Below are 72,089 nucleotides of genomic sequence, written 5' to 3'. Positions count from 1 at the left end.
TCAGGTACGAAGGAAAGCTAGTTCAAAGACATGGAGATGGAAGATAGAATGGTAATGGGGACAGCAAGTACTTAAAGGGAAGTAATATATAATAACCCTGGAAAGGTAGATTGGGGTTGGATTATAAAAGGTTTCAAATGCCAAATGAAAAAGTTTATATTTTTTCCTATAGACAATAAGAAGTAACTGGAGCTTTTTAAGGAAAGTATTGATTTGGCAAAATTCTTGGAAGGCCTATTACTAGTTACTAATGGATACAGTACTGATCACAAAGACCCAACTTGGCTTCATCAAGAATAAGTCATTTCAACTCTCAGGTACCACTTCACGCCTCTCAGATTTGCTAAGATTTCCAGAAAAGATAATGATGAATGTTGGAGGAGTGTGGGAAAACTGGGACATTAATACATTGTTGGTGGAATTGGAACTGATCTGATCATTCTGAAGAGCAATTTGGACTATGCCCAAAAGGCTATCAAATTGTGCGTATCCTTTGGATCCAGCAGTGTGTCTACTGGGTCTGTATTCCAAAGAGATCATAAAAAAGGGGGAAAGACCCACATATGCAAAAATGTTTGTAACAGCCTTTTTGTTGTGGCAAGAAATTGAAAAATGAGTGGATGTCCATTAGTTGGGGAATGGCTAAATAAGTTATAGTATATGAATATAATGGAATATTATTGTTCTATACAAAACAATGAGCAGGCTGATTTCAGAAAAGCCTGAACTGATGCTAAGTGAAATGAGTAGAACCAACATTGTACACAGCAACAAGATTATGTGATGATCAACTGTGATGGATTGGCTCTCCTCAAAAATGAGATGATTCAAGGCAATTCCAATAGACTTGTGATGGAAAGTGCCATCTGCATCCAGAAAGAGGATTATGGGGAATGAATGTGGATCACAATATAGTATTTTTTAAAAAAAGAACAAATAATTCTAGATTGATCTTGTTTCATTTTTTTTTTGCTGGACTAGCTTCATAGAGTAAAAATATATTTTAGAGTTAGTTAACTTAGATTTCAACAAAGCACTCAAGAAAATCTTACATTCTATTCTTGTAGACAATTCAAAATAATGAAGACTTCACTAGTATAGTTAAGTGGGTTAGGCTGGAACTGAAGAATAGTCGTTACTATTTCATTGACAGTTTAAAAGGGGATCTCTAGTAGTGTTCCAGGAACTGTGCTTGGCTCTATGATGCTTAGCAAATTTATAGATGAAACTAAGCTAATACATTAGATGACAATCAGAAACACAAAACTTTCTACTAGATTAGAACACTGGGCCAAATCCAATAAAATGAAATTTAATAGGAATAAATGTAAAGCTCTATTTATGTCATCCAAAAAAAAATAAATTTCCCAAAGAGAAATGTGAGGTACCATCTCCCCACCCCATGATTAGAGGTGCTTACACTAATATCTCCTATTTTTAAAAAATGAAGTGGCAAAGAAGAAAGAACCCCACCATAGTAACATACTATGGAAATAGGGAAGACCAGGATTCCTCTTCAAAGAAGGATACTTTAGTTAATAAAAAAAATAAAAAAACAAAAGATTCTACCCCAAAGAATAATGTGAAATTACTCCCTACACAGAGAAAATTTATAGAAGATCTCAAAAAAGAATTTAAAAATTAAATGAGAGACATTGAGGAAAAACTTTTAAAAAGCATCCAAGAAAAGCAAGATTATGAAAAAAAAAAAAGAGTTAACCAACTAGAAACAGAGATAGAGTCTCAATGATGGAAATAATTCTTTAAAAATTAAAATTGGGTAAGGGGAAGCTAATGGAGCTATGAGAGACCAAGAAATAACAAAATAGATTATAAAGAATAAGAAAATAGTTATAAGAAAAAAGTTAAAGAAAAGATCTGGAGAACAGATAAAGAAGAAAAAAATATAAGAGTAATTGAACTGTCAGAAAATTGTGACCAAAAAGAGAACCTTGACAATATAATATGTAGCAAAATTTAATGAAAGAGTCAGCAGGAAATAATCCAAGAAAATTGTCCTGCAATGATAGAACATGAGAGGGATAATAGAAATAGAGAAAAATCCATCAATCACCCTCAAAGAGACTCTTTCTGAAAAACACATAGGAACACTATTGCCAAATTTTGATCAAATCAAAGAGAAAATTTTTCAAGACATAAGAAAAAAACAATTTGAATACTCTGAGGCTACAATTACAGTTATCTAAGACTTAGCAGTAGCTACAATAAAAAACAAACAATAATTTAAGAAAGACCTTGGAATCATATCTACCAACAATTAAAAAAACTAGGTCTGTGGCCAAAAATGTCATATTCAGCAAAATTATCTATAATTTTAAATAAGAAAAACTAGACATTCAATGAACTTGCAGATTTTCACAATTTTCTATCAACCAAATCCAAACTTAACGAAAATATAATATATAGGAGCCAATATGAAAGAGCAGTTTTAAGGAACTCAACATGGACAAATTGTTTAAGCATGGACAAAATTATTTTTTTACACATGGGAAATGTAGACTTTGTGTTTAAGATTTACATAACAATAGGGTAGGCTCAAAAGAAAGATTGGCAGAGTAAAGGTAAAAACAGTAATCATATTGTACAAATGAGGTACAAGGAAGAATAGACACAGAGGCATTGGGGGGGGGGGGAGGAGGTCTAGTAGTTCTGAAAACCTACTCACATCCAGAATGAGTTCAATAGGCAACACTACATATAAATCATGAAGGTTTTAGCACCCTCCAAAATCTATAAAGAAATAGGGGAGACAGATATGTAAATGGGAAAGCAAAGGGAGAGGGTAGAAGACAAGGGAGGGATTACTGAGTGGGTGGAGATTAAGTAATAATAAGCCAAGAATCTAGTGAAAGAGTCAGCAGGAATAGGAAAGACGTGTGTATGGGGGAGGGAGGTGAGTATGTATTATGTATGCACATATTTACATAAATATATCTTTTCTTAACTATAGTTTGCTTTGGAGTGGGGGCATGAAAGGGAAGGAAAAGAATAATGTAAATAAGATGCACAGCAGAGAAGAAAAGAACAATTTACAAAGAAGTAAAGAAAAGATGGACACTCATGAATGTAATTCTTTCTACATATATATATATATACGTACTTTCTTAAATTTATTGTTATATATTTTGAATCCTCCCTGATTTTTGCTAGGCACATAATAATGCTCTCTTTTATTTTGTTTCATTTTTTAATTGTTTTTCTATTTTTCTTTTTGCTTATTCTGTTTCTTCAAATAAAATAAATTTGGGGGGAAAGGCAAAAAAATAGAATAAAAATCAATTTCACATGTACAAGATATGTTAGGGAACGGTTTATCTGAAATATATCTAGGCACTTTAGTGGTCTGCAAGCTGAGTCAATACTGAAATATAATTTTTAAAAGATAATATGGTATTATACAGTATTTTAAAAGACATGATATCTACAATGAGTGAGGTGATTGTCCCATTGTACTATGTTCTGGTCAGAACATCTGGAATACTATGTCTGATCATTGTATTTCAGGAAGGATGCTGATTAACTAGAAAGTGTCTAGGCTGGAGAAGGTGAAAAGAATGGGGAAAGGTGACTAGATTCTAGGCAATATGCAAGTCAGTTAAAAAACATAGAAAATTTAGCTTGGAGATGACAGGAAAAGATAATGATGAATGTTGGAGAGGTGTTAGGTTCTTACTAAGTGCTAATGAGATAATAAGATGATAGGTTTTTACTAAGTGCTAAGTTGGTACTTAACAATTCTCTAGTCCACACCTTTTGGTTCCAGCCTTTAAGGGGAGTTTTACCCCTTTAAACTTCTGGGGAGGAGCTTACATGTTTAAAAGGAGCAAGTTCATTGGTTGAAGTATTTTTTCCCACAAGCCCCTGAGTTATTCCATGCCCATTCTCTGAGAGGATAAAAGAAACAACATTGAGCAAGGGAGAAGAGACTACTCTAGGTCAGAGTTGGGATGGCTCTCTACAAGAAGAAGAGTCTGGCCAGGAGATTGAGTTGAGATAGCAGATCTCCTCCCAGAGAGCGATCGGCAGTTTCTGGAGGCAACAGAACATTACAGAGAGGATGTGGGGAAAATGGGACACTAATACATTGTTGGTGGAGTTGTGAACTGATCCAACCATTCTGGAGAGTAATTTGGAACTATGCCCAAAGGGCTACTAAATTGTGCATCCCCTTTGATCCAGCAGTATATCTATTGGGTCTGTAACCCAAAAGAGATCATAAAAGAGGGAAAAGGACCCACATGTGCAAAAATGTTTGTGGCACCCCTTTATGTAATGGCAAGAAACTAGAAAATGAGTGGATGCCCATCAATTGGAGAACGGCTGAATAAGTTACAGTTTATGGATGTTATGGAATATTATTGTTCTGTAAGAAACGATCAGCAGGAGGATTTCAGAGAGGCCTGGACAGACTTACATGAACTGATGCTGAGTGAAATGAGCAGAACCAGAGATCATTATATATGGCAACAAGATTATAGGATGATCAATTCTAATGGACGTGGCTCTTTTTAACAAAGAGATGATTCAGGTCAGTTCCAATGGTCTTGTAATGAAGAGAACCATCAGCACCCAGAAAGAGGGCTGTGGGAACTGAGCATGGATCACAACATAGTTTTTTCACTCTTTTTGTTGTCATTTCCTTGCATTTTGTTTTCTCTCTCATTTTTTTCCCTTTTTGATCTGGTTTTTGTTATGCAGCACCCTCATTGTGGAAATATGCATAGAAGAATTGCACATGTTTAGCATATATTGGATTGCTTGTCATTTGGGGAGAGGGTAGAGGGAAGGGAGGGAAAAAATTTGGAGCACAAAGTTTTGCAAAAGTGAATGTTGAAAATTATCTATGCAGATGTTTTGAAAATAAAAAGCTTTAATAATAAATAAATAAATTATTTGGCTAGAAATTTTTTTCTTTTTTAAGCTAGTGTTATAAACTTAAGAACAAACACTATACTTATAATGACCAAGCTTGGTAGATCACTATAAATGAAAAAAATGTGCCTTTCTCCCTCTCTTCCTCCCTTCTTTGCAGAGATAGAGTATTATAGATATAGAATATTCATTGCATGTGCTGTCAGATTCTGTTTCTATGTTGGCAAGTTTTGCTGAACTACTTTTTTCTCTTTTTTATTCTCTGTTTTGAGGAATGTCTTGCAGAGTATGGGAGGACAACGATATATTTAGAAACAAAAGTGATATATATATATATGTATAAAGAAATAAGTAAAATTTTCAGGCCAGGAAGCTAACAGATCTAGATTAAATGGGAGAGTTGATCACCTGAATTTGAAATGCACATTTTGATTAAAAAGAAAATTTCAAAGATACACTTTAACAAAATGCTTAAAAAACAATAAATAATACATTTCCCAGTTCCCCTTTCAAATCTATCTGAGTATTTATAAATCCCCGCTGCCTGTAAATTTTTAGATAGTTATGGTCAATGTGCCTGCTGGACTGCATGTTCTGCTGATCTCACTTTTTATTACTCCATATAAGTCTTTCCATATTGGAAATCTTTCTAAAATACATTACATATAGCCTTGCCGTCACAAACAAAGTCTACTGAACACAATTTAACTGCCTCTAAAGTCATCAAAAAGAAAAACAAATATTGCCCTGTGATACAGACAGGAAGCCCCTGGGGTGAAAGAGGATAGGAGGGCTTCGGTGTGCCCCCAACCTGCCTGGTTTTGTGAGATTTTGCTCTGACTTTGCTGGCTTCTCTCTTCCTCTATGGTAATGGCCATTGGGCCTTCTTGCTGGCATATACAAATATATATACATATATATATGTATACATACATATATATATGTACACACACAAATATATTGCTGGAATATACAAATATATGTGTGTGTATGTATATATGTATATATAATGGGCGCTAATATCTTTTCCCCCTTATTTTTAGGTACCCTTCTTTGTTCTGCATAGTTAGGTTTATTGGATAAGCAATCTCTGGGTAAATGTGGGAATGTTGTAAATCCCATATTCACTGCCCTGAGTAAATGTTATTTCTTACACAAGAACTAATATCTGAGCCCTAATCTTTTAATTTTCCCATTAGAATTCCTTGACAGTAGGAGTTGTATCATGCTTTGCCTGGCAAATAGTAGGTGCTTAATAAATGCTTATTGAGGGATTTCAGGCAGTTAAGAGATGAATGGGAAATGCATAAACTTTTCAGATTTAGATAATCTGCATGTTGAAAGAGACCTCAGTGGTCCCATAGTCCAGCCAAAAATTCTCTTTCCAACATCTCCAGCAGTAATCATCCAGACTTTTCTTGACTCCTTGCTATTGTTATTGGTTGCCCATTGAGGTTCCTACCTAGGCCAGCCCATTTTACATTTGGTTGGAACCAATTATGACAAAATTTTTCCTTCTATTAAGTCAAAAGAATAACTTCCATCAGTTTGTTCTTAGTGGTACCCAAGAAAAACAAGATTTAGGGTAAAATCTACTATGGATAAAATAAAAAGTAGCAGGGCTTGGCAGGACCAGTAGTCAATTTAAAAGTAATCCCAGAAGTCTCGTTGAAAGGAATCTCAGAAGCCAAATGTCCTAGTGGCTATTCTACTCAACTACTTCATCCCTCACCATAGAGAGGAATCCCTTTACAGGATCCCTAATATTTGATCGTATAGCCTTTCCTTGACCAACTCCTATGATGAGAAAAATGCCCCATACCGAATAGAAGATAGCTAAGATGAGCTTTCTACCTTAGCTAATGTTTCTTTGTGGAATGGAAGGGAGAGGGGAAGAATGTTTAAATGACCCCAGCAGGCAATAAGTTCAAACTTCTTGGTTCTTTAGGTCTCAGTTGCCTCATTTGTAAATTGGACAAGTTTGATTGGATCACCTTTGAGATTGCCTTCCTGTGATCCTACAGTTCCTGGTCTGACACCATTGGCCACTCTCCTCCCTAACCTAGAATCCCCAAAATGTGTGCAAATTGCTTTATTTGGTAGTTCAGCTCTGTTGATACCTTAGGAATATGATGTAATATGTATGGTATGTAATTGCATGTATGTGGTAGGGATAGTAACAACTCCCCTTTTTCTGGGGCCATCAGGTTTAGGGGGCAGTTTTTCATCTAACAACCCTTTGAGGTAGGTCATACAGGAAAAGTCAAGAAGTTCTGTCTTTACTACATGTAAAATTGCATTATAAATGAAAGTCCTGTTTGAAATATCTCATTGACAGAGCACTTGGACAACAGGGGGAAAGGGAAAGGAGTGAATATGTAGATTTGAAGGTCTTTGTAGACAGGTGAGAGTTCAACTGATAGAGATGGGTTATCTAAAGCAGGAATCTAATATAAATGGAGAAAAAATATAAAATCAACATCTAAAAGACTCTCAAAATCAAAGGGAGTCCTGTACTCGTTGTTGTTGTTTGTTCTTCATTCTCAAAGAGAGCCTTGAAACTGGGGAGGAGATGTCATGACATGCAAATGAATTGGAAGGCTGTGCAAAATCACCAGTCTCACTCTCACCTTCAAATCATTTGGGTTCAGAGGCAAGATATAGATCAGGGGATGGTCAGGATGCTGTGGGAGACCTTGGCCTTTGTAATCTAAGTTCTTTCCCAAGTCTCAGTTTGGCCATGGTAATGTATAATCAGTGCTTATTCACAGATGGAAAACATATATAAAGCATACTATCATCTATGTGCTTCTACCCAATGGTTTGCAACAAAGCTTAGGCTACAATCCTGGATTTCATTTGATACATTATACGTGTTCTCGTCACCACTCTCATGCAAAACAATCTCTTTTGGTTCACTTCTCTCTATAGTCAACCAGAGGCAAGAATAAAAGAGGAGCAATCTTTTGCCTTTTTGCTAAAAAACCCAATGAACCAATTTCCTCATGTGCTCTGACTCTCAGTTCTTAGTTGGCCACCAAGGGAGCAGTCCGTCAAGAGATGCCAGTTTAGCTTCCCTGGTGATGTATGTTTATTGAAGCAGATATGTCAGTGCTCAGTCTGTTTTCAAGAGGATAAATGTTTTTGGGCTGTCAATTGAATCACCCTTCAACATCTCCATAAATGAAATGTATCTGTCAAGCCTGTCAACCATTTTATTGGAAAAGCACTGCTGAGTCATTTGTGGGAAAGAATTTAACCAAATTTGGAAAAAAATAAGATTTTTCCCCTAATAATCAGTCTTTTGTTTGCTGAATCCCTGTTCTTTTTCATTTCATTTAGATCTATTACTACTTGACAAACAAAGGAAGGAAACAGGGTTTTATTAAGTGCCTACTATGTGCTAGGTACTCTACTAAGGGCTTATCAAATATTATTTCATTTGGACCTCACAACAACCCTGTGAGGTAGAATTATTATTATCATCCCCATTTTACAGATAAGGAAACTGAGGTAAACAGAGTGCCCCAAGATACACAGCGAGTAAATATCTGAGTCTGGATTTGAACTCTGATTTTCCTGGCTCCAAGCCCATTATTCTATCCACTGAACTGCCTAAATGCTTCAATAAAAGTTCAAGATGCCAGTATCACTCATCCTGTATTTTCTTTTTTTTAAATCTATCAACCTCACTGTACACTTCAATGTTGTATGAAGATGTATTCTGATGGAAGTGGATATCTTCAACATAAAGAAGATCCAACTCACTTCCAGCTGATCAATGATGGACAGAAACAACTATACCCAGAGAAGGAACACTGGGAAGTGAATGTAAATTGTTAGCACTACTGTCTATCTACCCAGGTTACTTATACCTTCAGAATCTAATACTTAATATGCAACAAGAAAATATTGTATCTAGGTTTTATTGTAACACATGTAAAATGTATGAGATTGCCTATCATAGGGGGGAGGGAGTGGAGAGAGGGGGGGGATAATTTGGAAAAATGAATACAAGGGATAATATTATTTTTTTAAAATTACTCATGCATATATACTGTGAAAAAAAAAATTCTAAATTAAAAAAAAAATCTATCAACCTTCCACAAAATAGTATGTTGGAAAGGGCCCTGAATTGGAGAGAAAGCGCCTACATTTGAATCCCAGCTCTTATTCTCAGAGTCTCTGCATACTTGGGCAAGATAGTCCACCTGCCAATTCCTTGATTTCCTTACCAATAAAATGAGAGCTTTGTACTAAACTATCTCTGAGGTCACTTGCTGGTTTAAATTCATGAATTGAATTTTTGTGTGTAATTTAAGTTGTGGTTTCCCATAAACCTGTGGCTTATGTGTAGCAAGGGAGGGATATAGAGTCACAGAGATATGGGCTCAACTCCTATCAATAACTTTCTAGCTTCTATGGTCTTAGACTTGCACAAAACATATAGCAGAATATCACTTATATTTGCATAATGCAGGGAGACTCAAAGAAAATAAAGCACGAAAAACACCTTAGAAACTTCAGTTTCATGTAAATGTCAGTTATTGCCATTACTCATTTGAGCTAGTTTAGCTGTATTAAATGCTATTCAAAATCCCCTCCCCCAACTGAGGTAGGAATCTGTAGCAAAGGAGAGGTTGACTTCCTGATAGGACAATTTCTAACAGCCCAGAGCCAGGTGGAGTCCCCCTGGATCAGCCACACTAGAGAACAAGCACATTAGTTAACACTGGATGACTACTGAATAAAATTTATTGAAGTCTAATACTTCTAAGCACTAAAAATCTTCAACTGTCATCACTATTTTATGGATTAGTGAAACACTAAGAAAAGCTACTGCTTTGTAGACAAGGGCTGTATAGACCTTAAAGCATATTAGAAATGTGAGTTATTCTGTGCATATCCAACAGATCTCTAATGGGTCTGTATCCCAAAGAGATCATAAAAGAGGGAAAGGGACCCATGTGCAAAAATGTTTGTAGCAGCCTTTTTGTAATAGCAAGGAACTGGGTACTGATTGAATGCCCATCAGTTGGGAATGGCTCAATAAGTTATGGCTTATAAATGTAATGGAATATTATTGTCCTATAAGAAACGATAAGTAGGGTGATTTCAGAAAAACCTGAAAAGGCTGATGCTAAGTGAAGTGAGAAGAACCAAGAGAACATTGTATACACTACGGTAACAACATTATGTGATGATCAACTATTATGGTCTTGGCTCTTTTCAACAATGAGATGATTCAAGGCAATTCCAATAAACTTGTGAAGGAAAATGCCATCCATATCCAAAGAGAGAACTATGGAGACTGAATGTGGATTCAGGCATAATATTTTCACCTTTTTTATTATTGTTTGTTAACTTGGTTTTTTTTTCTTTCTTGTGTTTTTTCCTTTTGATCTGATTTTACTTGTGTGGCATGATGAATATGAAAATAAGTTTCAAAGAATTGCACATGAAAATGTTTGTAGTAGCTCTTTTTGCAGAGTCAAATAACAGGAAGCTAAATGGATCCCTATCAGTTGGGGAATGGTTGAATAAGTTATGGCATTTGTATGTTATGTATTATTATTGTTCTATAAGAAATGACCAGCAGGATGGTTTCAGAAAGACATGGAGACACTTATGTGAACTGATGCTAAGTGAAGTGAGTGGAACCAAAAGAACATGATAGCTAGCAACAAGAAGATTATATGATCATTATCTCTGATGAATATGACTCTTTTTAACAAGATGATTCAGGCCAATTCTAAAAGACGTGATGGAGAGAGCCATCTGCATCTAGAGAGAGAACTATGGAGACTGAATATAGATCACAACAACATAGAATTTTCACATTTTTGTTGCTGTTTGCTTGTATTTTGTTTTCTTTCTCATTTTTCCCCTTTTTGATTTGATTTTCTTATACAGAATGATAAATGTGGAAATATGTATAGAAGAATTGTATATGTTTAATATATTTTGGATTACTTGTTTCTAGGGGAGAGGAGTAGGGGAAATGGAGGGAGAAAATTTGGAACACAAGGTTTTGCAAGGATGAATGTTGAAAACTATCTTTGCATGTATTTTGAAAATAAAAAGCTATTATTTAAAAAAAAGAAGAAGAACAATTGCACTTTAACCTATGTCAGATTGCTTGCTGTCTTGGGAAGAGGCAAGGAGGGAAGGAGAAGAAGAAAGAGAAAACTTTGGAACAAAAAGTTTTGCAAAGATGAATTTTGAAAACTGATTTTGCATGTATTTAGAAAAACAAAATACTACTAAAAATAAAATTGATGCAACAAAAAAGAAATGAGTGAGTTATAATTACTATTATATTAATTCTTTTATAAAATTATTTAGCTCCAGTTTGAACCAATCCCAGGCACCACCCCCAACACTTCTACCATTATTTCCAAATGTACCAATCTTGTCATCTATTCCTCTCCCTATTCGTCTACTATAAACTCAAGCATTAATTTACAACATAAGAGTGAATGTCTTTATGTAATATATAAGATATGTTTGTTATATTAACACATTACGTTATGTAACATATAATCTGACATTCACAAAAGTCCTACTCTGATGTTTTACTATATAGTATGAAGATAACTTTGGGACATCAAATGTTCTGCCAATAGGACACATGTTCTTGGCAGATTCTGCTCAAGGGTTTAAGTATGTTTCTAGCAACAGATGTCATTTTTGCTGTCTGGAGAGCGACCTAGCTAATTATGGAGAGGTTCAGTACTAGAAAAATGACCATTATAAGATAAATTCTTCAATTGTGTGATCTTGGAAATAGAAAAAAATTAAAATGGATCCTTAGTCCTACACAGCCCCCTGTCATTTCCTCAGTAACAATGCCAACTGTAGAAAGGAGAGTAGAGAGAGCCAAGAATCATTTGATTTTTATAGTAATATTAAATATTCTTGTAACCCTTGGGTCTTGGTGAGGTCTTTCTCTATGAGCTGATCTACTAATAGGGGAATTGAATTACATCAATATTGATATAAATGAAACCAAAACACATAAAGTTACCAGGAAATGGAAGGCTGATTCACAGGGATTTTTTGGGAGAAGAAAATAAAGGATTTTGTGGATTTGACTTCAGCACATGCCCATAGGCAACAAAAAATATTGCTCTATAAGATACTTGGATATCTCATGATCATCATGATCATGATTTTTAAAAAAGGCAAAAATACTATGATAGATATTATTAGAGCTTATATATCAATATCTGTTATAATTTGAAAAAGTAGAAGAATAATATGAAAGACTTCATAAGTTATTCAAAACTTTAACATTCAGTATAAAGGTGAACATAAGAAAGGAAAGCAAGAAAAGAAAATATAATATGTTAGGAAATATGTCTTGAGTTAAAGTGTTAAAGAAGCTTCCAAATGAATCAGAAGTTTCAAATATGTGTTTCATGAACTCTTTCTTGAAGAAGGGAACAGGAGAATTTCTAGAAGATGATTAGTGAGAGTTTACAAAAGATCTTCTCTATACTATCCCCCTCAAAAACAGCAATAGAAACAACCAAAAGAAGCAAAACTCCCCAAAATCCACACTGGGAAATGTATCTTTTTATAAACACACTCAAAATGAGTAAACAAAAGTTCTACTGCAATGAAAAATATATTAAAAGAAACAAAGGCAAAAATACCAATTAAAAATGGACTAAATACACACTGCAAATTAACAACAGAAATAAAATATATAATTTTCTCAATGAAATAAAAATGATCAAAGTATCTCAAGACAGAATGATGAAAAACTTCAAAATTCTAGAAATATATGAGGAAAAATATAAGTAAAATAATGAATTCAATTTAAAAAAATCATTTTACTGGAGTATAAAGTAGTGGAAACAATAGAATAAGCAAATGAATAGACAAAAAAAATCTATCTAAATGGAAACAAATTTAAAAGGTATACAGATGAAATTCTGAAAAATTTGAAATTTTGAAAATCTCTAAATCTCGGGGGAGGAGGATCACGTTACAAATTAACTGAATTCATAAAACACCAAGGGAAAAAATCCTTCCTTGTGCATCACTATAAAATTTTGTTATCACAAGGACAAACATATTATTTTAAAACTAGCCAAGGGCAAGTCATTAGGCATCAAAAATACATTCATTTGAATTAGGTGAGTTTTTTTTCTTATAACCAAGAACAATGAAATATACTAAAAGATAAAATATGATCAATTAAAAGTGAATAAATAAAATATTTCCCCAAAAATCATCTTTCCAACAAAGTTAAGCATCCTTTTTGTGTTTTGTTTTGGTTTGGTTTGGGTATTTTTTAGGCAATCAGGGTTAATTGGCTTGCCCAGATCACACAGCTAGTGAATAGTCTAGAACTGGATTTGAACTCAGGTCCTCCTGACTCCCTGCTGATCCACCATGCCACCTAGCTGCCCTTTAAGCATTCTTTTTGAAGGGCAAAAATAGCCATTTAGAAATTTTCATGAATGTGAGAAATATAAGATATGAACTTTTCAAAAAACCTTTTGCTATATAAAACCAACAGAATTACAGAGCTAGAGCTACATAACCAAAATACATGTTAAATTAATATTCACTTTATAATATGATTAACTACCACTATCTTAAGGTAACAACACAGGGGATTTTAAAAGCAGTAATATTATTTGTTAGCAATTAAATTACACAAATATGTTTGAAAGAGGAAAGGGTAAGAGAAAGGAAGTCTAGGGATAAGTTAATTTAAGACATCAAGAAAATAAAAATAATAATTGATGCATATATACTTAAGTGTTTCCAAAACACTTTACATAATTTAGTTCATCTTATCCTTATAACAAAATTTTGAGATAAATACTATAGGTATTATTATCTCCATTTTACAGATGAGGAAACTGAGCCTCAGATAGTTTAACAAGCTTGCCTATCATTATATAAGTAGCAAATATCTGAGGAGGGATTTGAATCCATATTTTTCCTCACTTAATTCTTGCACATTTTCCACATACCACTTTATCTCAGGGGAAAAAATGAGCAATGGAGAGGAGACAGAACAATCTCAAAACAACAATGTCATCCCAAATAAGTAGTAGTAGAGTAAGGAAATCTACTTTCCACAAAACTCATTGTAAATAGTACACATTGTAAAAACTATTTAATAGTGTATGAGTTTGTGTGGGTATATTTGTTCCTGTTAAGGTTAGAAAATGATTCATGTTAGTGAATATTTATTGTTTCTTTCTGGAAAAAAATGAAAACTACAATGCAAAATTTAACAATTATATCATGAAATATAAATAGATTGAGTTCCCTTTAAAAATATAATAAATTGAATGGGTTAAAAAACATCTTACCTATTATAAAACCACATAATGCAGAAATAAATCTATAGATTTAAGTTGATAGGCTAGAAGAAAATTATGTGTTTCAATTTAACTGAGAAAAAAATGTAGAATTTTAATGTAATAACAGATAAACCTCAATACAGATTAAAAATCATTAACAGAGATACACAAGAGAATTCTAAACTCCAATATTAAATATCTTTATATATAACTGTACAGTAAATAAAATGTTATGAAGGAAAAGTTTGCTGGGTAAACACAATACAATAAACCAAAATAAACAAATCAATAATTTGTGACATTTAATACTATACTCATAGAATCATGATTCAAACAAATAAAAATAAGCTATAAATCTGAATGAAATACTAAAGAAACTGAATTTGTCAGATATGTGGAAATGATAGAATAGGAAAAATATATGCTTTTAAAAGAATGCTTAAAACACAAAAATTCTATGGCATAATAGAATTATAAATATATTTAGAAAAGAAAATTAAACTATATTTACAAATTATAGTGCAATAAAAACAGAATAAATAAGAATAACATCATCAAAAGATATAGCTATGCAGAAACTAAAATTACTTGTTGAAAAAATCTTGGGTTATAGAATTATAGAAATAACAAATTATATTAAAGATAATTACAATGTATAATATATCAAAATGTATGAGAGGCAGCCAAAGCAGTATTCAGAGACAAGTTTGTATTCCTGCAAGCTTATATTAAGATGAAAGTAAAAAAGAAAATTATTGAGTTGGATCTGCAATTAAAAAAACTAGAAGATGAATAAAGCCACATACCAAAAGCAAGTTCCAAATAGCAAATCATCAGAATAAAAAGAGAAACTAGTAAAATAAAGGGGGAGAAGTCCCTACATACACCAAAATATTTATAGCACCACTTCTTGTGGTAGCAAAGAACTGGAGACAAAGTAAATGTCCTTCAAATGAGGAAGGGCTAAATAAATTGTTGTACATGTGTATAATGGAATATTGCTATGTTGTAAGAACTGATGACTATGATGAATATGGGAATCCATGAAAGGATTTTTATGAACTAATATGGAATGAAGTCAGCAGAGCCAAGAAAATAATACACATGATGACTACAACTATGTAAATGGAAAGAATGAGCATAACAAAACAATTGACAATGAACATTATAGAATAACAAAAAACAAATATTTACTCCAAAAAAGAAATTTGAAAAAACACCTAACTCTTTTTCTTTGAAGAGGAAAATTCACAGATGTTGAATATTGGACACATTGCAGACTTTTACAATGTAATGATTACTTTTGCTAATTTTTCTTCTCTTTTTTTTTTCCTTTAAAAATATTCCTTATTCTATAAGATGGCTCTCAAGGGATAGGTGGGCAGGAAATGGGATACTAGGAGCAATTTGAATAATTAAAAATAAAAAATAAACCAAGAAAAATTATTTTAAAAAAGAAAAGATAGTGGATTACAGTATGTTGACTACTAATTTTGGAATTAGGAAAATCTGAGTTCAAGTCCAGCATCTAACCCTTAGTAGTTGTTTTATCCTGGTTAAGTTACTTAACCTTTATGTATAAACCCCCGTGGACATTCTAAGTCATAGATGAGTCATGATTTGACTCAGTAATAGTCTTCTATACTGTAAAAAATTTTAAATTATTTTAAATTAAGGAGTAGAATTAAATGCTTAGCATTCTATTTAATTCTAGTTCTTGATCCATCAAGATCTTAATTTTCTACTTACTGGAAAAACATCCCCATGATCCCTATTAAAGACAGAGGTAAAGCATGATTGCCAACTCTTAATGTTAATGGGCAACATAGGTTTAGAAAAGTTACCTAGAGCAATAAGTCAAGGTGATATGCACATATCATAAAAAAATACAGAAAATATAGTGTAACTTCCTTCACCACTGACATGACAGAAAACACTTCATGTGAAAATTAAACAGAGCTGGATTTTGATAGAAGCCAGAGATTCTCAGAGCTTAGACATCAGTGACCTAGTAAGGATAGGTGAATTCTCTAGAAATGGATTTTTAAAAATTTAATAGGATTTGGATAATTCAGAATTATAAACAGAGACATATAATAGATATGTTTGGCAAATCCGCATCACAAAACATTGGGTAAGAGAGTTATCATTCAAGAAAAACTATTGAGGAAATTTGATAGCAATATGGTAAAAATTGAACATCTTGTAACTATATCATTTGCCACAGTTAATTTCAAATATTTAGCTATTTAAGAAAGGAAAGTGGAATTATTATCATTATTGTGGAAGGAAGACACATTTCCAGCTATTCAACAAATATATGAAAGTAGGACAGAAAATACTGATGGATTTGATAACATAAAAGTAAAGTGGGGGTTTTTGTATACACAAACAAAAAACAGTTCATACAGAATAAAAAGAAAAGGGACAAATTGTGGAAAAATCTGTTAAAAATTAAACATTAAAATATATAAGGATTTGGTAGAATTTTATAGGTAATATCCATTACCCAATGTGTGAATAGCGAAATTCAATTCAATTTAACAAACATTTTCAAAGGGTCTACGATACATAAGGGATTGTGCTAGTGTTTAGGAATATGAAGATACAAATGAAATCATCTGGGCTTTCAAGAAGTTTACTTTTTTCTTAGGACAAGGCAAGGCAATAGCATTTATTAAGCATTTACTATAAGTCAGGCATTGTGCTAAGTGTTGAGGATACAAATATAAGTAAAAAGAAAGGTAATTCCTGCTCCCCTACTTCCTTACATTCTAATGGAGGAAGACAATATATAAAAGAGACCTGAAAGGGGATTGAGAAAAGACAAAAGGTACCTTGTGGAAGCATCGAAACCATACAGAGACAGAATCACAACCAGGAAGAAAATGTGACAGGGTCAGCCTAAGCCCAGTCTCCAAATGGATAATTCCAGAAGGAAGTACCAATGGGAGAAGAGAACCAGCACGGAAGAGGGATGTTCCAGGGTGAGGAGGCCCTGAGATACAGGGAAGTTCAACACATATAAAACTAAATAGAAGGAAAATTGAGGAGATTAAAAAGCACTAATAAATGGGTTTAGGGGTGAATGTAAGGGGAAAATATGAAAGAGGTAAAAGTAGAGCTGAAAGAAGAAAAAAGGCAAGTAATATAAGAAATAAGTATAGAAGAAAGACAATGTTTTTTGCAAATGCATAGACTTGAGAAAGTACATGGAGGGAGATAGAGGTAGAGGAATGGGGCAGTAAGGGTCTGAGAGGATGATCCAGAAGATTCCTGTTGATTGTTTGACCCTTCCTTCATAGCATACTAGAGAATTCTGAATTTTTTAATGAGGTGTTAACATTATTTTTAATGAAATATATAAATAAATAAAAAAAAAAATAAAAATAAAAACATTTATGCGGACCCATAATATGTTGAAATCACAGTGGAAAAAGTCATGATGTGGAAAGGATAACAGCAAAACTGGAAGAGACACCTACTAGTCCAGTTTAGTTGGAACACAGCTCATGAAGAATTAAGGGGAACTGCAATGGGAAATAGAAATTTTCTGGATGAAATAAGTCCTTTTGGGGTTTTTGTCTTTTTTACTAAAGCATAAAAGATATCTTCCAAGAAACCGCAGAAAAAGGGGAAAAAAAGGCAGGTAGAGAGAAATAAAGGTAACCAATGACAACCTACAGCAATAGGATCAATAGAATGTTAAAAGACTTAGTAAAAATCAGTCAGGTAATAAGCATTTATTAAGCACCTACTATCGGCCAGACATTGTGCCAAGGCCTCCAAAACACTGGGTAGATTCTTTTTGAAGAGTTTATCGGAGAATTCTGTCAACAACAACAACAATAACAAAAATGGGTTGTGACTTGTGTCGCTGAAAGAAGTAACTGAAGTAATAAGACAATGTACCCATTGAAGACTCTAATGCTCAAAGTTTTTTCATTAAGCCAATATTAGATTTTGGAAGATTTAACCATCTAAGTAAACAATCAGTTTAACCATAGAAAGATGCTGTAAAAATGAATGCTCAAAATTGTCTTCATGTATAAGTGGAAAAAATAAAATACTATTAAAAGCAAAACTCCACTTGGCTATCAAAAACTATTTACCTTATTTTTGCTTCATTGAAAACATTAGATCCCTGGGGTTAGCATCAAAAATGTGCTTTCCACTTGGACCAGCTGATTCTGTTCAATTATACAGCCCCTTTGCACTCTGGGAAGCCACAATTACTAGAATGGATGGGAGCCAAATGGGAGTATGGATGCATCTCTGTAATTTTATCTGTTACTGAAAAAATAACTCAGAATATACCTTATTGACAGGACGTGGATACATGAAGGATAGTATTTTTTTTACTAGCTCCCTATTAGTCTTACTGGGTCCTGATGTTCTTTGCTAAATCATGCTGACCCCTAGTGGTACAAATTTTAACTCAAAAATGTGGAATTAATTAAGGTTGGACTATTGTTGGGGGGCAGGTAGATCATACAGTGGATAGTTCTGAAGTTGGGAAGATCTCAGTTCAGACAGTTATTAGCTATATGATCCTAGTTGAATTACTTAATTCCTATTTGCTTCAGTTCTTCCTCTATAAAATGGGTCCATACTGGAGAAGGAAATGATAAATAGCTCCTGGTCTTTCAATCAAAGAGTCAGATATACTTGAACAACAGCAGACTATTCTTAATAAATCAGTTTTAGGTTTTTATCTCCTAGACTAATACATTTTCCACAGCTGAATGAATGAATGAAAAATTATTTGTTAAGCACTTACTATGTGCAATACATGTGCTTAACTCAGATGCTTAACAGACTGTACTCTCAAGGACTTCATTTTCTTTTTTTCTTAAAGCTTTTTAGTTTTAAAACATATGCATAAGCTTGTTGGTGTAGTAGATAGAGCACTAGCCCTGACTGAAGTCAGGAGGACCTGAGTTCAAATCTGGATTCAGACACTTAACACATCCTGGCTATGTGACCCTGGGCAAGTCACTTAACCCCAATTGCTTCAGCAATATATACATATATATGTGTGAGTGTGTGTGTGTGTATGTGTGTGTGTGTGTGTGTGTGTGTGTGTGTGTGTATATATATATATATATATATATATATATATATATGCATAGATAATTTTCAACATTCACTGTTGCAAAATCTTGTGTTCCAAAATTTTTCCCTCCCCCTACCTCCTCCTCTAAGTGGCAAGTAATCCGATCTATGTTTAACACATGCAGTTTTTCTATACATATTTCCACAATTACCATGCTAAACAAGAAAAATCAGATCAAAAAGGGAAAAATGAGAAAGAAAACAAAATACAAGCACACAACAACCACAAAGTCAAAATGCCATGTTGTGGTTCATGCTTGATCCCCACAGTCTCTCTCTGGGTGCAGATGGCTCTCTCTCTCTCTCACAAGACCATTGGACCTAGTCTGAATCACTTTGCTGTTGAAAAAACACCATGAAGGACCTCATTTTCTAATGGGAGATAGGACACATATAGAAGGCTTCAGCTTCAAATCAGAAGAAAATACCCCATGGTTCCTAAGGTAAAGCCGATAGTAATGCATCTTCTTCAATAGTATTTCCAATGACAAAACCATTTCCATTTCTGATGCTGACCTATTTGACAATGCCAAGGATTTGGGTGGTGGGAACTTTCTAATTCCCTATTCTGAGCTATGGCGCTGAGCAGGGCAGCTGTACCTACAGAGTCAGGTGCCAGATCATATCTCCACAGGACTGTATTCCTTGGATGATGGTTACAGAGGCTAGGCTAGAAGCAAGGCTAATGGTCTGGGAGTCTCTATCCCTAGGGCTCTTGGGTTTAGGATCCTGGATCTTCTCTTTGGGGAAAAGTGATGACGTAGGGGGTAGAGGTACCTTCTGTCTCTCCCTCAAGAGGACTTTCAGCTTCTGAAACTGGGGGAAAGGTTGGTCTCTTCTCTACCAGGCTTGTTCCCCTGGATGATGCCTGTGAGGATTGAGTTGCAGGCAGTGGCACTATTATTCCTGGGGCTCTTGAGCTTATAAGCCTCTTCACCAGAAGGGAGTGTTGATGAAGGGTCATCCTCCACAAAGGTTACTCCTCTCAAGGATGGCTATGGGACAAGGGGCAGCCCGTAATAGGGTTTGTGTTGGGGATGGGGAGAGAAAGCATTGCTGTTCCAAGAAAGGCTGAGGCTGTCTCCAACAGGGTCTGAGGAGATTTGAGGTGATGGAAATGGCTTAACTCAATGGACACCTGCCACTTCTCTGTTTCTCCTTCGGGATACCTGGATGCTTCCAAGTACCATGCTGCATCTTCACTATTATGACATTTAGGAGCTGGAAGGAAGTTCGGGGATCCTAGGATCCCTGACTAACAATGAAAAGCCAGATGTTGAGCCTTTAGGTGCAGGGGTATAAGCTCCACTCCCTTTTCCACTAAGGGCCCCTCTGCTTCGGACCCAGGCATAGAGTCCAACCAGATTCATTCCTAAAGACCTTCTATAATAAGAGGGAGAAGAGGTTCTCTTTTCCAGAAGACTCCGACTTTCTGAAATCCCTACCATGGTGAGGGAAAACTAATTAAAGCTTAGTTTAAGGTTCAAGTCTACAGTTTTTTTAAAAAGGACATTTAAAAATTTATTTGGTATACAATGTAAATAATGTACAGGACAAGTATGTATCTCCTATACACAAAAGGAATGCTAAGCATACACACGCGCACACACACACACACACACACACACACACACACACACACACACACAATTAAAACAAGATCCAGAAACTTTCCTCAAAGCTCTAGTTATAATCTTTTGGGAGGTTGACACTTAAGCATCATCAGAATATGAAACAGCTTGTGGGATTTCTAATCATACTTTTATTTCACCTCAGTTCTGCCTATCCAACCAATACACAGTATAACTGCTGACAAAATAGCCAGGTTTGTGCCAAGCCTTTTGCTTTCTTTTTTTTCCTGAGGCAATCGGGGTTAAATGACTTGTCCAGTGTCACATAGCTGCTAGTCCCTGAGATCAAATTTGAACTTTTGATTCCAGAACTAGTGATCTATCCTACTGCTCCACCTAGCTGACTCCTTCCTTACTATAGTTAATCATAATGTTCCTGCCCCAACCCTATAACCTTTTCTCCATACTACCAAGATCCTTTTCTTTGTGATGTGTCAATAAAGAAGGTCCCATTCTTCTCTTAGAATTACTGGCTTTGCCAAGGTCTCCAGTATGATCTGCTTTGTTATACATACACAAATGTACACAGACATGTCTACATATACACATGTGTATATTTATATACATATAAAGTTATCACATGTATCATGTACATAACACATATATCTATATATCTGTGTGACTATGTCTCGGGGAGAGAAAGTGCTTTGGAAAATTAAAGTTCTGAATAAATATTTTCTGTTATCATCTGGTATCATTTGATCATGATGACCTTGCTTGGGAACCCAATTCAGCTTCCCTGGCAGTGGCTCATAACTAATGAAACTTTATCCAGAATACCTTATCTTTGAATGACAATATAATATATCCTACCAAGATATTTAATTGAAAGAACTTTTTAGATTATGTTTTGAATAAGAACAAGGGAGAGAAAGGCTTAGTGCTCAAGGTAAATGATGTAAGAGAATCAGATAACAGAGAGAAAGAATCACTCAGTGCCTGTTTTTCTTCTAAGAGAATCATCCTGCCAAAAAAAAAAAAAGATAGTACAAAAATTATCATAAGGAGTTGAAATCCAAGATAAGTGAATCCATTGTAAGAAAACACCTAGCTAGTCTAGAATGAGTTTGAGCTATTTGATCTGGACAAATGATATCCCAGAGTATAAAAAAGCTTTAAAGATGTGATTGCTCATATGCTAATGATCTTTGAGAAAGCATTGAGAGGTGCTACAGGATTAAGTGAGTAAATGTTGCCTTGTTTACAAAAAGGGAAAGAAAGTGATATCTCCTCATTACAGACCAGTGGGCTTCCCTTCCTCTCCTGAGATGGAGGTCAAATGAAGGCTGGTTGACCAGTTGACAGGATGTCACAGGGCAGGTTCAAATACTGGCTGACCTCTAAGATTCCTTCCAACTTTTAGCATCTGTGTTTTTATTATATCACAGCTTGGCAAATGTATTTTACATTTTAATTTGGATTGCCTCCAAGTACTGGCACTGAGTTAGTCAGTCAGAAGGTTAGAAAATAAAAACTGTTCTCTGAATCTCTTAAAATAACTGAAGGATCCAACTTGATAGCCAATATCTTCCTTCTGTCTCCCCTAGTAAATGAAAGATAAAAATTAGTCTCAAGAACTGAAAAAAATAAACATACATTTCTAGAATCTATGAAATATAAATAGTTAAAGGGGTAGGGATAACAATCATATTTTATGTGTCTTGGGGAAACATGTAAGCAATGAACATGAAATAAGGCAAGTTTGATGGGATGGACATTCATTAAATTTGGAAGTAAGTACATCACCAGTGGTTACATTTCAAGGAAAAGAAATAACATCATGGTGCAAGTCAGAAAATGTTTCTTGGAAGAAGAGATTTCTGAGCTGAGTCTTGAAGAAAATTAGGATTTGGATTGATGGTTAGAAGGGAGATTACATTTCAAGAAAGATAAAATAACATTAGTCATCACAGAAGTGGGAACAAATTTATTGTGGGAAAGAAATAATGAGATCAGATTGGCTAGAACAAATGAAAACTGTTAGGGAGTAAGAGACGATGCTGGAATAGTAAAAGATTAGAAGAGATCTGCACTTAACAAAGAGCTGAATCGAGTTTGGATTTGTTCCAATAAGCAACGGGAAGCCACTGCTTTTGAGTGGAGGAGGGACATAATTAAATCCTCCACTAGTTATGAAATCCTCAAATATATCTACAAAAGAGGTTTTTATTGCTTTTTTACCTTCATAAATAATCATAAATAATAACTGACTTCTAAGCCTTCCTGATTTTTCTCATTTGGAAATTCTAATCTTTGTCCTTATCCTGGGGCCACTAGGTGGCTCCCTGGTGCAAAGGGTATTGGATATGAAGTCAGGAAGAGTTGTGTTCCTCAGTTCAAATGTAGCCTCAGACCCTTACCAGCTGTGTGACCCTGGGCAAGTCACTTAACCCTGTTGGACTCAGTTTTCTCATCTGTACAAATGGTCTGGAGAAGCCCATTGGAAGCCCATGGAATGGGCTTACCAAAAAAAACCTCAAATGGGGTCATGAGAAGTCAGAATTGAAGGAAAATTAAACAACTTATCCTACATTATCTCTAACTTGTCAGTTCTTCATCGTTTTACCAATCCATCTGTCCTTCACTCTGCTGCCAAAGTAATTTTCCTAATGCAAAGCTCTGTCTGCCTTATTGTCCAACTGAAAACCTTTAAATGAATACTCCCAGGCCAACTGAATAAAATAGTAACAACTTACTGGAAAGTGAATAAACGTGTATCATTTGGGGAATGGCTGAATAAGTTTTGGTACATGAAGGTAATGGAATATTACTGTCCTAGAAGAAATGATGAGCAGGTTGATTTCAGAAAAACCTGGAAAGATTTACATGAAATGATGCTAGGTGAAATGAGCAGAACCAAGAAAACATTGTACACAGCAGCAATAAGATTATGGGATGATTAATTGTGATGGACATGGCTCTTTTCAATAATTAGATGATTTCAGGGCAATCCCAAGAGACTTGGAATGGAAAGAGTTGTCTGTATCCAAGGAGAGAACTATGAAGACTGAATATAGATCAAAGCACAGCATTTTTACCTTTTGTTGTTGTTAGCTTGTTTTTTTCTCTTTTTTTTTTCTTTTTGATCTGATTTTTCTTGCTTAGCATCATGAATATGGAAATATATTTACAAGAATTGCACTTTTAACCTATATTGGATTGCTTATTGTCTAGGGAAGGGGAGAAGAGAGTAGGAAGGAGAAAAATTTGGATCACAAGGTTTTGCAAAGGTGAATGTTGAAAATTATCTTTGCATAAATTTAGGGAAAATAAAAAGCTACCTTAAAAAATAAAATCTTAACATTTAAAAAAATGCTAATCCCTTTTAGAGAGGGAGATGGTGCAGTTCATAGAATGCCAGATCTGGAATCAGGAAGACATCTTCCAAAATTCAAATCTGATCTTAGAGACTTCCTAGCTGTGTCCTCTTGGCAAGTCACTCAACCTGATCAATTTCCTTATCTGTAAAATGATCTGGAGGAAAAAAATGGCTGATTACTCCAGTATCTCTGTCAAGAATACCCCATGTGGGGTCACAGAATCAGAAACAACTGAACAGTAATATCTATGTATTCATTACATGTTTGTATACATGTAATTAAGCTTTAATGCTTAAAATCCACTAAGACATCTGAAACAAGGTATATATACATATGTACAGATATAGACATACATATCACTTAATATACTGAGAGGAGGGCAAAAATCCACCCAAATCCTTGCCCCGTAGGTTTTGAACACTTCTATTTGTTCCCAATTTAGCGGGACTGGGCAAAGGGGCCTTACAGTCCTGCTCTGGGCAGGAGCCAAAAGGAGAAAGAGCTTTCTCTCTTGAGCTTGGGATACAGCAGGTCTGCCAGCCCTGTGCTGAGAGGTGACTCCTGAATGGCGAGAAGTGAGATAACAGTGGAAAGCAGGAGGCAAAGAAGGGAGATAGTAAAGAGATATATAGGAGGATAGATGGAGCAAGATGTGGAGGAAGAATAAAGAAGGGAGGAACAGGGAAAGAGAGCAGGTGGAAGAAGATGAAAAGAAAGGAGAGGAAAGAGAGAATAGGAGATAGGGAGGAAGACGTAAGGATGAGGAGAGATGGAGGAAGAAAAAATGAGAAGAAATGGAAAAGAGGAGAGATGGAAGAGGAGGAAAGAAAGGAGGAGACGTGGAGGAAGAAGAGATGGAGGAGAGAGGAAGAAGACAGGAGGAGGAAAGATGGAGGAGGGAGGTAAGGAGGAGCCCAGGGCCACTGACAAGACACCCAGGAGAGGAGCACGGCCGAGCGGAGTGGGGCAGTGGGGCAGTGCGCCAGTCCCCGAGCCTCCAGTCCACGCCCCCGAAGACGGCCTTGGGGTGGAGATCTGGAGGGGGTTGGAAACGTAGGAGGTGGGGAGTTTGCAGGAAGGGGTGGGGAACACACGGGGTGGGAGCCCGAGGGGGTGGGGCGCTGAGGGGGTGGGGAACATGATGGGTGGGGAGTTAGAGGGGATGGGATGCTGGGGGGGCAGGGGAGGGAGCCCAAGGGGGGTGGGGCGCTGAGGGGTAGGGAACATGATGGGTGGGGAGTTAGAGGGGATGGGATGCTGGGGGGGAGCCCGAGGGGGTGGGGCACTGAGGGGGTGGGGAACATGATGGGTGGGGAGTTAGAGGGGATGGGATGCTGGGGGGGGGGAGCCCGAGGGGGGTGGGGGCGTTTCCGGGGGCGGTGGGGAGCCTAAGGAGGTGGGGCGTGTAAGGGGTGGTGCCGGGGGCCCGGGGGCTCGCCATGGGGACCGCCTCGTCCCTGGTTAGCCCCGCTGGCGGGGAGGTGATCGAGGACACGTACGGGGGCGGCGGAGGCGAAGCGTGCGAGATCCCGGTGGAAGTGAAGCCCAAGGCCCGCCTGCTGCGCGGCTCGTTCCGCCGGGCCGGGGCCGCGGGGGCCGGGGCCGGCGCGGCGGCCGGGGCCGGGAGCGGGGCGCGCGGCGCGGGCGGGCTGCTCGGGGCCAGCTTCAAGTCCACGGGCTCGTCGGTGCCCGAGCTGGAGTACGCGGCGGCCGAGTGCGAGCGGCTGAAGAAGGAGTATGAGATCTTCCGGGTCAGCAAGAACCAGGAGCTGCTGGCCATGGGCCGCCGGGAGGCCAAGCTGGACACGGAGAACAAGCGGCTGCGGGCCGAGCTTCAGGTGACCGGGCGCGCCGGGCCCGAGACCGACGGCCAGAGAGGACCGCGGGGGTCGAGGGGGCAAACTGAGGAGTGCAGGGGCCGCTGAGGCCAGAGGGGGAAACAGGCCCAGAGAGAACCGTAACTCTAGAACTTGAAAGGACTTAGGAGGCCACCCAGCCCACTCCCCTCATTTTACTGAGGAGGAAACAGTCTCGGAAAGGAACATAGGATCCTATATCTAAAGCTAGAATCGATCTAGTCATTTTCCAGACAAGGAAACTGAGGCTCAGGCAGGTGAAGTTGTCCCGGGTCACACAGGTGCTAATGGCAAAAGCAAGATTTTTAGCCCGGGTCCTGTGAATGAGGCCCTCGGTGCTTTTTTCCACTGCACTCCATTCCCTCTAAGTTGGTCGTTTTCACTCCCGCCTCAGCTAATCCTCCAAGTCCCTTTTGATGATAGCTGCCATCACTCATTCAGGCCCTTTCTGCGGAGCTAAAAGGACTTTCACTCTCCTGCCGTCCCCGGATGCGGCCATCCCCTCTGTAACTTATTCTAGTAGGGTTCCCAGTATCCTGTGTGGAAAACCCCCAAAAGTATATTGCCTTATTGCAATTGTTTACTTGTGTTTGTGATCCCCTTTAGGGTTTTTTGGGGCAAAGAGGCTGGAGTATTTCCTTCTCCAGCTCATTTTACAGATGAGGAAATTGAGACAAACAGGGTTAAGTAAGTGATCTGCCCAGAGTCACACTACTAGCAACTGTTAGAAACTAGATTTGAACTGGGAAAGATGAGACTTTCTGACTCCAGGCCCAGCACTGTAATCACTGCGCCTTCTAATTGCCATTTTAAATGACTTAATTTTATTTTTGTGCATTTTCATGGTAAGCTGCATAGTTTATTTAATTTCCTATAGAATGAGGTAGAGAGGGCTTTTTTGATATCTAAGGAGTACAAACTGGAAAGGTTAGAAGATCCCTCTATTAGATCTTTCCTGAAAATTCATCCCTCTGTGGCTGGCTAGCTTGGTGGTAAATGAAATTGGTCCTAAGACCATTAGTTCTACCAGAACTAATAAGATAAGAATGACCAGTAGTTATATTCTGCTGGGATGGCCTTTGGGGTTGCCTCCTCTATGTCTACTCTTCTATCCTTCAGTTCATCTCAGGCCCAGATGAACCATCAGAGTAAGACATTGGGGAAAGCTGTAATGGCCTTATGTGTTCCATTAAGTCATAAACAACAAGAGACCTGAAATAATGGTCCATTAGTTCTCAACATTTCCAGATGGTAAAGAACCTGAAGAGAGTACAGCATCCCAATTTCAGCATCCATCTGAGGTCGGATCTTTGCTGGAACTTGAGTCCTTCTGACTCCAGAGCCAATACCAAACACTGAGCCAACTAGTTGCATCTCCTCCCCCCAGTCTCTCTTCTACATGAATACTTGAATGTAGCTATCTGGTCGCTCCTAAATCCTTTCATGTCTAGCCTACACATGCCCAATTCTTTTTTCATTTCTCAGCTTCTTGGAATATCTAATTTTCTTCACTATAGTAAATTCAGAGCTAAAAAATTTCTTGGAAATAATAAGTCAATTCTTATTTTACAGATGAGGAAACTGAGTCATAGATAATATGAGGTGACATCTCCAAGGTCATACAGAGCCAGGATCAAAATTCCAAATAGTCTGAATCCAAATCTAATATTTTTCTGCCTGAGCATTCCACCTGGCTTTTTACTCATAAGAAAGTTCAAAAGACTCACCTTAGTTTAAAGAGAATACCAGTCTCTCTATCTGTTGTAGATGTACCCACTCATATTTATGTGTCGCTGTGTTTGGTCTCACAAAGATTTTTTATCAAGATCCTCTATCAGTCAACAAGCATTTAATGCCTTCTCCACATCCCCCAGGTTCTATGAATTGTGCTAAGTGCTGGAGATACAAAGACAAAATGGAAACAGTTCCTACTCCAAGGGAGCTTTCCTGCTTGCAGGAGAAACATGTTACATACAAATTACAAAATACAGGGTGTCCCAAAAGTTAGAGTGCAGTTTTAAACTTTAATAGTTTAAAATTGCTTTAAATTTTTTAGAATATCCTCTGTATGTATATATATGATATATATAATATACTTACACAATATATAATATACACATATATTATAAAGGTCTCATCTAGGCTACCCCCACCTTCATTTTATAGATGAAAAAAGATTGTTTTTGCCCTTCATTCTCAAAGAGGTCCGTTACATCAGGGAAGCGGTGCCATAATGTGCATGTGAATTGGAGTTCAGTGAGGGAGGCTGTGCGAGGTCAGCTACCTCACTTTCCCCTCCATAGCTATGTGGATCCAGTGGCAAGATATAGATCAGGATGACTGAAGATGGCTCTGGATGCAATGGGAACCCTTGGCTTTTTAAAGCTAAGTTCTCAGTTTGTCGGGGGTCACATCAATTCAGTGATTAAGTCTACATGGCAATTGATGCAAAGAATCTCCTCTTTCACCTAGTCCAAAAAAATCTAAATGAATGAATGAATCTGGGAGGGAAAAGTTCTCAGTGTTTCTGGCTAAAGCATTCAATCTGACCCAATTAGAACCAAATGGAGCTTGTCCTAAGACTTATTGGTGGCCAATTAGAAGCAGATTGGTTTTAGTTTAAGGCTTTGTTCTTAAGAAAGAAATTTAACCAATAAACTCTAACATACAGAGGAGACATGAACATCTGAGGCCCAGTGAGTAAAATGATGGATCTAAAGTTATACAGGTAATAATGGAATAGTATAGGAAAAGGACATAACTCTGGAGGCAAAAGTCCTATGTTTAAATCCCATCTCTGATATTTAATATCTATATGTCCTTGACTATGTTTCCTCAACTGTAAAATAATGAGGTTGGAATATTTCACCTCTGAGGTCCCTTTCAGTTCTAGATCTGTGATCCAAGCAGCACCATAAAACTTTGGCTATCTAAAACCCATAGGCAGTGAGTTCTGGATAACCCAGCTTTCTGGATTTCTGAAATTTTACCCCTGTGAGTACTAAAACTCTTTGAAAAATTTGAGTCTTTTGCATCTACGTAAAACCAATTCCACAGGATCTTGCTTTCATAAACAGAACATCTGGAACACAAGTGCTTTTAGACTGTTGTGTATCCTAAGACAAAATACTTTCAATATGAGTCTGGAAACTTCCCAGTAAGTAAATCGAATATACCTTGGAGATTGTGATATCTGTTTTTACTATTTCAGAGACCTTTTTTCTCTTTCTTCTTTTACTGTCCACTTGATTCCTGGCTGGATGCGGAATGGGTAAGATTCCCTAAAATTCTTCAACTATGTCTGAGCAGAATACTAAAAAAAATTCATGCTCCTTCACTCAGCCTTCAAAATCTTCCATGATCTGGCACCACCCTGTCAAGAGCCATCTTCAGTGGTCTTGAGTTTTGTCTTGCCCCTGGATCCTGATGACTCTAGAGGAGAAGCTGATGAATTTGCACAGCCCTGTCTCACTTAAATCCAGTTCACTTGAAAGTCAAGATATCACCTTTCTGATGTCATTGATCCTCTTCAAGAATGAAAAATGATTTAAGATGGGAACACAGGCATTCGCAGACTGCCTTTAGTAGTATCTTCAAGGCAGTCTCAACATCTCAATATACATCCTTGTTCCCACCTTTATTTCCCTCCTCCCTTGAGAAATGCCCAAAATTATATTTTCCCTTTAGAAGATGTAGTTATGAGAAAGACCTTTGCTAAATTCTTTTCTGGACTGAGCCCACTATGAAGTACTCCTTCCCTCCTCATAGCATCTTTCCTTTAATGATGTCTTTCCCCTTATTACCATTAACTCTGGTTAGTCTACTAAACTCCTCTGTGAATTTAGCCTGCCAGTCAATGATGTACTAACACCTCATGACATATTCCTTTAATGGACTCTTCCAACTTCTTTCCTCGATAACCTTATTACTCTCCCAAATTTATTTCATATTTATCACTCCTAGTGACTATTTTACCTCTTCATTTTGTCTGAAATCTCTTCTCCTAATTAAATGTACCTTTGAGCTAAGGGGAAAAAAGATGAACTTCACTGCTCTATTTGAAATAAATGTTATTTCACAAGGCCCTCATTCATGTGTGTTATATTCCTTCATAATTTTACAGCAACTTGCCATCCCCAACACACATCCTCCATCATCCTTAATGCTTTTGCTCATGTTGTACTCAGTCCTCGGGAGGAATAGCTCAGTAAATATTACAGACTATTCCACAGACTAAAAAGTAGCCTTCAGATAGTTCTGTATGCTGTGTGTGTGTGTGTGTGTGTGTGTGTGTGTGTGTGTGTGTGTGTGTGTTACACATACAGGTTTTCACCAGGATTTATCAATTATTTTTTAGCAGTAAGTTACAAGGACATGCTAATTACCACTGGTTTGCTGTACTTTCTAGTGGTCACTTATTGGATTTTCAAATTCTGGCTTACAACCCCTGTCCAGAATAAAGAAATAAGCCAAAAGGGTGGTTAAAGATGCAAAACAGTAAGCTAGGAACTGGATAAAACATACCTCTAATTGACTGGTCAGAGAGCAGTTGAATTTATATGGACTAGTTCCCTCTGCTGCTAGAACCCTCATTGTTGCCTAATACAGCATCTTGAGAAAATCTCATGATAACATTTTTCATACTCAGCCAATGAAATGGGTATTTTTATTCTCATTTACAGTTGGAGCAAATGAGGCATGGAAAACAAAAGAATTGACCCAGTGCTCTAAAACAAAAAGTAACAGTTTGCTTCAAGGTCACAATTTCTCCTTGGGGCAATTCAGATAAGACATATTGAGTTTGGAGAATTTCCTTGTTATAGGTATAGTTAAAACAGCTGTGTATTCTTGTTTTGTTATATAAATAAAGCAATACAGAATTGCTCAGTGATACTGCCTGTCAGAGATTTATAAGACCATTGTTTGGTTTTTTTGTTTTGTTTGGTTTTTAGGCACTTCAGAAAACTTATCAGAAGATACTTCGAGAAAAGGAAAGTGCTTTAGAAGCTAAATATCAAGCTATGGAGAGAGCAGCAACATTTGAACAAGATAGAGATAAAGTTAAAAGACAATTCAAGGTAAATAAGTTCCTTTGATCCTTTATATAGCTACAGGTGATAAATTCATAGGACTTATTAGCATCTTTTCTGGTCTGAAATGGAGGGAGCTTTAGAGATAACCTAGTTCACTTCTACTTTTGCAGATGAGGACACTCCATTTATCCCATTTTTATGGAAACCAAAATCCTTAGTTTTTTTCTGAATTAAAAGAATGTCAGAATTGAAAAAGATCTTTGAGATCATTTAGTCTAATCTTTTACACCACCTAGAAATTTACTCAAGTAACATGGAGAAATCCAAGGAGATAACTGATGAATTTTAAACATTTTTAAAGGACCTGACATGTGCCAAGCTAAGTTCTGGGGACACAAAGAAAGGCAAAAGATAGTTCTGCCCTTAAAGTACTTCCCCTGGGGAAGACAACATAACAACAACTATGTACATAGGAGTTATATAGAGAACAAATTGGAAATAAGTAACAGAAGCATTAAAAGGATCAGGAAAATCTTCTTATAGAAGATGAGATTTTAGTTGAGACTTGAAGGAAGCTCGGGGAGTAAGAAAGTAGAAATTAGCAAGAAGAATATTCCAGGCATGGGAAATACTAAGTTCAAAGGAGTAATGTGTGAGTAATACCAGGGATCCAGAATCATTGAATCACAGAAGATGGGAGAGAAGGAAGATAGAAGAAAACAGGAAAGGGTTAAGAGGGCCAAGTTATCAGGGACATTGAATGATGAGCAGGATTTTCTGTTTGATCCTACAGATGATAGCGAACCTTTTTTTTTTTTTTTTTTTTTTTTTTTTTTGCTGAGGCAATTGGGGTTAAGTAACTTGCCCAGGGTCACATAGCTAGGAAATATTAATTGTCTGAGACCAGATTTGAACTCAGGTCCTTCTGACTTCAGGGCTGGTGCTCTATCACTGTACCACCTAGCTGCCCCCATAGCAAGCCTTTTAAATAAAGTCATTCAGGAAAATCTCAAGTACCTCAAATCTCAAATTCAAAAAATCTCAAAAAGAAAATATTTTGAGGATCAATTTAATATTGGTTTCACATAATCAAATGTTTTTATGAAATAGTCTTAGATTGTCAGTCAACATTGTAGTTATGAAAAATCTATTTGAATTATTTTTTTCTTTTAAAAGATTTTTCGGGAAACTAAGGAAAATGAAATCCAGGACTTGTTAAGAGCCAAGCGAGAACTGGAGGCCAAACTTCAGAGACTCCAGGCTCAAGGCATTCAGGTCTTTGATCCCGAGGAGTCTGATTCCGATGACAATTGCACAGATGTCACTGGTAAGGTGTTTGAACACTATATCTAATATTAATGAAGAGATGGTATTTAAAAATCATAATCTAGTTAGCAATTCTTGATATTATGAAATAGGACAAGATTAATGCAATGGAAAAGTCCCTTTTAAATGCAACGTCAATTATCCAGAACAGAAATGTCAGACTCTTTCTGTTTGATCCTACACATGATAGCAAGCCTTTTAAATAAGGTCATTCAGGAAAATTTTGTACACTTGGGGTTATTCAATTTTCAAAAGAGAAGATTTTGAGGATCAACTTAATATTGGTTTCACATATCACATATTTTTATGAAATAGTCTTAGATTGTCAGTCAACATTCTAGTTATGAAAAATGTATTTGAATTATTTTTTTCTTTGAAAAGATTTTTGGGAAAACTAAGGAAAATAAAACTTTCTGGAACTGCAACCAAATTACAATGTAATTAGGAAATGTTTACCAAAGCAAATACAAATACATCATAGATAATGTTAATTTGTATCAGTATGTAGCCACAGGAATCCCTTTCTATTTGAGTTTGACATTCCTGATCTAGAATACAATAAAAACTTTCAATAAGTTCTTAGTTTTATTTTAAAAAGGGAGTGTTGCTTAGCAAAAAAAAATACATCATAATATCCAGGACCTAAAGCTCATGTAGTTTACTCCCAAAAGAGCCCCATCAGGCCCTTATTCAGAGTCTTCTAACTCTTACTTTAAATACAGTTCTTACAAGTCTCTTGAATCCTAAAAACAGGGGCATGAGTGCCAAGAGCAGTTATACTGACAGTAGCAAGAGGAAATATATATGTATATATATATAAACAAACTAGATGCAAGATTGCAAAATGCACCATAGTGAGTATACATTTAGTTTAAATTTACATTAAATTAGTACATTATATTACAGAACTATATGCAGAAGACATCTCTATGGCAGTTGATGTTGATAATAATGAGCCTGAGTTGTGAATAAAAACTAGCTATATATAGATTTCTCTGTTTAAAAAGGCACAAGTCAGGGCAGCTAGATGGCCCTGTGGAAAAAGCACTGCTCCTAGAGTCAGGAGGACTTAAGTTCAAGTCCAACCTTAGACACTTAACACTTACTAGCTAGTAGGATCTTGGGCAAATCATTTAACCCCAACTGCCTTGTAAAAATAATAAATAAAAAGAAGACAGAAGTATATTGAAAGATTTCTTTCCAAAATGAATAAAAGCTTTAGCATTTAAGGGGTTGTCTTCAGTTATTTAGAAAATCACGTCATACATCTCATTCTGATGATACCATCTGAATGAAGTGATACAATACATATTCAAGACTTAAGTTTTAAACCATGTTTTAAATAACAAAGATACATTGGCATTTTTGAAATTAAGATAGTATCAGAATCACTTCTGGAGTACCTTCTATAAAAAAAGCTCCTGGTTTATATAAAGGATTTGAGCACATTCAGAAACTTTGGGTATAGATTTTATAGGTATAAATGCAGAAGAGGAAAATGTAGTAATTTTCAGAATTATGAAATAGAGGAAAAAAAATCAGGTTGACCTCTTCACCCCTAGTTTACTTGTATATTGAGACATCCAGTAACTACAGTCTGCTTATTTATTTAATATGTACAAATGGTTATACAATTAGGTGCTTTTCTCCCTATTAAGATAAGTTATTAATACTAATTGGCTCTTGTTTAGATGGGTCTAGTTTCCAAGCTTTGGTATCTAATAATGCTTTCTCTTATAGCTCTATACAAGAAATAGGAATATCTTAAATGAACATGATAAGTAATTAGGAAGCTAGTAAAGAAAAGAGAATAGTAAGATTTTTTTTTTTTAAAGCAGGCTTATTAAGTAACATTCTGTAACTTATTCTTTTAAGCTACTGGAACTCAATGTGACTACTGGCGTGGCGGTGCCTTGGGGAGGGAGCCCTCCATAGGCAGTATGATGCAGCTTCAACAGTCTCACAGGGGACCTGAGTTTGCTCATAGTTCCATAGATGTAGAAGGACCATTTGCAAATGTTAACCGAGGTAAGATACACTTTGTTTTGGACTAACTTGATTGGCCCACGAGTGACCATTCCTATAATGCCCATTAATGTAAGTTTGCTTTTTTTCCCCTAAAGTAATCATGGATTTCCATTTCCCTGATCACATAATCACCATGTATAACAGCATGTCTTTGCAGTATGGCTAACCAGTATTAGAGATGCAGGGTGTGGCCCGGAAACACAGTGCCCCTACCTGGCTTATCCAGGAATCACACAGATTCTAATCTCTTATAAATCTGTGGGGCAGTACAGTTCAATAGATATCTTCTCTAAGATGTATCAGAACTATGTTTCTACTCCTGAATTTGTTAACAGTGCAATAAAATATCAAGAATGTGGCCTATGAGGGGTTGGCCCCCACTTGTTTTTAGTCTCTGTCCCTGCAGAATGGGAACTAGAAGTATGAGGTGGGTGGCCACTCAAGGTGACCTGAATCTGGGTGACTCGCTGGACCTTTGAAATGAGGTTTTTAAGTTGAGCACAATACGGTGGTAAGAAAACTCTTTATCAACCAGACATACTATATAAATATGTATATATGAGTTTTGGTGTTACTATTGCTCCAAAAGTCCAAATGACCTTTATCTAAATGTCAACAGAATTTTACCTACCAAAAAATGTCTTTGGAAACAAACATAACATCTTTACCAAAGACAAGGAATATACCCATTACCTTTTGACAAAAGAGAGAAGGGAAATTATGAGATAGTCTCTGTGTCTCTTGGTTTTGCTTAACTATTTGTTATAAGGAAATTGAGAAATTTAGTGGCAGGCACAAATAATTTGGATATTTTTAAAAGGCATTAATAAAAACTTAATGACCTTTTTTTCTTTTAATTTTTATTTTGATAGTTTTATTAGAAAGTGAATTGAAAATCAGTGCAAATAATTGGATCTTTCAAAATCAATTTCTTGTGCTCCAATTTTTTTTCTCCCTCCCTTACCCCCACACCCTCCCCTAGATAGCAAGTAATCCAATATATGTTAAATTTGTGCAATTCTTCCATGCATATTTTCACATTTATCATGGTGCACAAAATTTAATGATCTTTTAGCCAAATGTCAGATAATTACATGTCTTTTTTTTCCCAGCTCCTATCTTGGAAACAGTATAGTTTGTGGTTCAGTTGTTTTCATTCATTTCTGACTCTTCATGACCCCTTGTAGGATTTTCTTGGCAGAGATAGTGGAGTAGCTTACCATTTCCTTCTCCAGTTGATTTTACAGAAGAGGAAATTGAGGCAGTTAGGGTTGAGTGACTTACTCAGGTTCACACAACTGGTAACTGTCTGAGGCTAGTGTATATAGTTCAGTCATCACCAATTAGATAAGCCCACAGGGCAGAGGAGGAGCCTGGCTTGACCAAGGTGATATTGAAAAAAATGTCCTCCTTACCTTTCAACTAACAATTGGTTGAAGTTCCCTTAGAAGAGAAATCTCAGTAAGAGTTGGCATCTTTGGATGAGTCCACCAGCGGCTCTCATTATCAGGGGAGGGGGTGGGATAGTCCTAGGTGGCAAATTGAAGAAATTATTGATAACTTCTAGTACAATATATTCATCTAAAAGATCATTTCTACATTATTAAGTGTCCAAATATAATCTGTTGAATTTTTTTTAAAGTTTGAAGGAAGTTAGGGAAAGCTGGTTTTGAATTCTGCTGCAAAGGGTTGCCAATTGGGAGGCTTGATTTGAATAACTAAATTTCTCCTCTGCTACACTGAGGATCATCATATACACAGTTCCGCTCTTAGAGTGTTATTTTGATGCTCAAATAAGGTACTCTCTAAAAAAGTGCTTTGCAAACATGAAAGTACAGTAAAAAGTATCCATTAACTGTTACAATCCTCTTGTAGAATATCATTCGAAAGATTGCTAGTGTTTCTTCTATGAAACAATCACATTTCATTTGTTTACAGACGACTGGGATGCTGCTGTGGCTAGTTTACTACAAGTTACTCCATTGTTCTCACATTCTTTGTGGAGTAATACAGTCAGATGTTACCTCATCAACACGGATGAAACGCAGCCCGAAATGGACATTTTTTTGAGGGTGAGTGTCTAATAAAATGCAGACTCACTGAAATAATATTAGTACTTCCTTGTAGAAAGCTGACCCTACTTCTAATCCAGATTACTTATCTTCTGTAGTAGGAGATCTAATGTTATAGTGACTTGGGCCAACTTCTGGGGAGACAAGACTGGCCACAACTGCAGTTTAAGATCTTGACTTGCCATCAAAAGTTGCTATATGGATTGTCTTCTTCATTAGAATTTGAGGTCCTTAAGAACAGGGATCATCTTTGCTTTTCTGTTTGGGTCCTCAGTGCTTAGCACAGTGTTTCATACATAATAGGTTTTCAATAAATACTTTTTCATTCATCAGTTTCTTTCAGAGCCTTTGCAGATAGTCCCACTAGTCTCCTGTCTACCCCCATTTTTTCCCTAGCTCTTATTCTGTCCTTCTTTGGTAGGACTGAATCAGCTTCTGCCAGTTTGCAAGGTTGGAGAAAGACAGGATATCATTCTGAAAAGATTCTCTGAACCCTTGAAGCTCCCTAACCTAGAAGCTTCCTCAAGCAGAGGAAAATCCAATCCCTGTTTCATCGCTCCCAGTTATATGCATAGAGAGTTCCCTGTGCTAAACTTTTTCTACCTTTTGCCACTATAGTCTTAGACCAGAGGCATGTGGATAGATTTCAGATGGTCTTGGATGAGAAAAAATACATCTTGATTTCATTATTGTCCTTTGTATTTTCTTGTATGCATTTAAGAATATTTTTCTGGGAATGCTTCTATGGGCTTCAGAAAACTACCAGAGTTCCACAACACAGAACAAGGTTAAGAACCCTTATCTTAGACACTTGCCAACATTATTATTAGAGATCTGTTCTCCATGTTTTTTGTTTTCTTTTTTTATTTTACATTCTTTCAAGAATGGGTGCCTAGATTAGTGGAGACATCTTTGAAACTCCAAAGGCAGGATTTTATTTCCTATCCTGAAGCACATCCTGATTCCCCATTAATTGAATGTTACAGAAGTTGCGAATCCTGAATCTCCACCCCTCATTACATATTCTTGCCCCCAAGAAGCCTACATTCTGAAAGGAGGGAAGATTAAAAGTAATTTTCCATGTTGTTTCATAAGAAAATCCAAGACTCAAGGCAGATCAATATGTCGTTTTGTCCTTGATTCTGCCATGATATTGAATGTTATTAAGTGTGGTGAACTTGATATTTCTTAGTATTTTTTTGCATCTAGGATTGACATCATTTTTGATTTCTGTTCATCTAGCAAATTTTGTTATTTTCCCTTGTAATAGATATATATCTACAAAGACTCAAAATGACTCATGTAGATAATACTCATTCTGTGGAATGATAGGATTTAGAGCTGGAAGATCATCCAAATGCCTTATTTTACAGATTAGAACACTGAGGTTTAGAAAGGGGATGACATGGGCAGCTGGTGACCGAACTGGATTGGAATCCAGAGTTTGCCCTTGTGTCCCACTCCACATTGCCTTTACATAGTATGGAGCTACTTAAGGCTTAACTAAATTTTTACTACATCATGCTTTCCTTTTTCTCATTTTTGCTATTAGGACTATTCACCCAAACTCCAAAGGATGTGTGAGACAATAGGATATTTCTTCCATGCAATTTATTTTCCAATAGAGAATGGAAATCATTATTTCAATGTAAGAAAATGGGAAATTGAGAAGAGTTCATTAGTTATTTTGTTTATTCATTTAACTTTGCCAAGGTAAGCATAATGAATCTACAATTTATTATCAGTCTGCACTTTTATATAGTAAACAGATTGCTAAAAATGAATTTAAAATATGCATTCTAATTTAATTTTTTATGTTCTTAATTTATGCTACTTAAAAAGTGTTCTAATGGCTCTTTATTTAATTGAAACACATCACCAAAATGTGCTTACTCATTCATCTTACCGAATGTATCTTAAATTCATTATCTCTATTGGTTAAGGACCATTTAAAGTCCAATATTCATTTCTTTGGTAAGAATAAAAATATAAATCACTTTCTCTGATTTATTCCTAAATTGCTACATGTAAATGAAAGGACATTTCAAATATACCAGGGGAGCTCATTATTTAAAAGAAACCTCAGACTTCTAAAATGAAATTTTATTTTTGACCCTTCTTTTTCTTGCTTATTAAATTGATTTTTGTACACTAAGTTTTTTGTTTTAAAGAAGACGTGTAATTAGGAATGAGAATCACAGACTATCAGGATTGAAAGGGCTTTTGATGATTATCTTCTCCAGCTCATTCTCCGGAAAGAATCCCTAAGATCACATAACCCACTGTGGTTGTCCAGCCTCTATTTGAAGACTCCCTTTGAGGTGTTTTTGGAAGAAAAGACAATCAAGAAGAAATTGGAAAATATAGATGTTTCTTTGCAGATTTTTAAAAATCTAGATTGAATTTCTTTGTAGGCAAGGGTTTCTAATCTGCAGCCTGAGAACTGCAGAATATCTTGATAACCCTATTCCAATGCATTTGTTTTTCTTGATTATCCTGTGTTTTTAAACAACATTCCGAGAAGAGGCCCATAGGTTAGACAACCAAAGGAATTCATGATGTCAAAATAAAATGGTAAAGGACATTTCATATGAGCAGTCTTGGGCAGTTACATGTTTACCCTCATAAGGGATGTTCAGGAAGAATTTAGGTGACTACTTATTGCTTATGTTTTTTTTTTTGGGGGGGGGTTTGGTTCCTGTGTAGTCTGGAGTATAGAACCTTGAGGATCCCTTCTAACCCTGAAATTCTCAGAGTTCCCTTTTTAAATCATTTCATTAAATCCTGTTGCTTCAATATGTATAACTTGTATCTTGTCTATGTTGTTAGAGGGAGATAGTGCTATAGTAATAATTTATTTCTTTTATTTTGGTACTATCAGAGTTTTTCTGGTTCTCTTTCTTAACTATAAAAAGTCATTTTTTTTTAAAAATTAAAATCCATGGGGCAGCTAGGTGGTACAGCAGATAGAACACCAGCCCTGAAGTCAGGATGACCTGAGTTCAAATCTGACTTCAGACACTTAACACTTTCCTGGCTGGGTGACCCTGGGCAAGTCACTTAACCCCAATTGCCTCAGCAAAAATAAATAAATAAATAAAGTTTAAAATCCAGCTATAAATTCAATTTCTTGTATTCTATTCAATCTATTCAATTCTACTAGTTCTCTAGTCAAAGCAAATATGATTAGACAAGTGAAAAGGACCAGATAAGAAGAAATTTGAGAAATGACTCATCCATAGCAATAATCAGATTTTCACCTGAACAGATTTCGTTAAATACGTACTACAGACAGGGCACTGTGCGAAAAACTGAGCATACAAAGACAAAAATGTAGCTACAGTAGGGACACCAGTGAGGGAGGAGAAGGCCTGGGGGAAGCCTCAGAGCAGAGCATCTGAGTTGATCTTTGATGGACGATCAGTATCCTGGAAGGATGAGCCAATGAAGGACTGTGTCTCAGAAAGGAGGTGTTGCTGTGTGAGTTTTTGAGTGTTTAAGAAGTATTCAATAAGTGTTTCCTATGTGCTAGGCATGCTTCTAAATATGGAGGATACAAAGAAAAGCAAAGATAGTCCCTGTCCTTGAAGAGCCCATATTCTAATGAAATGAGCCTTGCCAAGGCACGAGTAGTTGCATTTGAGGAACAGCAAGTAGTGTAATTTGGCTAGAACATAAAGAAAAGAAAGTAATAGGAAATAAAAGCAGAAACTCACTGAGTTTCTAGATGGTGGAAGATCTTAAGGGGCTCATTAAAGAGCCTGTATTTTATAATAGAAGCCATGAAAGAATGTTGAGTTAGGGAGTACAGATCTACAGTTTAGGCAAATGATTTTGTCAGTTGTTTAAAGAGTGGATTGGAGAGGTGCTGAACAGATAGGAGGCCGTGAGCAAAAGGAGATAAGGGCCGAACAGCGTGACCAAGGGCAGTGAGCATGTGAACGTCAAGGAGGGGACAGATGTCAGAGATACCCGGCAAGAATCACATGGCTATTGGAATAAGGAGATTGGAGGAGGGGCAACAAGGAGGTGATGACTATGTATCTGGTGCAAAGGAAATGTTGGTGCCCTTTACACAGATTGGGGGGGAGTTTGGTTTAGGATATGCTGAGTTTGAGGTGCCAACAGAACATCTAGCTGGCAGAAAAGCTCAGGAGGTGTTTGAACATGAAGGGCTAAAGTTTAGGAGATAGATAAGCTTGGAATTATGGGTGTCATCTGCATAGAGCAAATAATCCAATCTAAAAGAATAAACGTGACTGTTCATGGAGAGAGAAATGAAGCCAGGACAGAACTTTGGAAATCTTCATGCAGCAGGAACCAGGATGAACCAGGAAAAGAGATTGGGAAGTTATCAGACAGATGGAAGAGAGGAGGTGGTCAGCATTTCAGGGGGGGGAAAAGTAATAGTGAGCAGTGTCACTAACACAATAAAAAGCTGGACTTAGAGATGTTCAGAGTTCCTTAGTGATCTCCTTACAGAAGTGAGATTGGAAGCCCAACTTCAATGGTTTGAAAAGTGAGAACGTGATGAAGAAATGGAGGCAATGATAGATGCAGTCTCTGTTGATGGATGAATCAGTAAACAAGCATTTATGAAGTATTTACTTTGTGCCAATCATAAGCTTAGTTCTTTAGACATTAAAAAAAAATTAAAAAACAAAAACACTCTTTGCCCTGAAATCACTTCATTCTAGTAAAGAGCAACACAGAGAAATCACATGTTACCACAGTAAATCAAAATATATGAGATAAATACAGAAGAGAGGGAAGGTAAGCTGAGTGGGGATAGTGGATGTGTTGCTTGAATAGTCTTAAAAGGAAGTTGGGAATTCTGAGAGTCAAAGATTGGGAAGGAGAGCATTCCAAATTTGTATAATATAATTGTGATCTATACTCCGGAATGTAGCAGTAAAGAAGCAAGAAAATGATAGCTTGAGGGAATATTTGAAAGTATCATGACAAATTGACCACTTGAAAATAAATGGCATGGTTAAATTTTATATTTATAGCATGAGTTTGCTCCATTATGTTAAAAATCTAAGTTACTGTTTGGCTCCAAATATTCCCTAAGTTTTATAGATATAAAGGAAAAAAAATGGAGTTCAGCTGTGATATTATAGTTTAAAGTGGCCACCAGCATGTAAGTTATCATGACTTTAAGAAAATCTTACTTCTTGATCAACAAAGAATAATTTTAAAAATGCTCTTTTTTGCATCAGGACTTTTATGAATAGTTTTTATAATCAAATCCATTAATGAAATTTAAATTGATTGATTAAACTGTTTGCTGCAACAGTGTAATGTAGCACAAGAAATGCTGATTTCCAATCTAGCTGTTTGTTGGAGGACTGTGAAGAGGCATTTTTGAAAAACTCTGAAGGAAAGCCTCGATTGATCTATCATCGCTTGGAGGATGGCCAAGTCAGCTCTGACTCTGTCCAGCGGCTGATCGAACAAGTTTCTTACTTGAACAAATCTAACAAGGCCAAGGTAAATTTTAAAGAAAACTTGACTGATGCATGAAACCCCATTGCTGTAATGTCGAGAGGCTTGGTTGCACAACCACAAAAATGATCTAGACCTTTTATCCTGTATACTTGTTATAAATTAGCCTCCTGGGTTGGGTTCTAGAGCAAGAGCAGCATTCTATGACTAAGGACTGGAAGTGGTAGCAGTGGCTAAGTGTGTTGGCCAAATTAGCAACTTATGTTCTACCCAGAGAGCCTTGTCATCCTGGGAAAGTCTAGGTCGACTTTTACCTCCACAGACCTAGAAGTAAGGGAGAAAGGAACATTTTTGTTCAGTTTTGCAGGCTGTTTTTACAAAAACATAGGAAAATTTAAAACAACTGATAATGATAATATTACTTTTCTCTGGCTCCATCCCATTGTTTCAGTAACAACTGGATAAAGATGATGATAATATACACCTTATACATTAATTTTCATTTGATCCTCAGAAGAACATTGGTGAGATAGGTATTGATATTAATTCCATTTTAAGATGAGAAAATTGAGGATGAGAAAGAGATTAAATAAGATTAAATAAATAAATACTTTCTAGGGTCATGCAACTAGTAAGTGAGCAAGGCAGTATTCACACTTGAACCTTACTGATTTCAAATCCAGCACTAACCACTGCATTGCCTAGCTCATTCTTGCATCATGAATCTCTGGATGGCAAGTCGAGTGTCTATTTTAATTTGGAGTACAAGCTTGGTTGAACATATACTGAGAGAGAGAGAGAGATTTTTTTAACTTTATTTAGTTATTTACAGTAAAATTGAAGACTTCTGTAGAAAATTGATGAGCTAGAGAAAAGTAAACATAGCCAGATGCCAGAATTTTTCTCTCATTAATTATAGGTTTTAGAATCTATGAATTACATATCAAATAAAGATGAGCCTTAAGAAAATAACAAATTATATTCTTTATACTACTTATACCGTAAAATTATCACAATTTTTCCATTGACCTTTTAGTATCCATATATTAGAATTAGTCATAACATGATTAATTAACTATATCCTTAGGAAGAAGATTATGCATTTATGGAAATTTGTTTAAAGTTAATATATGGTTTCACAAAGTGTTATTCTCTAGATAAGCTAGAATTATGGATTTCTTTTAGAACGCCTCATGTGTAGAAAACTGGTTTTAGAGCCAGGAAGTCCTGAGTTCAAATCCCACCTCTGACACTCCTGGCCATGTAGCCCTGGTCACATTACTAAATCCCTATTGCTCTAGGCAGTCTCCTATAATCTATTATAATTTACAGTTTCCTACAAAGTAAAGATTATTATGCTCTTTCATGAGGGCATTGTACTGATGGTGGTTGTCATTCATACTCAAAGAGGACCAAAATTGCATCACTTTGTTGGGATCAAAGTATAGAGTGTTTAACTATAGCCAATCAGACCAGTATGACCTCAGAATGCTTTTCCACAGGTTGTGCACAAATAGTCCATGTGAACAACTGGATCGGTGATGTCTCTAAATTTGGTCATCTTCTATTTCTTTTGAACTCCTTCCAGTTAAGACTATGATTGTAAGTCCCGTGTTCATTAAATAATTCAGCACTTAAAACATTCTGTCTCATTTTTTTCAGATTATTGACCACCAAGGAGAGCCTGCAGAAGGAGTATATAAAACTTATAATTATGTGGAAAAAATTATTAAACAGGTATATGGGTTTACAGGCATTATACTTACGACTTGATATTAAGTATTTTTAGGTGATAATTTTCCATAAATTTGGTTGTTCAAGACAAAATCAGGTAAGAGAACTATTGGTTTTCTGGACTTTTTAAAACTTTATAAGACAGAACAATTCATTTCTCTTATCAGAGATGGCTTTTATCCATGATATTTACTAAATTACTATGGGAAAGCATTTCTCTTTATTCCTTACCTAGCTCATAGAATTGTTTACTCTTGCTCCAACTATGAAGCATTTTGATATCTCCTTTTGAAAAGTGTTAGATAAATGGTAATTTAAAAATCATACCTTGAGGTAATTTTATTCACAGACAGTTCTAAAATGTAGATAAAGTAATTATTTCTGTGTTAGCTTATATGGTGTTAAAAATATGGCTTTGACAAACAAAATTAGAGAATTAGAATTGTTGATGCAGGAATTTTAAAAGGCAATATTTAGCAAACTTCCTTTTTTTTTTTTAAATAAATTCTTGGTCTTCCTATTTCATCCAGCTTAGAAATGCAGAGTCTATTCATAGATTCAATCCCACTCTGGTTGACATAAGAACTTTGATCTTCTCCATCTCTGACCTGGGCCACTTCACTTCTCCTTGGGCTGCATAGTGACCCTTCACTTTAGGAAGCCAACCACATTAATGGGAAATTTAGTTCAGATACTTGATCATTGGAGCCCACTGCAGCTCAGAAAATTCACACTCAAGGCGTTAATAGCCTTAGCTTCCCTGGTAGCCAGAGTTATAGACATATACTAGAATCTGTCTTCTAATGTGATTTAGAAAGCTTGTAAGGTATTAGAGTTAGAATTAAGTGGTGTCCAGAGATTTTTATCTGCTAAATCAAAGACTGAATTTTAGGTAGGTGCAACAAATAATATTCATTAATTTCATGGAGAATACACAATTGCCCAATTCAAGATTAGGATCACAAAGGAATAATGAGGGCCAACCCAACCTTCTAGTTTCTAGGTAAAATTAAGAAAACTTAGGAAGTGTGTGTGTGTGTGTGTGTGTGTGTGTGTGTGTGTGTGTGTGTGTGTTTGAGAGAAATCAAGCTCATGTGTATGTGTGATAAATTATCAAGCTCTAGCTTGATATCTGAACACATTCACTCACTAGCTAGAATGATAAACTTTATAGCTTTTTATCTTATCTTTCTTTAGATCATGAATTATATCAGCATTGAGTTTTAAAGAGACAAATGTGTCTTTATCCTTTCTGTTTTTATGTTGATGCTCTCTCTTGTTTAGGATATATTGGGCTTTGAGAACACAGAACAAGAAATGAAAGATTTGGACAATGAAGAGGATTCTACCATTCCAGAAGAAGATGATTATGGTGACGTTTTGTGGGACATCCATGATGAACAAGAGCAAATGGAGGCTTTTCAACAAGCTTCTAATTCAGCATATGATCTAGGATTTGAGAAAGCAAGTACTTATCTATATTACAGAGACAAAAACAGTGACTTCATTAGGAAAAAAAAAAAAAAAAAACCTCAAAAGAACTTAAGTCTGATCCTTTGGATTGATTATAGGTAGCAGGAAATGAACAGAGATTAAGCCAAGTCCCTAGAGTGACAAGCCTTTCGGCTTGTGAACATGAAATGCATTTTTATTTATTAATACCACACAACAAAGCAGAAAATCTTAAAAATCACTTGTTAGAAACATCCTTCATAATTTGTGAGCAAAATCTAGGAATCAGGACATTTCCTATCTCATTCTCTGCAATAACCCAATTCAGGATCAGGGTAACAAAGTAATTCAAAGGATAGTGAGGGTCAAACACTTCTAGTTTCTAGACAAAATTAAGAAAACTTGGGAAGTGTGTGTGTGAGATAAATTGTATAATAAATATATATCAATAATAGTTTACATATAACATTTACTATGTGTCAGACACCATGCTAAACACTTTTACAATTATTATTTCATTTCATCTTTACAACAATTCTGGGAGATAGATGAGCTAAAAAATTTGAGATACTGGATAAAATTTGGATCAAGATCTGAAAATATCCAGATTAAGGCCAGAGGACATTAAAAACCCATTTCTTACTACAACAACAAGGCAACAAAAATACCACAGCATTTGAATTACAAAAGACTCAGATAGAGAGATGTGAAGAGAGCCTGGTCTAGACTCATTCCACTGGGGAGTGATGGACACTAGGAGATTCCTCTTCTTTTTTTGTGGAAGCAGCACTTCTACTTTGCACAGGTAGAAAATTCACAAATTAGTGGTATTCAGGAATGATTTCCTTCCCCATCTCTCCTGGAAATCCTGCAGCAGTAATATTCAGTGCATTGCTTCAATGAGAGCAATCTGAGTTTCAGACCGCTAACTTAAAAACAACAGCAAATTTAAAACACAGTTCTGAAGTTGAAAGCTTTCCTATACTGGAATTTTCCTATTTAATATAAGATCAAACCAAGTTTTACATAAAGAATTTTTTATAATGTTGAAACATAATAATATGTTGAAAAGCCATGAAGACCACTTAGTCCATTTCACTGATCCATGAAACTGGAGGAACATCAAGACAGAGCAAGAACTGATCATTCTTTCATCTGCCACCAAAGAGGGTCCTTTCTAGAGGCTGGCAGCAGGAAACCAGAAAGGGGAAGCCCACTGAGGGAATAGCAGGAACTTCTTCACAAACTATCTTTGTTTGAGAAATGATGACCTCAGGATTCAAGCCTTAAAAGTTAAGGCAACTTCTGGTTTCATGATTTACATAATTTCCCAGAGTTTGCTTTAGAAACCCCAGATAGCTCAGCAATCAGTTTTTAAACATCATAATTTTCTAAGCATTTTGTAGAAATTTGTAGAATTGTAGAAAAAAATCATATTTATTTTTTCTGAATATAATGTTTTTAAAATATTTAATGCCTCTCTCCATCCCATATTTCATATTTCAATCCTATACTACAAATGATATGAAGATCTATAGACCATAAGTCTCTGCTTGAATCCATTACATTCTAACTTAAGGAAACAAAACATGCACCTTGAAAACTTAGTACCAGAAGGTAGATTCTTGGTGTTACAGCCATGATACAGCCAAATGCCCCATCCAGAGTCCAGTCTAGAATGGTAGAGAAAAACTAAGGAGGAACTTGAACCCAGCCGGGGCATGGAATAATTAGTAGGATTTACACAGGAGTATGAGAAATATTGACATTTTAAATGAATGCAACAGCTTAAGCAAAAAGATAGCAATGAAAAAGAACAAGGCAGGTTCAGAGCATGAGTGAATACCCTAGCCAGCCTCTAGTTTGAGTTCACATTTGAAAAATCACAAAGGTAAATGGGAACCCAGTTTTGGAGATCTTGAATGGCAAGCTGAATCATTGAAGGTTTTTGAACAAAGGAATGACATGACTTTTTTTCATCATAAATGAAATTCTGAACTGAGTCTGTTCTTAGTCTTGTCACTAACACTTAGTGGGAACTTTAGTGAGTCATTTAAAGCAGTTTTCTTTGCTGTAATTAAGAGTAGATCTTGTCACAAGTAATTAGGACTGTTACTGGGTTTTATGAGATAAAGAATGTAAGGACTTTGTATTTTTAGAACCATCATCATTATCAAAATTATTTAAGAGGCCAATCAAGTGCATCACTCTGTGTGAGATTCCAGGAATAGAACTTCAGGCGTTGATTTAAAATCCCATGCCAGCTAATCACTTTACTAGGGTTGCAGGAAATTTCTAGTCACACATTGTTGGCCCTGAGACCGCTGCAGCTTTTTTTTTTTTATCTTCCATCAATCAGATTTGGATTCTTTCCTTTGTATCTAAGTGTACTTTATCAGCCAGTGTGGATAGAAGTCCTAGCAGGTCTAAAATTGGGAGTTTAGCTTACTTCCTGAATTCATTTATTCAGGTTCTCTTTGTTCTAAACAGGTAAACTCATAGTCAGCTTTTTGCATCAACCCTTACCAATTGCATTTTTGTTTGTTTATGCATAGTATTATCAGCGCCTAAATGACCTTGTGGCAGCAGCAGCACCCATCCCACCCCTTCTTGTGTCCGGAGGACCAGGCTCTGGGAAATCACTTCTTTTATCTAAATGGTTTGAATTTTTGTTGCTATTTTGTGTTTTTCAATTTACTTTTCATTTTTGAGTTTCATTTATTTAATTAGAATTAGACGGAACAATCTAGTCTGTGCACAATTTTGTCACTGAATTGCACTTTGTAAATCTTGACATGCTATATAAAACTTAGCTATAATTATAACAATATATGTATATATACACATATATACAAATACTAGTAGACATAAAGCATAATCAGATATTAAAACAATATATAAATGTCAGCTGTCATTGGGAACAATTCAGTGACATATAAAGACGTGATCATTAAGTGCAAACAGTAATTATGTTCTGTTATGGGCACTGGAGAAAATGGGAATGATTAGTTCATGGGGAACCTTGGAGCTGGGGAAGTTATTTTAGGCTCTAGTTTTAATTTGCATTTCATTGAAAACTGAGACAAAATTAACAATGGCAAAATTAAGAAATGGATGATTAAAATATTGAGCCATTAAAATGATATTTGGTGCCTTCAGTCTTTTCCTTGGAGTTTTAACATTAACCAATAATTTTTCTGTGTGTTTAATTGATTGCAGCATAAAAGTTGAACAAGGTATCATAAGAAAGGAGTCTGTCAGTGATTATTTGCGCTGCACTACATAGAAAGCTAATTTTTTTTTCCCCTGAATCTTTTCATTTAATTTGTGTGTACACTCGGGAAATACTTAGGTTATCTCTTACCACAGAAATGGCCTTAGTTCATTAGAAGAATGTGTTATTTAAAATTCAACCATTCATTTTAATTGTACTTTAAATTCTAATTTAAACAACTCTGGCTGGAGACATTCAGATAGTTGCTTCAATTTATAGTTGAAATGAATCTGTAATGAAATGATTAGTGATCCAAAGAATCCCAACATTCCATAATCCCTTAGTAGGCAGATTTCAGCACAGTGAAAAAGATTATGAATCTGTAACTGCTCACAGATTGATAGTATTTGATAAAGCTCCTTATAGTGAATTAAAATGCTTAGAAGACTAATTTCAAAGATATGTGAAGGGTTTTTTTTTAGAGAATGATAAAGATAGTTTTCCAAATTGTTTCCTCAAAAAAGTACTTTGTCTTTTCTGTAGGATTCAGCTGCAACAAAAGCATTCTCCAAACACCCTAATTCTGTATCACTTTGTGGGGAGGCCCATGTCCACCAGCTCAGAGTCAGCCTCAATAATTAAAAGATTGACTTTAAAGGTAAACCGGACACTTTTTCCCCTGTGAGCAAATTCTTACTTCATATGTTATAACTGTAATGAGTTTCTAAGTGTCTGACAGTAATTTAAGTATTTTCAGAATTATACATTTATTTTGAATTGATTAAGTGAATAACTCTCCTGGCTGGAGAAGCTTGTCCTTTTCCACATCTCCATTTTTGTCTCTATAGATAGAAATAGCTTCTGCCTGCTATCCCAGCCTGAACAAACCATGCAGTCACTAATTTGTGTGTATGTATATGCGTCTCTCTTCTTGCAGCTGATGCAGCATTCCTGGTCAGTATCTGGGCTAACACTGGATCCCGGTAAACTCCTCGAGGAGTTTCCACGGTGGTTAGAAAAGCTCTCTGCTCGTCATCAAGGCAGTATTATCATCATTATTGATTCTATAGATCAAGTTCAGGTACTCTTCCTACATTCTGTTCATAATTTCCTTGGCAAAGTTGAAAAAATAAGAAGTCCTACTTTCATAGCCCTATCCTAAAGGGCCCGGGTTCTAATCCCAGATCTGCCATTCTTGCCTGTGTGAACTTGAACCAGTCATCCCTCTGGTCTCAGTTTCCTCATCAGCAAAATGAAGGGCTTCAGCTCCGAGATCCCTTCCTCTATAATTCCCTTTGACCCACAGTTTAAAAAGCTCTTGACTCACAAGAGCGCTGAAGGCAGGTAGTACAACTGTCACCACCATTTTACAAAGATGACTTACTTGTCACCCAGCTCGTAAGTTATGGAGCCTGGACTCCAACACATGACTTCTGACCCTCAGTCTAGGGCTCTGCTCACTACCCTGAACTGCCTTTTCTGGAAAAGAACCAAAAACATTGTCAGTGACAAGAGTAGTCATTTGCTACTTATTCCACTGAGTTTATAATTTTCTCCTGGGAGGAAGCCAGAATGGTTAAAGATGATTGTTTTGCTGATTACAAATCAAGAAAAAGTTGGTCATTTTAATGAAGTCATTGATGTTTTTGAATAGCTAGGCCCCTAATCTGCTTATATTTTAACATTTGTGGACTGGTTTTAAAATTTAGAATTAATTTGCCATATTTTACATTAAAAATATTTTGTATTTCCTAACCATTTGGAGCACTCTAGTGAATCTAGTAGTTTTACCATACAGTACTCTTAACTTGGAAAGTATTATATCATTAACAAGAAGTATTTAATAATATAATTTGGGGTTTGATTATTCAAAAATAAGTCCAAAAAATTAAATGATAATTTCCCTTTTTCTGCTTTAGTTAGTATTGGGAATGTGATTCTCTTTGTGAGTTTGAACTAATAGACTGGATGTTGTTGTTTTTTTTATTTTCAAGCAAGTTGAAAAGCACATGAAATGGCTGATAGATCCCCTGCCTGTGAATGTGAGAGTAATTGTGTCTGTGAATGTAGAAACATGCCCTCCGGCATGGAGGTATGATTATAAGGTCTTCTTTCAGATTGTCTAGCTATATAAATATGTAAATTCAGTATGTGATATGTGGCAATGTTATATATCCATTTTTTTTAGCTTGTCCTGCCATAAAAAGTTCACTAACCTGCCAGGAAAGATTATGAGTTTTCTCATTCCCAATTTCATCCCTTATATCAATCTTTTCTTCTATTCCATCTTTATTTCTCCTGCTCGTTATAGTGCCCTTTTTGGATCAGTGCTTTTGCTCTTTTCTAAATGCTCCCACAAAGGCTTAACATTTTCCTCTTTCTGTTTTCTACTCACAAGTAACACCAAGATGCAGTGAATATTACCAGCCAGCATCAGCATTAGCAGGACAATATTGCCTGTAGTCCATACTCTGCTGTCAACCTCATTTTTCTCTTGCCAGGGTTAATTTTTCACCCATCAGTGGTGAGTGTCAATCCCAATGTGTGGGTTATTGAATGGTGGGCATTTAGTTAATGTTTTCTGCTTTTGATGTTGAAGATTTAAAATTGGTAAACATTAAATCTGATATATTTGGGACTTGTTAAATACTAAGTGTATTATACATATTTTCAGTGATTAATGATAATCTTATTGGGAATCAATATTTTTATTGGAAATCCTGTTACACAGATCATCCAAAGCAAAGCAAATGATGGGTTTTCGGTCATGTAGAATGAGAGGACCTAGGAGGGATCAAATTGGCAAACTTGAGATCTTCCATAATATAGACTCACCGCGAACTCTCTTAAAGATATACATGCCATGTCCTACACTAGAGGAGATCTCAAGATTGATTGATAATAGAGTGTCTTGTATCTCTCTCTGTTTCCCTAAGAACAGTGTCTTACAGCAAGTGCCCAATAAATGTTTAATTAACATAGCTTTAAGCTACTATATAGAATAATATCATCTAAATATTTTAGCAATATTGGATTTATGCTGTTTTATTTTATAGCACTGTGTGTGATTATGAGAATTTTTTCAGAATGGCAATATAATTGTTAAGAGAAAACAAATCAAGTTAACATTAGTATATAGGATATCAAGCTTCACCAAGTATATTTCATATATTTCCAAAGTAGAATAGAATGTCTGATTCTCATAAAAGATTTTTAGTATTTTGCTAGTAGACTATGATAGTACATATTATGTTATTAGACCAGGATATCATTTCTTTTCTCTTGAATTAAATATAAGGTTGTGGCCAACACTTCATCTGGATCCCTTAAATTCAAAAGATGCAAAAGCTCTTATTACTGCAGAATGTAGCTGTGTAGATATCAAGTTGACCAAAGACCAGGTACGTGCTTTAATTTTACTAGATCTATTTCAATGTATATCAGTTTTCTTAAAGAAAGTTGTTTAAACTGAAGATATGGACTGCTCACTATCACTAGTAGAAATGAGTTTTAGCCATGCATGATATAATTAAATGCATTTTAACTAGTAGTGAAAGATTTGGTATCTTGTGCTTCCGTATAATTGGAAATATGAGGGCTTTAAATGTGTCTGAGTTCGTGGTATCCCCCACACACACACCCCGAAAATTCATATCTACCTCCTTTATTTTGTTACCAAATCCAAATGTATTCCAACATATAAAGATTGTCACCTTGATCAAGATTCCACAGCCAGCTCATTCTTCGGTAATGTGAAAAACTCAGCAATTTGGATAGCTTCATTACAGGTTGGACTTTGTGTTTTCTTTTGTTTTTGTTTTTGTTTTTGGTAAACCACCATTCTAGGAAAAGAAACTCGAGCGACACTGTCGATCTGCTACTACCTGCAACGCCTTATATGTCACCCTTTTGTGTAAAATGATCACGCGGTAAGTTGTGGTTGCTTAGAATGCTGTCCTGCACGTTGTGTGTTTGCTGAAAACCATTTCACCAACATGGGAATTTGGGAAGATGTGACCATCACTGTACATCGGAGAGGGATGGCAACTCTTTCCCAGGCCCTTGCTCTACTAAAGCAGTACCTGCAGAGTTCTAGAGAATTATTAACAGCCTGCATAGATGCTTGAACTCTGAGATAATTAATGGTAAGATTGTCAGATAATGGTCAAATTGTGAGATAATTAATGATAATGGTCAGATGTTGTTAAATATATTTACCTAATTTTTTAGTACTAGAACTGGGCCAGGTAGAGAAAACTTGTTTAACTATGAGCTAAACAGCTAAACACCATACACATAGGGAAAAGGCTTAGCTGAAGAATGGGAGGAGGTTGGGCTCTTTTGTTGCAAAAGCATATCTCTTTAGATCTATACAATTGCTATCTTTAATTGTTGTTTTTTTCATAATCTTCATGTTCTTTTACTTTAAAATATTAACATTGGAATTTCAGATTCCTTTACCACTGAATTCCTTTGCTTTTTGATAAAGCAGCAGATTTCATATTTATTGATACCTTATCTACTTAACTATATGTCATTGGACAAGTCACATTACCTTTTCCAGTTTCTCTTTTGTAAAATGAGAGTTGTTTGGATTAGTTGTTGTTATCTAAGGCCCCATTCTCTAGCTTTAAAAATATCATTCATTTGTATGCTCTGAGGAAGGTTTAAAAATCACATCCTCCAGATGTTATTCACCAAGGACTTAGACTCTGCACTGTAACATATGATAGGTCAAGCCCTATCATAAAATCAAGATCTAGACATCATGGAGAATCACATTTTTTCCCATTGAAAATGCGGATTTGCAAAGAGTAATATTTTTTAAAGCATCCCCTGTTGTAACCTCTTGCATGAAGAATCTGGTCATGCGCAACAGTAAAAAGTACAAATATTGAGTCATATTTTCAATTCATGTAATAATATTTGTTAAAATTGTGCATTGATTGGAACACAAAGTTTTGTGAGGGTGAGTGTTGAAAACTATCTTTGCATGTATTTTGAAAATAAAAAACTATTATTTAAAAAATTGTCCATTGACTACAAGCTGATTTCTTTCAGGCTCTTTTCTCTTGCTGATTTGCCTGGCTCACTTAGCAATTCTGCTTGATTATTTTCCCAGTACCTCAAATGTTGTCCATTTGCATCTAGGAATCAGCCAGAGCAGTCTTTTTAAGTGTCCTAAATTCTTGTGATATCTGCTGTTAGGGCTGATGTTTTAGGTAGTAATGCTTTTTTGCTGTTACTGTAATTTATTACCAGATTTTATCATTTGAAGGAGTGAAATCTGCTTTCCCTCAAAGGCTTAATACAAGTTTAAACCTCTCTCTTTTATGTCAGCAGGGCTGGAAAAGCCAGCAGCATAGATGAAATCTTGCAGCAGTGTTTCCAGTGTCAGGATACCGTGTCCTTGTATAGGCTGGTGCTGCGATCGATTCAGGAATCCATGGAAAATGATAAAGAGAGGAACCTAATGAAGGAGGTTAGTACACAGTGTCATAAAAGGTTGTTTTTTTAAGTATACTTTGTTCTCTGTGACTTTAATAATTACTTAGATATTCTTTGTTTAATACTATAATTTTAAGTTGTTATTAAAGATGTTTCACATAAATCCAAGAATTCCAGAGAATCAAAATGTGCTTTCTTGTTGTAAAGGCTTGTAACTGATTTTTTTGGCAAGACACCTACTGTCCATGCTGCCCAGAAAAATACCTAGGTAACCAGCTGGACTTACATCTCAAGATAATTTATTTGATTCTGCTGATCAGAGGTGGAGGGCTCTAGCTAGAAAGAATGAGTCAGGACAGGGGCTGCTTATCTCCAAGTCCTGCTACTGGGTAAATCCTTTGCCCTGATTTTATGTTTGTCATATATATTTCTCAGATATTTAGCAGGCTGTGAGAAGGCTTACAGCCCGTTAGATATTTGTGGGATTTGCCCAAATGTATACAATTCTAGATTTGCCTGATTGAAATGTACATTTGTCATGATTTGGATAAATGTTTGACTGAATGGAAGAGTGGTATCCAGCTAGCTTACTTCTTTTTAAAAAATTTTTTAAATAATATTTTATTTTTTCAATTACACATGACATTCATTTTTGTAAGATTTTGAGTTCCAAATTTTCTTTTCTCCTTCCCTCCGTCCCTTACCTCCCCCCCTCCAAGACAGCAAGCAATCTGATATGGGTTATATATGTACAATCATTTAAAAAATATTTCTATATTATCGTATTGTGAAAGAAAGATCAAAATAAAAGGGAAAAACCACAAGAAAGAAAAAAGCAAACATTTTTTAAATGGTAAAAATAGTATGCTTTGATCTATCTCCAGTCTCCATAGTTCTCTCTCTGGATGCTGATAGCATTTTCTATCCCAGATCTATTGGATTTGTCTTGGATCAATGTATTGCTGAAAAGAGCTAAGTCTGTCATAGCTGCTCATCACATAATCTTGCTGTTACTCTGTACAATATTCTCCTGGTTCTGCTCATTTCATTCATCATCAGTTAATATAAATCTTTCCAGACTTTTCTGAAATCAGCCTTCTCATCATTTCTTATAGAATAATAATATGACATTACATTCAAATGCCACAACATATTCAGTTATTCCCCATTTGATGGGCATCCACTCAATTTCCAGTTTCTTGGCACTACAAAAAGAGCTGTTATAAATATTTTTGCACAATGATCTCTTTGAGATACAGACCCAGTAGTGACACTGCTGGGTCAAAGGATAGGCAGTTTTACAGCTCTTTGGATGTAGTTCCAAATTGGTCTCCAAAAATGCTAGCTTGCTTCTTAAAAAATATATTCTAGACTTAGAAGTCTATCAATAGCAAGCTTTTAAAATGCTCACATTTAGGAAAGTTAACATTAAGATAAATTTAGCTCCTTTGAAGTACATTTATCTTAACTTTTGAAATTTCACATTTTATGTATTAGGAGTTTTTATTGGGCTTCCTTTTTTTCTCTTTGCACGTATAATACATATTTCAGTATAAGACATTTTATATCATTTCAATTCTGTTTGCAAAACAGAATTCCCATAGCTTAATGATCTTTAGATGCTTTGTTGTATATCAGGAGAAATCAGTGGACCTGACTTTTGTGAATAAACGGTTCTTAAGAGTAAGGATTTATAGAGCTGTTTGCTCCCATATTTGTAATACTTCTGAATCATGATGTCAGTCTGTTTGTCCTGTAGATCCTCTGCCTGGTCACTGTCAGTCACAATGGAGTGAGTGAATCAGAACTGATGGAACTCTACCCTGACCTGTCCTGGCCAGTCCTGACATCTCTCATTCATAGTTTGCACAAAATGTGTTTATTGACGTATGGCTGTGGCTTACTCAGGTTCCAGCATCTCCAGGTAAATGGTCTGTTTTGCATATTTGCCAAAGTGACTTTTGCCTCTAACCTTGATTACATCTAAAACCCGAAGTATCTGGTGAGAGCTTCCGATGTGCAAGTTACTGAGCTCCTGCCTAGGAAAATCCAGAGATGAATGAGATGTAACTCTAGAAAGTCTGGAGAGGCTATCTTGGGTGGAACTGATAGCATCAGTAATAAAAGGGCAGTTGAGGAGGTTCCAGCAGATGCTCAGAGCTGTGAGAGATCACTTCCTATTGGCAGAGCTATGGGAAAGCTCTGTAGAAAGGGGTGGATTTGGCTGTGAAGAACTGAGAGGACAGATCATTCCAGTCAGGAAGAATATTGGGAGTCAAGATAGTCAGGTTGTACAATGTAGTACTAAAAGGATGGGTAAGACTACAGATGTGTGTCAGCCAATCAATGAACATCAAGTGCTTGCTATATACCAGGCACTGGACTAAGTGCTGGGGATGCAAAGCAAAGGCAAAATACAATCCCTGCCCTCAAGGCAGTCCAATAAGGAAGAAAAAAATATATGTAATGTGAATATCACTTAATAAAATGATATAATTTTTTTTCCCTAGGCTTGGGAAACAGTGAGATTAGAATATATGGAAGAAAGTCAAGATATTTCTACCTATAGAGAAAAGTTAATTGAATATTTCACTTCCCAACTAAGGTATTTTATTCTTCAATTCGGTCCTTCTCTACCTTCTATTGTCAACAGTGGACAACAATATCATTTTCTTTTCATGGAGCTTTATGGTTTAAGAATTTGGCAGTGACTAAATACATGCAAATCCCTTCTTTGCACTTTAAATGTCAAAAGTCTCAAATTACTGATATTTAAAATGTAAGTCTTCTTTCAGAAGAGAGGAAGCTCACCTTGATGGGTAGAGCCTACCTTCACAGTCCTGGAAGCTTGTCTTCGTGATTTCCCTCTGATATAGGCAGAGCTGTGTGACCTTAGGCGTAACTTCACCTCTCTGTGCCCCAAGTAGTTTTCAAAGCCCTTCCGTTTCTTATGAGCCACTGATAGAGTTTGGTAAAGATTTCCATGCCAGAATTTTTATCACATAGATATATAAATGAGAGGTTCCCAGATCTAAAAATATTTCAGAGGGGATTTCGATTCCCCCATTTAATAATTGAAGTAATCATATTCAAAAAAAATGGTACAATATTTTGACCAAGGATTCAAACCAAATTTATGATGGGGAAATTTGGATTTGGCATAGAAAATACTTAGATGCTAAATATTTTCCTAGTTTAATAGTTAAAGAAAAAGTATAGGTTTGTGTTTTATTTCCTTGAATAATGAAATTTGGTTTTCCTTTTTTTTTTTTTCTGAGCCTGCTCTTTTAAAAAAAAGTTTTATTGATGCCTTTTGTTTTAACATCATGATCATTATTTTTATTGTATTTTCCAAATATTTCCTAGATTATCTTTCATTTGGGTTAGAGCTAATCGTGTGGTTGCATTGGCCTTTGATGTAGGGAACATTAGGTTCAAGTCCCTGGTGTGACCTTAGTTACTGGCTAATATAAAGAATCAGAGCATGATGCGAAATAAAGTTTATTTCCTTCAAACTCATACTTTTACTGTCTCTTCATGATTTCATCACTGTGCCACTGCTTCAGTGAGAATTAGAGGGGTGCCCAAACATCTTGTGTTTATTGTGTTGAATTTCCTCCCCCTCCTTTCCTTAGTAAAGCCCGAGTGACCTGGAGGTGTGCAGATGAGCTCCCTTGGCTTTTCCAACAACAAGGCAACAAACAGAAGTTGCACGAATGTCTGCTCAACCTCTTTGTGTCTCAGAATCTTTATAAAAGGTAAGAGGAGATCACATCTCCGTGAGTTAGTTTGGATTTTCAAGATTCAAAAATCTGGACTTTTAAAAACAAGTGTGTTTTAAAATCAGTATCATTCTGGCATTTTGTGATTCTAGTAAAGCAAATCGTGGTGGAGACAGATCTATAGAAAATGGTATTGTTCATCATTTCAGTCATGTTTGACTCTTTATGACTCCATTTGGGGTTTTCTTGGCAGAAATATTGGGGCGGTTTACCATTTGCTTCTCTAGCTCATTTTACAGATCAGAAAACTGAGGCAAAGTGTTGGAGTAGAGTAGGACTTTTGAATGTTTTTGGAGTCATTGTCCCTCAGAGTCTGATGGAGTCTCTGGATCCCTTCTCAAAAGAATGTGTCTAAATGCATAAAATAAATTATATTGAATTACAAAGAAAACTATCCAGATTTGGAAAAAAAAAAAACCTGTCCAGAGCCCAAATTAAGAAGTACTAGACTAGAGAAAAGAGCAAGATTTCACAGCCCTTTCTAGTTCTAATCCTATATAAGAGGGAATCTGGTGGCACAGTAGCTAGAGCCCTGGGCCTAGAGTCAGGAGCATCTCAGTTCAAAACCAGCTCCAGGCACTTACTAGCTGTGTGACTCTGGGCAAGTCATTTGATGTGTTTGCCTCCATTCCCCCAACTATAAAACAAAAATATTAATAGTATTACCTCCCAGAATTGTTGTAAGGATCAATTGAGTTAATATTTATAAACATTTCATAAAATGTCTGGCATATAGTAGGTGTTTAATAATTGTATATATCCTTTCCTTCTTTCCTTCCTATGTCTCAGATTTAAGTTTTTGAGGCCAGGTGCCATTCTCTAAATTGAGCCTGATTAATGATGAAAGGCATTTACATTGTGACGTTTCTATGTTACATCTCTTTTATTTAGTATCTCGCTTATTTTTAATATAGACTGTGTTACTGACATTACCCCCTTGTGATTCACTATGAATATTAGAATTTTTCCCATCATCTTTACAAATCTAAATGTTTGAATGAGTATTTTTGTTTGCTCTTCCTAGTGATCTTTCTTCAGGTTACTTTTGATTTCTTTATGGCCACCAATCTAAATGATTGTTCCCCTGTATTTTAATGCATCCTCCACTGGAGAATAGCAAGTCTCCCTTGAACCTGGATTTATCTGCAGAAGAAAAATGTTTTCTTTTGTCTTGAAGCTTGGTGACAAAAATGCAGAGTAAGAATCCAGTTAGAGCCCATCACTCTTCTCAGCTTCATTAGTCTATGATGTTCTCCCCATCCCATTAGTTATCTTAAGAGTGATCCTGGCTTTTGACTGCCTTGATCTTGAATGGGTTGGTATCACTACAGAATCCTTTTTCAAACATATCTGCACTTGACTTGTCAAGGAACTATTTTTCTTGATGGAAACACTTGTAATTGACATTTACTTGTTTGGGCTTTCATTTTTAAACAAAGCATGAAGTTGCTTGTTTTCATAGCAGCAGTTTATTATTTGATCCAGAGCAACCCATGAATTATAGCAAAGTGGGTATATAGAGAGGATAAGCTTCTGTATGTCATTTCATAACTATAGAAAACTAAATCTTGGACAAAACTGATATTAGCTTGGTATGTATTTTGTTTTCAAGCCGTGTGTGTGTATGTGTTTGTAGCTTCTCATTAAATTATTATATTAAAACAGAGGACACTTTGCTGAGTTGCTGAGCTATTGGCAACTCGTTGGGAGAGATAAGGGATCCATGGCTGCCGAATATTTTGATTCCTTGAAGCAGTATGAGAAAAACTGTGAAGGAGAAGAAAGCATGATGTCTTTAGCTGATCTCTATGAAACCTTGGGTCGATTTCTCAAGGACCTCGGCCTTCTCAGTCAGGTAAGGGTCTCCAAGACTCCCTGGAAATGTGGGTTTTCATGCTGTGACTATATGTAGAGTCCTATCTCTTTATCTTTACTTAGGCTTACTCTTACTCCACTTACCGATTTTCCTGTAGTGTGAAATAATCATTAAAAAGCAGATTTCTAAGAGTTCTTGTGTTTATTTGATTTCCTTTTGAGGGGAGCACTTTCATTAGAAAACAGCTTTTTAAGAATTCTTGATTTTAATTTGATTTTGGGGGTCGGGGGACAGGCTATTGTTCCCTTGCAGAGGTCTTTAGAAATCCGAGAAACAGCCCTGGATCCAGATCATCCTCGAGTGGCCCAGTCCCTCCATCAGCTGGCAAGTGTTTACGTGCAGTGGAAAAAATTTGGCAATGCCGAGCAGCTCTATAAACAGGCCCTGGAAATCCTGGAGAATGCTTATGGTTCTGAGCACCCTCTTATTGCCCGGGAGCTGGATGCACTTGCAACCTTGTATCAGAAACAAAACAAGTAAGAATGAAGCTGGTAGTCAGAGGAGGAAGTTTGGGCTGGTTTGCATTTTAATAAATACATTGTGGCAGAGAGCAATGAGGGGTGATGAGGGCGTAAGTGGTCCCTGGGTGTTTCTTAATTTTTCTAACTTCTGTATACAGTGTATTTAAGTAGAATTTCTTAGGATGAATTTATATGGGGTAACAATATTGAACAAGAACCACACTGTGTTCAGCAGGCAACTAATTAGTACTGCAAACTAAAACTTTTATTTTACTTCAAGACATACTGGTAAAGCATATTTCTGAGTCAATTAAAAATGCTACAGTATCCACAGGGTTACTGACCCAGGACTTGTGATTATAACTCACTTGGACCATCCACTGTTGCTGTGAGGTGAAGAAGGCTATCATTTTGTGCTGGGTGAGAGATGGGAAACCTGGGTTTTAGCCCCAACCCAATCACTGAAGAGTCAAGCAAATCACTGCCTCCCTGTCCTCTTCTCTGACATGAGAGAGCTAAATCAGATGAAATCTAAGATCCTGGGTCAGCTAGTTGGAGCAATAGATAGAGCACCAGCCCTGAAATCAAGATCTAAGTTCAAATCTCGTCTCAGACATTTAACACTTCCTAGCTGTGTGACCCTGGGCAAGTCATTTAACCCCAATTGCCTCAAGAAAAAAAGAAAAGAAAAGAAATCTAAAATTCTTAGCAAAGCTAATTCAGGAAACATTTATTAAAGCATCGCTCTGATCTAGGCACCGGGAATACTTAGATATCCCCCTTTCCCCTATCCAGCAAACAAACAAACAAACAAACAAACAAAAAACCTCAAGTCTTAAAGGCTACTCCCCTTATGTAAGTTAAATCTTTTTTTTTCTGAGATATTATTGTAGAGCTAGGTTTTGGTTTTATGAGATGAGACATTTTTGGTAGAACCTTTAAATTTCAGAAGCATTTTCATTATATGAAAGCTGCATTATTTAGTAACCAAAAATATTTCTTAATATATGCATTTAAAAATAGTTCATTTTTTGCCAAAATGATGTGTGAACATTTGTTTCTTCCTTTTAGCTTATTTTTCTCCTAAATTACTTTTTTTAGATATGAACAAGCTGAACATCTAAGGAAAAAGTCCTTTAAAATCCGACAGAAAGTTGCAAGGAGAAAAGGCAATTTGGTAAAGAAATAAAGTTTTTCTTTTGTTATGTATTTGAAATCCTAAGAACGATTCAAAACTGAATTTCACCTAGAAAGCACATGATGGGCTTTATTCTTCACAAAGTTAGAGATTTGATTATTTGCATTCTTGAAGAATTAGTTAAGGTTTTTCTAGTGGTCCTCATCCTCTTCAAGGCTTTAGGAGTACAACTATTGGTGAGAGGAAAGAACTATGAAACTCTTGCTACAATGGGACTCTGAAGAATATTCAGATAGAATAAAGCAGCAGGGCTTCCTTGAACAAAATTCTGAGCAAGATTTTTGTGTTTTAAGTTCTGAGGAAATAAGAAAAAATTCCCTACAAACACAAGGTGTATGATTTTTTGGGTTTTTTTAGTTTTGTAAATTAATTTTTTAAAATTTTTTAAAAATTAGGCATAATATTTTTTATTTAAGCCTCAATTTTCATATCCCTAATACGGAAATCATAATAATAAAACTATTTGCACTGTCTGTACCTTAAAAGATTGTAAGAAATATGCTCTCTAAACCCCAAAGCCCTTGTTGCTTGGAAGCTGTTTATCATGGTTTAAAACAGTCCATGTCTGATTTTAATTAAGAAGTAGGAATGTTCAACAATAACTTAGTGAGTTGATTTTTAAATTCTGCTTGTTTTTAAGTGGTGCTGTTGTTTATGGTATTAAGTTCAGACTTAAGAAAAGAAAGAAAAAGGTAAAAATTCTGAATGGGCAGTCAGGGAGACAGCCTTATAATTCCAATTCTTTAAAAAGAAATAAAGTGTGCTATCAAGTTATTTTCTGAATGACTTGTACTTCCCACACCAATTGCTTCCCACAAACATTTTAATGAAATTTAGTATATGGATGATGGGAATACTTGGATGTGGGTGATTTTTAATAAATAATAATTTTTAGCTATATGACAAATAATTGCAATTGCCTTTAAAGCAGAAAGAAAGCATGAGTAATCATCGGGTTTCAAACTAAACTGATGACAAATTGATTTTTCCTTTGCCCTTTAGTATGGATTTGCTCTCCTACGTCGGCGGGCTCTACAGTTAGAAGAACTTACATTAAGCAAAGACACACCGGATAATGCTCGAACCCTCAATGAGTTGGGTGTTCTCTATTATCTGCAAAATAATCTTGAGTAAGTAATTTATTGATCAGAAAATAAGTAAAGATATTCTGTGATATAGCTTTAAGATAGGTGTGTAATAATACATAAGGAAGTTTTTCTTACATCTAAACTGGAAAATTGCCTAACTCAGTGCCCAGATGTACATAGGTGGAAAAACTATATCCAGTCAATTAAAACAAGACCTGGAGCTAACTGGCTCAGATTCTGAGCTTCTTAATGTACAATTTAGACTTAAATTGAGGAAAATAGGGGGAAAAAACCTCAGATTGTACAGGTGTGACTTAAAAAGCATTCCATATGATTATGAAGTGGAGGGAATACATTTAGGGGATTGGATCTGGTAGATAGAATGCCTAAAGAATCATTGACAATATTATATGAGAGGCAACAACAAAAAATATTCCAAAGCAAAAGAAGAGTAAGAAAGCAAAATGGCTTTCTGCTGAAGCTTTACAAATAGCTGAGGAAAGAAGGAAAATGAAAGGGAAAGGAGAAGGGAGAAAATATCCCCAGCTAAATCCAGAATTCCTAAGAACAGCAAACTGAAAAGGCTTTCTTAAATGAGCAATGCAAAGAAATAGAAGAAAACAATAGAATGGGAAAGATGAGATCTCTTCAAGAAAATTAGAGCTATCAAAGGAATATTTTGTACAAAAATGGGCATGATAAAAGATAAACATGGTAGGGACTTAAAAGAAGGAAAAGAGATTAAGAAAAGGTGACAAGAATACACCAAAAAAGATCTTAACATCACTGATAAGTATGATAGTGTGGTTACTGATCCAGAGCCATATGTTCTGAAGAATGAAGTCAAGTCAGCATTAGGAAACATTACTAACTATTAAGCTGGAGGAGGTGACAATTCCAGCTGAGTTATTTAAAATCCTAAAGATAGTGCTGTGCTCAGTAAATGAAAAAATTCAACAGTAGCCACTGTATTAGAAAAGATCAGCTCACATCCTAGTCCTAAAGGATAATGCCAAGGGAACACTTAATTATTGAACAGTTGCATTCTGTTCACATGTCAGCAGGTTATGCTTAATATTTGCAAGCCAAGCTTCGGCAATATGTAAGCCAAGATTCATCAGAAGTGCATGCTGGTTTTCAAAGAGGAACTTGAAACCAAATTGCCAACGTTCTCTGGATTATAGAGAAAACAAAGGGGTTCCAGAAGAACTTCATTGACTATATTAAAGACCTTGTGTGGATCATAACAAAATGTGTCAAGTCCTCAAAGAGATGAGATCATGTCCTGAGGAATCTGTATGTGGATTAAGAAGTAACAGAATGTAGATAAATGTAGAACAATTAAGTGGTTTAAGATTGGGAAGGGAATATGGCAAGGCCGTGTATTGTCACCTTATTTATCTAACTTGTATGCAGAATACATCATCCAAAAGGCCAGGCAGGATGAATCAAAAAATAGAATTAAAATTGCCAGGAGAAATATCAACAATCTCAGATATGCAAACAATATCACTCTGATGGCAAAAAATAAAGAAGTATTTTATTGAGGGTGAAAAAGGAGAGTGTAAATGCTGGCTTGAAGTTTAACATCCAAAAACTAAAATTCTGGCAACTGGTCTCACCACTTCCCAGGAAATAGAGGGAGAATGGAAATAGTGTCAGATTTTATATTCTTAGGCTCAAAGATCACTGGAGAAAACAACTGCAGCTATGAAATTAAAAGGTGCTTACTCCTTGGAAGGAAGGCTATAGCAAAATTGGGCAGCATACTAAAAAAGCAGAGACATTATATAGCTGACAAAGATTTAAAATCAAAGCTATGGGGGCAGCTAGGTGGTGCAGTGGAGAGAGCACCAGTCCTAAAGTCAGGAAGATCTGAGTTCAAATGTGGCTTCAGACACTTCACACTTCCTGAACAAGTCACTTAACGCCAACTGCCTCAGAGAAAAAAAAAAATCAAAGCTATGATGGCTGTGAGAGTTGGACTATAAGAAAAGCTGAGTACCACAATTTTGGTGTCGAAGTAGACTTGAGAGTCTTTTGGGCAGCAAGGAGATAAAATTAGTCATTATTTAAAAGACATTCAAACTATTCACTAAAAGGTCAACTACTGAAGCTGAAGCTTAAATACATTCACCATATAATAAGAAAACAGGACTCATTGGAAAGACCACGAAATTAGGAACTATTAAAGGCAAAAGGAGAAGGAAATAGCAGAGGATGTCATGTATCAATGGTGCTATGGAAACAACAAACGTGATCTCTGACAAACTTAAGGAGCTACGTGGTCCATGGGGTCAGGAAGAATTGGACACAAGTGAATAATAAATGTTATTTTTCCATTCAGTATTTTGATTCCTAGGTCAAAATATTTAGCTTTGAAAAAACTAATTGTTCAGTTGTCTGAAAGTATAGTGCTAAAAAAAAAAAAAAAAAAAAAAAAAAAAAGACTTCCATCCTTTTAGGATATCAGTGGATGGGCCAGGTGATAATTAATGTATCAATGATTTCATTCATGTGATTGCTTTCTCTTTCAATACTGACCCAGTCCTTCCGGTGTCTTGACGAGGCTTTTAATTAGTTGCTCTGGTCAGCTGAATCCTCCTATCCTTATCTAGGGGCATCCTTTAGAAAGGTGTTAGCCTAAATAAAGGTTTTCCCACTCCCTTAATGGGTAGAATTTTGGCTATTGAATAAAATAAGCTCTTGAAAATAGGTAAAATACAATAATAAAAAGTGAATTCAGATGGGAAATCCTGCTATCTGAAATTATTACTAAAAGAACTCTTGGGATTAAATAAAACTATTAATTAATAACAAGGACATTTTTAAGGCTGTCTTTTCTCCCTTTTAAGTTTATTTGTTAAGAAAGGGGTTTGTATTGGTAATTTATTTCTGTTATAGAAAAAAATATAGCATTGAAATGTTGGGATTTAAAAGATATTACAAATGTTTAGGCCATCGTATTAAGATCCAATTAGATGATTTTGGGTATATTGAAGTTAGGTTTTTTGAACTGCCTCCCAAAGAAAGGACTTAATTTTTAAAGAACTTGTGTTTTAAAATCATTCATTTTAAAATCTTATGCAAAATCTGTATATCACATAAGTGGGGAAGTTGGAACACCCAGATTTGCTTTCAGGAAAACAATTATTTTTGGGGTGGTTTTTGTAGGAGGACAGGACATATTGGTCCAAATTCTCTACCCTGTCTATTTACTATGTAAAAATATTCGCTCACTTTTCCATTTCATGTCACCAAGTAGATGTGGCCTTTCAGGAGCTTAACTGTGCAGACCTCGCTGATTGCCTTAAAGACCATTTGTGCTGTTACCATTCGCAGGGCTGCCGATCTGTTTCTGAAACGCTCCTTAGACATGAGAGAGCGAGTCTTGGGGCCGGACCATCCTGACTGCGCCCAGTCTCTGAACAACCTGGCCGCTCTCTACAATGAGAAGCAGCAGTATGCAGAGGCAGAGGAACTCTATGAGCGAGCCCTGAATATTAGGAGGAGAGCACTGGCCCCCGACCACCCCTCGCTGGCATATACAGGGAAGCATCTTGCAATCCTGTACAAGAAACTGGTCTGTGTTTGTTTGAATTGTGCTTGCTTTCTCTGCATAGCTTTTTGTGTTCAAGATAATCCATTCAAATCATCAGCATTGACAAATAAACAATTTCACTTCTCTAAGATAAATAACTTTTCCTTGAGCTGTTACATCTGTCAGGTAGACAGATAAGTAAAAGTGTATTTGGGATTTGAGCCTAATAAAATTATAATAGAGTACTACAGAGAGAAGGGCAGGATTGGGATTTCAAAGGAAGCTTTGCCATTGACCATTTGTGCAAATTTGGGTAAAGCCCTTCATCTTCCTGGGCCTTAATTTCTTCATTTGTAAGATGAGGATTTAATTGAGATATAGAAGGTTCCTTCTTTTATTAGATGAGACCTCTGAGACTCATAAATGGATTCTCAATTTACAACAGAAGTTTTTCTAAAGTGTATTTTATAAATATCAGCATTTTTACCAGAATGGTGATTTTAGATCATGACCCCAGCTTTAAATGATACTTTTACAATTCTGAAGTGATTCTTCTTCAACTGTAATCCATATTCTTAAAGTACAAAAAGAATTGGCTATAATTTTGCACTATGTCTGTGACTTCATGATTTTGCACCATCTGTCTGTGACTTCATTGATGGTCTCAGAGTCAGTGGCCAAAAAATAGATCAGTGGGCAGCCAGCGTATCAGTGACCCCATCCTCAGACAATACCTGATCCATCCCTAGACTTGAGGCCTTTGTGGCTTGGAGGGAGAACCTGCTGGCACTTGCCTTCTACTGACATAGAATGAGAAGGAATTGAGTGACTGTAGCCAAAACAGGCCAGTTACACATGTTGTAAAACAGCCACTTCCTACGAGCCCCTCAAGCTCAGTTCTAAGTGGCTTCTTCTATTACTTGAATACTTTTATCACATAATGTTTTCCCTATTGAATCAGTCATTTCATGGTGCTAGAACCCAGTAGCTCTGCAGCATAGCCCACAACCTGAAGCATAGCCCATAATTCCATGCAGAAAAGGTCAGCAGGTTTATTTTGAAAGACAAGGATGTGGCATTTTCCTGACAAAGCTAATGCTGAGATGGAGGAGAGGGAAGTGGGCATTTTAGCAGAAAATCTACTGTTTCCGTGAGCACTCTCAACTCTTATTTCAGGAACATGGTCTCCCCATGTCACTTAACTAATGAAAGCTAATTTTGTTCTTTTGTCAAAATCATACACATGATCCTAATTTGCCATTTAAATAGCAGTTGGCTGAAACTATCCTTCTTTTCTAGGACTTATATTTAAATATATCAAATGAATGTCAAAGGACGTTTCTGGACATCAAAATCCATAAACAAGAAGGAAACCAGAATGAAATCTACTAGTAAAGAATTAAATACAGTAAATAAATAGATGAGTTCTTCAATTAGACATTTCTATAGTAGTATCTATTCAAAAAAAGGAAACTTAAAAATCAGATGCTTGCCCATTTCAATCAAATAGCTGATACGGTGAATTCAGACCACTTTTCTACTCTTCTTTCAGCCTGAAACAAAACACTTATCCATGACTACATAATAAGAAATATTTACAGTGTTTCCTCTTAAGTAGGAGTTAACACTGTCCAGTTTCCCAACTTCCATTTGCACTGAGCACCAGCATATTCAGGAAGATACCAACAAATCCTTGGAAGTTTCAAGTGAATTTGATTATGTGCCAAATGGGGTGCTGTACACCTGGAATTTGTAAAATTTTTTTGAGCTCTCAACCCCCTTGCCCAGTCTCTATCCTTGGAATATAAAACAGTAGGATATGAGTTCTTTTTAGAATAGAAACCATTATGGATTTTATCTTTGTGTCCCTAGCATGTATCCCTGCAGTACATTATCTTACACATGGTATGGTGTTTTACAAATGTTTATTGAATTAAGAAATGGATGAAATGTTGAGAGTTGTTGAGGGAAATTTGCAAATTTATTAAATATTCATAATTTCTCTCAAATATATACTTCCTTTTTTAAGCAGCTGTTCAATTATATGGTATATTTTACTTTCTTAATATCACCTTATTTTACAGGGGAAACTTGATAAGGCTGTGCCTTTATATGAACTGGCTGTAGAAATACGTCAGAAATCTTTTGGTCCAAAACATCCTAGTGTGGCTACTGCCTTGGTAAACCTTGCTGTCCTTTATAGCCAAATGGTGAGTTCCTTGATTTTTTAACTTCTGCAAATCCCCTATATTATAGTATATATTGAAAGGTCCATGTTGCCTTCAGTGTATATGCTGTCTCTGATACAGTCCAAAGTAGTAGACAGCATTATGAGCTGCTGAAATTAAAAAAAAAAAAAGGCAAAAATACATTGTCATCTGGTAGACAAATTCCCATTGACGGCCTCTTCAAACTTAGCTCATATGGACCTTAAATATGGCATTCTGAACTGTCACCAGGCTGGCTTCAGCCTTTCCAATCTAATAGAATAACTTAGGCACCATAAATTTAAAGTGAAAATAATTTAAAGAGAACTAAAATGGTTTATTCTGACCTTTGGAATAGCATTAAGAAACCTTTTCATTTAGTGGCCTTTTAAAATAATTACAGTAGAAGTAACTTACACGAACAGCAGTTTCTGGTTTAAAAAACCAGCTCATATATTTTATTTCATCTGATCCCCACAACAGAGCAGGAAATTGTATGAGTAATGGCATTCTCGTTTTACACATCAGAAAACTGAGGCTCAGAGTGAGTAAAGGCACACAAGGAGCCAAGATCAAGACAGACCTGCAATTCCTGACTTCAAGTCCAGACTTCTATCTCTTCGCCCTAATAATACTATCAGGATATCTTTCAGTTGATCAGTCCTTTTAGCCATGTCTGACAGTTCATGACCCCATTTAGGGTTTTCTTGGCAGAGATACTAGAGTAGTTTTGCCATTTCCTTCTCTAGCTCATTTTACCAAGGAGGAAACTGGGGCAAACAGGGTGAAATGACTTGCCCAGGGTCACAGAGCTAGGAAGAGTTTGTGACTGGATTTGAACTCAGTTTTTTTCCTGATTTCAGGCCTGGCACTGGGCCAACATGCTATTCCCCCTTTCATTTACACAGATTTAAATAATTATAATCAAGTTTTCTGCAAAGATAATCGACTGAGCCCCCTATATTAGTTAAACTAAGTACCTGAAGGCTTAATGCCTTCAATATTTTCCTTTACTTGTCTTCATACACTAGGGGGAGAATACTGTCCTGAAGACTTTATTGGCTGATGCTAGTTCCTAGTGGGCTCTTAAGGAAACACCAACAGAGCACAAGGATTAGTCACTCTCACCAAGCTGAGAAGACTTAGAAAATAGTCAGGCTGGGATGAATAGCCATCATTGAAGGACCAGTCTTGGGCAGAATTTGGAAAGGCTCATTCTCTCTGATTTGTGTGAATTGTCCAGCCCAGAGCCATTTTTGATCACTGTCCATTCAGAGAGTTTTTGCTCTTTGTATTTGAAGAGTACCCACACAATTGGAGTCAGATTGCTGAAGTAAATCAATTGAAGAAATGATAAGGAAAAGAGCAAGAATTATCATCCCTATTTTTCAGATAAGGTAAATGGAGCTAAAAATGTATCTGATTAAGGTCAGATCAGTAACCAAATTAGGATTGGAACCCAAGATTCCTCATCTAGTAGCCCTTTTATACTCCTGATTAATAAATTTTTCTCTAATTTAAAATATTCTTTTCTAAAAATTTACTTTGTCAAATAACATGATTTGATACATATTAATTTTAGCAATTCAGTATATTTATCATATATGAACAAACAATATGATTATTTCTTTACTTCAAGAAAAAGCCTATTGAAGCCTTACCACTGTATGAACGAGCATTAAAGATTTATGAAGACAGCCTGGGTCGGATGCACCCACGAGTGGGTGAAACACTGAAAAATTTGGCTGTGCTGAGGTAAGATTGCTATCCGTTTCCCTTATACAGTCAGAGTCTTCGGAGGCCGGGGAAAAGGTTTTGTACTTTTTGCAAACTTTAATAGTATAGAAGATTTACCAACAACTCTATTCAAGGGTGTTATTTTCCTAGGTAACATAATTTCATACACTGATGGTAATGGAAAGGGAGTCAGCAGTATTGATTCTTTTCCATCCTAAATTTATAACTAGTATTAAGCTAGATAATATAGGTTCTTTGATGTCCACCAGGCTAATGTTTGTAGCTTGAGTGACAAATCTGCTTGTTGACAAGAGTAGAAGATTAAATATGATGTCCCAACAGATCCATCATTTTTATGCCAGCTTTTTTTTTTTTTTTTTTTTTTTTTTTTTTTTTTGTTACAAGAGGCAGAGGGTTGGGGAACTTATCACAAAATGACTTAACATTAGCACAAAAGGCACCAGCAAAACTTGTTTTGTAAAAACCTGGAGGCCTTGTCCTCCGTGTATTTCCCCCAGTTGTGTTTCTCGATTGCCATGGGCTTGTCCCTGTACCCAGCTTAGTCAGGAATGGTGTAGCAGGAGAGAAGAGGCTGCAGGATTGGAGGCTTCTTGTTTTCTCATGCTTCTGAGTAAATAGATCCACTTGAGCAGAGCTCACCATCAGCTGATTTCTTATTCCCAGCTTTATCATCCACATCACCACATTGTCCTATAGACTTTGTAAATGGCCATGGTGTTAGAATTGCAACTTTTAAAACTTGTGCTCATTTTGTTTAAGCTATGAAGGAGGAGATTTTGAAAAGGCTGCTGTGCTCTACAAGAGAGCAATGGATATAAAAGAAGCAGAAACATCTCTCGTCGGAGGAAATGCTCTCTCGAGGCACTCATCCAGTGGAGATACGTTTAGTTTAAAAACAACCCTTTCCCCCAATGTTTTCCTTCTCCATGGGCAAAGGTAGCAGTCTCCGTTTTAAGAATATATGCTAATGAAAACTCTCTAAATTGAAGCAGACATTGATGCACTTTAAAATGAATTATTTGAGGTCTGGGAAAGTATTACTTCAAACCATAACAAAGTGGTTTTTGCTTTTTTTTTTAACTTATTTGTCTCTGGCTGCCTTGTGCTGATCTAGTATTTGTGTGTGGAAGAGTGACTGGGAATAAAAGGAGTCAAGAGATGGAGTTACACCTGGATATCTTGTGCCAGCTTTACAAATTTTTTTATACTTTTCCTGGAGAATTTCCTTCTAGTGTGACAGTTTTAAGATACGTAGACCAGGGTGCCCTCCATCTCTTGGTACGAGGTCAGTCAGTTTCACACCAGGAACTCAATGATTCTGGACAGCATCCTTTTTCAGTTATGTTTCTTTAAGCAGCAGCCCTGCCTCTATATCTACCTCATAGAGATTTTGAGGATTAAAAAGATAATAGATCTTAATCCATTTGAACATAAACTATTGGTATTAAACATTGGCTGCTACATTCTTAAGATTTCTTCCACTGTCATTTTTTTTCTTAAGAAAACTATGCTAATATATAATCATCTTTTTAAGAAAAATAATTTCTTCATAAATGACTCCTACATTGTTCCTGTTGTTTATCAAAAAACTTAGGTATTTGAAATAAGGCAGCATACATCTCATCGTCCCAAATCTTTTCTGAGCAAATTTTTGATTTTTCAAAATGTAACATTGATATTTTCTCACTTGTAAGCATACTTACTAGGCAGAACCAGTCCATCATTTATCTGCCATTTCTTGTACTGAAAAATGAGACATTACAAAGGAGATTGCTACCTCCCAACTTGGATATTATTTTGTATCGATTGTCATGTAGGTATATAATTGTTTTGTATGTTTTTTTATGTCTGTAGTTTTTAATGTGCAACATGCCTTCATTGCAAAGGTGAAAATGATATAACTGTATTCCACTTTTAAAATAAAAATTGAAAACTGGCTTCCTCATCTTCTGGTTTTTCCTAGATTACCAAATTATTTCTCTGTATAACTGCTCAAGTGGTTTAACTAAAGCCCAGTTCTGACTATGTCAAATGAATGTTCAATAAATTCCAGCGGCTCCCTATTAGCTCTAGCATTCAAAACAAAAATCCTGTTTAGCCTTGATGGAGCTCTTCAGCGTCTATCACCAGCCTTTCTTTCTGGCATTATTACAGATGACCCTTTTTTACACGTGCTGGAGCCCTGCTAATCTGGCCTGACTACATGTCACCTGTGACAAATCAGCCTCCACACGTTTGTTTGTACAAGCTGTGCCCCCATGCCTGGGATGCACTTCTTC

The 72,089-nt window shown here is 36.1% G+C and overlaps 1 protein-coding gene across 1 annotated transcript; it reads left to right on the top strand.

Annotated features, from left to right (window-relative positions):
* The first annotated feature begins 25,726 nt into the window (after window positions 1-25,726).
* NPHP3 (nephrocystin 3) lies at window positions 25,727-71,746 on the top strand. Its single transcript, XM_074271115.1, has 27 exons — window positions 25,727-26,126; window positions 31,097-31,222; window positions 32,354-32,504; window positions 34,379-34,531; window positions 36,470-36,603; window positions 38,156-38,316; window positions 41,940-42,096; window positions 43,714-43,788; window positions 45,070-45,249; window positions 47,793-47,896; window positions 48,995-49,109; window positions 49,389-49,532; window positions 50,446-50,543; window positions 51,750-51,852; window positions 52,298-52,380; window positions 53,795-53,933; window positions 55,659-55,823; window positions 56,410-56,504; window positions 57,535-57,657; window positions 59,347-59,536; window positions 59,792-60,033; window positions 61,120-61,195; window positions 62,219-62,346; window positions 65,647-65,887; window positions 67,930-68,055; window positions 69,692-69,807; window positions 70,570-71,746. Exons 1-27 carry the CDS (start codon window positions 25,728-25,730, stop codon window positions 70,748-70,750), a joined length of 4,005 nt encoding a protein of 1,334 aa, XP_074127216.1. The 5' UTR covers window position 25,727; the 3' UTR covers window positions 70,751-71,746.
* Window positions 71,747-72,089: the final 343 nt, after the last annotated feature.

The sequence above is a fragment of the Sminthopsis crassicaudata genome, chromosome 5, assembly GCF_048593235.1.
Source record: "Sminthopsis crassicaudata isolate SCR6 chromosome 5, ASM4859323v1, whole genome shotgun sequence".
Classification (NCBI taxonomy): domain Eukaryota; kingdom Metazoa; phylum Chordata; class Mammalia; order Dasyuromorphia; family Dasyuridae; genus Sminthopsis; species Sminthopsis crassicaudata.
Note: the sequence above shows the minus strand (reverse complement) of the source record. Positions and strands in the feature narration are given on the sequence as shown.

What these genes read in the sequence shown, in the direction of transcription:
- NPHP3 (XM_074271115.1), top strand. Translation starts at nt 25,728, where the DNA reads ATGGGGACCGCCTCGTCCCTGGTTAGCCCCGCTGGCGGGGAGGTGATC. An exon ending in GGCTGCGGGCCGAGCTTCAG is followed by an intron (nt 26,127 to 31,096) that starts GTGACCGGGCGC and finishes TTTGGTTTTTAG; the next exon opens with GCACTTCAGAAAACTTATCA. An exon ending in TCTCAGAATCTTTATAAAAG is followed by an intron (nt 57,658 to 59,346) that starts GTAAGAGGAGAT and finishes ATATTAAAACAG; the next exon opens with AGGACACTTTGCTGAGTTGC.